At 35.8% G+C, this 72,089-nt stretch overlaps 1 non-coding gene across 1 annotated transcript; it reads left to right on the top strand.

Annotated features, from left to right (window-relative positions):
* Positions 1 to 19,467: 19,467 nt before the first annotated feature.
* On the top strand, positions 19,468 to 19,574 carry LOC121231764 (small nucleolar RNA R71). The gene has a single exon (XR_005929819.1). It is a non-coding gene; the product is annotated as a small nucleolar RNA R71 (small nucleolar RNA).
* Positions 19,575 to 72,089: the final 52,515 nt, after the last annotated feature.

Here is a 72,089-nt window from a genome sequence, read left to right as displayed (position 1 = left end):
TTTATGAGATCTGTAGAATAAGCCCACAAGTGTGAAACCAAAGAGTTCAGCTGTAAAATGATTATAAATATGGTCAAAGTTTGAGAATGATTTGATAAGTAAAGACAGAACTACAAAGGTATCAGATTGATTTAAAGATTATTCGGTTTACGAAATATCACGGTGAGAGAAGAAATTAACTTTGGTAAATTGACTTATTCAAACACAATGTTGAAAGAATGTGGTAATCACAGTGAACAGATTATGACTATCTCTCTTGAGGTACCCTAAGGATTCATTTGTTATCAGAAGTGTTATTGTGACTGTCTATCTTCTGATAAATTGTTATTGTACAAGGATGTTTTCTAATCTTGATGTTAGACGAAAGCATTGATAACCCCACTGGTTTATAATCGGTATTGTTCTATTTCTCTCTGGCATTCTGTTATATTTCGTCTGTTGGGATTTTATGAGAATATGCACATGATGCTATGATTCTATTCCTTCAAATTGATGCTATGGTCGACATATATATATATGGAAAATATATCATCTTTGTTGCATTTTAATCCAGTGGGTCAAATGATGTTTTCTTCTGGACTTCTTTCTCTGAGGAATTATCGAAATCATCCATATTTCTTAAGAGTTTTATTCTCGATCTTTCGGCATGGCATCCTATCTCAGATTTTCTATCTTGGATTTCTTTACTTGCTTTCCCTTGTCATCTATATTCTGTAAATTGTCGATTATGGCTCGCATCTAAATTATGACCTTCAACTTGTGATATTTATATCAAGTATGACAATGCTTCTGATTTGATCATGGTAACGTGATGATCTTAGTATCTGGGTTTCATTAATTCCTGTGTAAAGAATTGATATCGGCAGTGGTATAAGTGGTGAAATTGCTAGTTTCAATTTGTATGGTGGATTTCTTTTCTCAAGTAAATTAATCAAATTTAATTCCTTCGATTGGAAATATTTATACTACCTTGGGCTAATGCAATTGAAATGGTCTTTGATTAGCATGACAAGTGAATTTTAAATGGTTGTATGTTGAATCGTTCTATCGATTGGAAGAGAGGATTTCTTAAAATGTCATTTATTAATGATTAAGACCAACTTGGTTGTTCAATCAGTATGGGTTATTTTTAGGAAGATTTAATGAGACATCTATGTCCAAATCATTTTTCTCAAGTTTGAGAATAAGATTTTATTTCTTTTCAAGTAAAAACAGATAGTTTGAATGAAAAGTGTACATAACTTAGAAGACTTCGATATGATTTAAAGCTACTTTGAATGATAAAATTCTCGTATTGTGAAAATTGAATGGTCTATTACATGTTAGTAAAGCTTTGAATAGACGAGAACATTGTTAACCAAAGCCTTTGAACTGGTTCAATATGCATTAGGCAGAGACTTCTTGATTTTCAACGATATGTTGTTGACTGGTTTATAATGTGTTATAAGACTGAAAGGTAGTGTGATAGCTTAACATATTCGAAGTTATAGATAGATCAGAGTTGGTGGTAGTATAGATGACTAGAGTCGTTAAAAGATGATAAGATAATTATTGTATTATCTCTGAGAACAGCATAATGCAGTTAAAAGTGTTTGGATAGAAAACCAAGAGCTTATACAGAAAAATTTGCAAGAAAATTTATAGGAATAGTGTATTAGTGATCGAGTTTGAAACTCGACATTTCTGATCCTTGTGAGTGAATACTTGACATGTTAACAGAGTTAAAGTTGAATATCAAGTATTATCAGAACTATTTTCGGCAGTGTTGACACTAGAATAGGAATGAGAAAGAATTACTATGGACTTCATATCTGGATTATCTTTGTCTCTAAAAAGGAAAAATATTATGTGGCTTGTATTAAGTATTTGATGAAATTTGCAAATCATGTCAATATGTACTGAATTCTCGCTTATCAGATTACTGGAATTATGTATCTCTGAGATAGTCGAATTTCTTAAACTGCTAGTCTTTGTTAATTGGATTGAGATCCGCGATTTATATCGTGAAATATTGAGAAAGCTAAATGAGGTTCTGAATTTTAATGAAGGCTAGAGGTTGAATTAGCAAATTGTCAGGCTGTATAAAATTGTAGAGAGTATAAGGCCATGATAATTGGGCTAGCTATGCCATTTAAATCTGGAAAGATTCAAGTATGTTATGTATGTATGTGCTATGACAGTATGGATCAGACTTTTGAGTACATTAATTCTCCAATAGAGATCAAGATTCAGTTGATGTGTCGTATAGTGAAGAATTACTTATGACTTTAGTATTAGAAATTAAAGAGCTAAGTATTATGCATAGCCTGAGTAAAAGTTCTTTTGCAATGATTATGAGATAGTGGAGTTTATGTGAAAACCAAACCACTCTTCTGGTAAGATTTTCGAGGACAAAAATTCCTAAATGGAGGAGAGTTGTAACATCCCGAATTATGGCCTAGTCAGAATAGTGGTTTCGGGACCACAAATCTAATACAGTAAAATTTATTTTTATTATATTTTTATGGTCTTCCATTATACGGAATGATTTTGTGAAAATTTCATTCAAAAATTTTAATGTTTGGGCACTCAATTTAGTCAAAAGGACTAAATCATAAATAGTGCAAAACTTGAGCTCTAGAAGCAAGAGGTGTCTAACTGCTATGAAATTTTAAATTGGGAGTCCTTATGTGGTAATTAGACCATTAGTTGAGTTGTGGACAAAAATGAACATGGTTAGGTATTTTTAAATTGTTTTTCACTATGGGTATTTTAGTAATTTGGCAAATAAAGCCAAAATAACATGAAAAAAAGATGTCAACTTCTTCATTTTTCATACCATGGCCAAATTTTTCAAGGGGATACCATAGTTAGGGTTTTCCAAACTTTCCAAGCTCTATAGTAAGTCCGTTCTAGCCCTATTTTTAATGTTTTTTTATGTTTTTGAAGTCGTTATCACTCGATCTATCTATTTCTACCAATATTTTGAGATATGGTTGAAGTCTAGGGTTTTGACCCATGATAAATATGTTTTTATTTTGATGTTTAATGGTAGATTATGCAAGTTTATGGTTAGAGAAACGACTTTTACTAAGTGATTTTCGGTAAAAATGCATAAAAGGACTAAATTGTAAAAGTTATAAAATTTCTCATAAGAGTGTGAATTAGTGGAAATTGAGGGTTGATGTACGTATGAAATTTGTCCAGATAGGCTTAAAGTACAAAGAAATTGAATGAAAATCATTTTACAAGCTTAGGGGCGAAAGCGTAAATATGACAAAGTTTAGGGGAAAAATGTAATTTTTCCATAGTATGATTTTTGGATCACATTGGCTAATGTGGCTAATAAACAGACTGAATGAGATATTATAGATCAAAGAAAATGAGGTTCGGACCTAGGGAAAAATGAGAAATTGATGGTTAGGTCCCTTTTCGCCATTTTTGGTATCGAAGTAAGTTCATGTGATAATAACAATGCAACATTATATTTGATTGTTAATGCTTGATATTACATGAATTGTAAGTACATGTGTAAATAATGTGACAATGTAATATATTTTCATGTGTTGACATTATATGATAAATGTTTTATCATTATTATGTATGTTATGCCTAATGGTAACTTGTAAGTATGAATGATATTAGTCGTTATGCACGACGTTACGAGTAAGCACAATGGAGATGTCATGTACATGTGAGGAAAATCTCGTTTGAACCTTAGGAATAGTTTAGGATACAAGTGACATGTCACTAGGAATTAAGAAATCCAAACTTATTGAGTTGGTATGGGTTCATGATATGTATGTGGCATCCGAGCTCGTTGAGTTGGACGAAGTTCATAATGGATGCGATACATGTAATCAGGTTTTGGGAAATGGTCTTGTGTGTCCTACCGGTGGCTAGGTAATCCTTGAGTGGGTCGGATACCTGAAAGCTTGTGTGAGCAACCCGTGTAGTTACACCTTGACTGATACCTTTTATGAGCAGGCCCGTGAGTAGCTCCATTGCAAGCGTTACATGTTATGAGGTAGCTTTGGCTACGTATGTATATGTGGCATTTGCAAGTTTTCTGTGTATTCAATAGTATTTCGAGTGTTCAATGGGTAATACAATGGATGAGATGATGATAGTCCCAAAAGGGTATGTCAAAGACAAGCATGAATATGTGAAAAATGTTGCAAGGGTACACGTATGTACACTAAGCTTATGCTTATTGAGACTTTGAAATGTAGAGACCTTGGTGAGTTAAGATGTATGAATTGTGATTATGAATTTTGTTGTAATATCAAGCTAACTTACATTGTGTAATTGAATATGCAATCCATGAAATGGTGAGTTCATGATTAGTTGAAAATGAACTTATGATAGTTATCATTATATTGCACTAAAATAGTTTTGGATAATAGCAGTAGTGCGATTTTGAAAATCCACCAAAAATTGTGGATATCGAATTAAAAACTGAATAAGATTTGAAATTAAATTCTATTGAGTCTAGTTTCACATAGAGGAAACGGGGTAAGCAAAATAATTTCATATTATGAGATATTTGAATTTTTGTGAGACAGGGTCAGAGTGATTTCGAGCTCCCTTGGCTTAAATTTGGAAAATCACTAAAAATTTTACAAACGTAATTATGGATTAGAATTCATATCAATAAATATTTAATGAGTCTAATTTCAATAGAAATAGATGGAAGCATTATTCGAATCCTGTACTATGAGATAATTAATTTTTAGTAAAGAAAGGTCGAAGCTTTCAAACAGTAGAACAAGGATAAATTTAAAGAATAAATTGTACTTATTGGCTAGACCAAAATTTCTAAAAATTTTACGGTAAGAATATATATAAGTCTAGTTTTAAGAAAAATTAGTGGATCTTAATTTGGAGTTTCATAGCTCCAGATATAAATAATTTAGTAAATATGACTTGAGAAAAAAGCTTGACCAGAACATAAGTAAATGTGTAATTATGATTGTATTACTTTGAGAAGCATGTTGACATATTGCTTATTATTTTCATATGGACTTACTAAGATATAAATCTTACTCCCTCCTTTCCATTTCTTTAGTGTTGTCAAGTTAGCTTGGGGTTGGAGATCGACAAAGGCAGCATCACACTATCAAATTATCTATTTGTGGTGTTAATAAACATTAAGTGTTTTCAAGTGAGTGGCATGTATAGAGACTTAGCCTTTTAATATATGTGTTTCCTGATTTGACCAAATGTATTGGCTTATAATGATTCAACTATATATAGCCATGAGATGTGGCTTATATTAATTATTGGGTTGTAACCCTATTATATGTGCATGCACAAGTTTAAAAGTTTCATATGATGTGAGTATGTGACTTGATGTGGTGTGCAATGTCTTAGACAAGCATATTATTCTACGCATGTGAAATATGTTGGTATGTTATAAAGTTATGAGTTAGCCTTGAATATGAATGTTTGATGATTAAGTTGAAATATTTTGGTATGATGGTAACCATGATATAAAAGTATAAGTGATATCTTAATGGACAAGGCCAAATGAGTGTGTAAAACACATGAATCATGACATGAAAATGCTATGTTTGTGGCCTAAACGAAGATGTTTAATCGTTAAATGGATGCCATGTTTTATGTTCTTGATGTTGTATAAATGTGTGAGGGTTTATGGCTGACCAAGGCTTGGAAAATAGCCTAAGCGTTGGTCACACGGGTAGAGACACAACCGTGTGTCTCAGCCGTGTGGGGAACACGGCCTTAGCACACGGGCGTGTGACTTGGCCGTGTGACCCCATTTCATTGCTGACGTTATAAACAGAGAGCTACACAAGCTGAAGACACGGGCGTGTCCCAAGCCACATGGTCATGTGTGACCACACAGCCTAATCCATACGGGCGTGTAACTCTCTAAACATGGAAAATTCCTTAAGTGTTGTAAAATTTTTGGAAGCTCTCAGTTTAGTCCCGAACCATCCCCGATGTATGTTTTGGGCCTCATAGGCCTGTATAGGGAAGGATATGCATGTGTTTGAACTTTTTTTGAATTGATTGAAATTTTATGGCTCGATTTTACATGTATGTGTATGTTTAAGTCTGGTAATACCTCGTATCTTGTCTCGGGGTCAGATACGGGTAAGGGGTGTTACACCAACAACTTGACTGCCTTCGGACATACTAACTTTCAGAGTGAGAACATTGTAGCGAAAATATCTAAATAAATAAGGCAATAAACATGAGTATACGAGTCAAGTTGTAATATAATTACAACAGAATAGGTGAGTACTCCAAGGATCGTACCCAAAGGAGGCTAGTACTAGATCAATTTCAACCTAAACACCAAAATATCTATTTACTACTTGAAATTGACTGTATTATGAAAATATAAAAAATAGGGTTTTTTAGGGTTTTTATAATAATAAAAGTAAATCATATTTAGAATTTCAATAGTAAAATTGATAAGATCTGATTATGGGTGATTAGCTCACTTCGGTAATCTTGATCAACTGCCACTTTAGGCTCTTTGCCAATCAACTAGCCAATACCCTATCAAGATTATCAGATACATCCAATGAAATAACAAGTTAGCAAAGACTACTTATCTTCCGACTTCATATTCCAAACTGGTTCAGGGTTAAGGGGTTCACAGATAAGTCATACCAATTTTGGGTTAATTCCCACCTTGATGACTTCTTAGGGTCATTAAGCCTAGGAATTAGGTTCTTCCTTTCTAGAATAATTGATTTGATGATTAACCCTGCAAAACAGTCAATCCATCACACCTCTACTCGTTAATCCCCCATAGAGGGATTAGTTCATCATGGTTTTCGTAAACAATATAAAGTTGATATGAAGCGTAAACATAATAAATGAATAAAAAATATGAAGTTTAAAAAAACACTGGATTTGTATTAAGTGCAAGAGTGAACCAAAAGGTTTGATCATATACACAAAACCAGATTTCCCGAGATAAATAAAGAACAAACTGAAAGAAATCTAAAACCTAAGAAAAGATAAAAACTAAACTAAAATTAAAAAAGAGATTCTAAGCTAAGTATTTAAGGCCAATAACATGTACCAAATGAGCCTATTTATAGATTTGAGGTGGCTGTCACCCTTAACCCTAGGTTAGTTGACGTTCCCAAGCTTAAAGTTGAATTGTGCAGACCAAAACACCCTCGACTCGCATTAATTCTTGTCTAGAGTTGATGTCGGGACACATCAGGACCTGTGTCGTGACATCGAAGGTAGTCTCAAAATTCCTCTATTCTACTCCTTATATTGCGGCATTGAATCCTCTGTGTTACGACATAGCGACAAGTATCAGTTTAGCACGCCTTCAAATGGTCTCTTGCATACTCACAAAGTTCATTAGCTTACCTTTAGGCCTCATTTGGTCCCTAAGGTCAATAAAAGACTCAAATTGCACATTTTATTAAATTTAACTAAACTTACTAACACATAATTAAAACCTAATGATAATGTTTATTTTAAAGCTCCTAAAGTGCGAGAACTAGTTTTATCTGCCACACCAAATTGTAGTAGATCAATAGCAGGTAAGAATTCCAAGACTACCTTTAGTGTTGCGACATAACCAAGGGATGTCATGGCACACACCTGAAGCTACCCTGAGTACGAGCATACTGCCTTCGATGTCATGACACAAGCACTAGAGTGTCGCGACACCAAACTTGTACAGGAATAACTTACGAGATAGGGGTGTTTTTGTCTACACAATAAAATATTAAACACAAGAGTGTCAATTGACCTAACGACAACCCTAACTCTATAAATAGGCTCATTTGACACTTGTTATGGACAACTTTTCATATTGTATAATTTTCTTCATAGTTTCTATTTTTTGTTTTTCAGTTTTCTTAGACTTAAAGTTCTTTTCAATTTTGCATTTGTCGAGGGATTTGATTTGTGGAACTTGATAAACCCTTTGTGGATTTTGTGCTTCAATTAAATACAATTCAGGCTTTTCTTAAACCTTAGTATCTTGATTTACTATTAATGTTCATCTTTTCTATCAAGTTTATTATGTTTTAAGATCTATGAGAAACTAATCCTCTTTGGGGGATTAACGAGTGAAGGTATGATTAATTGATTGATGTGTAGGAATTTCTTAGTGAATCAGTTGTTTAGGAAAGGAAGAAGTTAAACCCTAGGCTAAAAGACCCTAGGATGTCATTTAGGTGGGAATTAACTCAAAATTAGTATGGCCTATCCGTGAAACCTTAATTCTGAACCAGTTTGTACTATAAGGACGAGAGAAAAGTAGTTTTTGTTAACTAGGTATTATAGTAGAAGATCGAGAGATCCTACTGGGATAGCAACTACTTAATTAAATAGTCAACACAAAGAAACAGTTAGTTATGATTACCAAAGTGAGCTAGTCACCCATGCTCAGATTTGATAAAGTTTCCATAGCAAATCTCCCAAAATTTTTCCATTTATATTATTTTATTTCTTTAGTTATTAAAAACTCTTTCTTTATTTTAGTCATAATATAATTTTAAAGTACTAATTAGCTCTATTTGCACTTAGTTTAGAATTAATTTAGTGCTCACCTCCCTAGGGTATGATCCTTGGAGTACTCACCTACTTCTTTGTAACTATATTACAAGTTGACCTATATACTTACAAATACCACCTATTTAACATATTTTGAGCAAGATTTCTATTATGGATGTTGGTACATCTGAAAGCGGTCAACATAATGATTAACGACAATTGGCTAGTAGAGTTTGGGAGACCATGTATAGTAGTTATATAAATAGGAGGAATAGGACGTTTTTGTTGGAAAAAAACTATTTGAAAATGATTTTCTTGCATAGGGAAAAATTAAATTTTTGGAAATTGATATGTGATATTTGCGACAGGTTTTAAAAATTTATAATTAATCGTTCTTTAAACTAACTATTATCACGATGAAGGCAAGTGTACCTATTGAACAGTAGTATAGCTCTAGCAAGACCAGATTGTCGAACCCAAAGAAACCAAGAATACTAGTAATTACTTTCTTTTTATTATCTAGCCTAAAAGTTAAGGGATTTGTTTATGTAAACTAATTAACTAAACTAAGGGTACACTAAGAGAAATTGGGGAAAAGCTTTTGGGAAAACTCGATTGATTAAGACAATACCCAACGAAAAATCCACGTAGACTTCACTTCTTATTTGACTATGAATCAGACAATTTATTCATTTGACTTGATCCGTAAAAATCCCTAAGTTATAATATTATCTCTCTCAAGACTAATAACATCTAACCCTAGGTTGATTGATTGAAATCTCTTTCCAATTAACACCCTAGTGTTGCATTAACTCGATCTACGGACTCCCTTATTAGGTTTCACCCTAATCCGACAAAATCTTGTCACCCTATCTCTAGGCGTGCAATCAACTCTGCTTAATTACGACAAATTTACTCTTAGACAGGGACTTTTGCTCCTCTGAATAAGCGCATTAGCTTGAATCAATATCCTGCAATATTAAAACAAGAATTAAGAACACATAGTTAAGAACAAGTTAAATATTTATCATACAATTCAGATAATAATAACAAGATCCATCTTAGGTTTCATTCCCCTTAGGTATTTAGGGGGTTTAGTTCATAATTATGAAAGAAAACATTCCAAAAGAAGAAATATAACAAAACATAAAGAAAACCTAACACTCTGAAGGAAATTGAAAGGAGATCTTCAGTCTTGACGATGAATCCGATTTTTGAGATGGATCAATCGGCTTTCTTTTAGTAATTCCTTGCCTTCTACTTAGTGTGTCTCTTATAAGTGCCTTATTAGGTGTTTAAATAGGCTTTAGAATGCCTAAAAGCCCTCAAAAGTGGCATTTTTCGAATAGGACTATACTTGGGCCCAACAGGGACACGCCCATGTGACACGACCGTGTGACACGCCCTTGTGCAATTGCTTTAGACCATGGCCAAGGCTGTTAAATAGGCACGGGCGTGTGGTCTACCCGTGTGAAGAAGTCCGGGCCGTGTTGATTTCCCATGTTGGCCCATTTTCTTTGTTTTTGGTCTGTTTCTCGCTCTTTTTACTCTCCTATGGTAGGCTAAGTATAAAACATGAAATTAAAGGATTAGGAGCTTCGAATTCACCAAATCTAAGGAGAAATTACCCATAAATGTGCTAAGCATGGGATAAAAATATGTATAAATTACGGTTTATCAAATACCCGAACACTTAAGCATTTGCTTGTCCTCAAGCAAAATCCTCAACTCACAATCAAAATAAATTCTTCTCAACTTATAATCCCTATCGATAATATCTCAAAATAAACCATAAGTAATCATATATTGAGAATTCAACTAGAAGAACATCAAAGTTTCAAACATTCCAAGTTGAGCATTTTATCACGAAAACATAGGTGTCTCCCCTCATTTAAGTGAATACCTTTGATTCAAAATATCACGAAGTTTCACATCCTCACTAAAGATTCACTCAAATCACTCGAGGTGTTTAAGGATAATAAATGAAGCACTCATTAGTCAATATGAAAAGTTATTACCATAGGCTTGCATGAAAATCAAATCTCCATCACTATATATTAAGATGATACGTCAATCAAAAGGTCTTTAGAGGGTTGTAACATGGCTTTGGTTAGGGGGTGTGGTCACAAGCTGAAAGAAAAGGTTAGAATCGAGATTGAATTGAAAAATTACCTAACTAGAAAAATAGATAATCATTAATTGAATACAAGTGAGCTTCTTCTCAGAATATGGAATTAACACTTAAGCTCAAAAAACAACGAATTACTACTAATATATATGTATGTATTGTATTTTTTTATCATACAATTCAAATAACATAGGCTAACTATCAAAAATAAAACATAGCTAAGCAATTTATTCAAATCAAATCTCAACAAAACTAGGGATTAAATTAATTTATGGGGTTTCAACAATAACGGGTTATGGGTTAAAATTGAAGGTAAATCAATGGATGGATTATTAGGCTCAAGGGGGTTTACTAAGGGTTAATTATGAAGGTAGGCTTTTATGGAGTGAGTGGGTTAAACCTAAGTGCCTTTATCACCTTGACATATCAAATCAAAGGTGTGGTATTGACATGCATAATCAAGCAAGTTCTAGAATAACAGGTCAATATTGGCGTACACAAAGCAATAATAAAAGTGAGCATGAAAGAAATAATAGATGCTCTAAAGGCTAAAGATCTCACAAAAATTATGGCTTTTTGATGTTTAAACCTGTGAACTTCAACTCAAGATAATACCTAAACTTGGGGAAACAACCTAAAAAATTTTAATTCTCAAAAATCAACTTTATCATGCTTGATTCTCTAATTCCTTAAAGTTTAAACAATTAATGCATAAATGCCTATGTTTTAATTCAAGACATATCAACAAAAATCATAAATTAATCAAAGTACAACCTAATGATGATGTGAGAAAATTATTTGAGAACAAGACAAAATTCAGGGATTTTCTGATAATGATATAAATGCCCCCCACACTTAAGATGTACATTGTCCTCAATGTACAATGATAGATATACTGAAAAATATAGATATATAATCATAAGATAGGGAGAGGAGTGAAACTTCCTGAATGTTGAATGGAATCCTTGAATTGGAGGTATGGAGAATAATCAGCCAAGGCAATGATAAGGTTGGAGGAGGATACTCCAGTGGTGGTAGAGGTTGAGTTCCACAACCACTGTGTCCAGCGAAGATGTTATCGTGGTGGTCGGCCAGGACATGGCAGTCGTGGAGAACCTTTTCTAGTGGAGTTTCGAGTTCTTAAGTGATGATGAGCTTTGGAGCTCTTTATAATTGTGATAACATCAAGAACTCTTTAGGAAATATAGAGAAGCATAATTACTCGTAATGAAATAGCCGAAACTATAAATTGTTCAATAAAAATTATAAAACCTAAAAATGAAATAGTATTAAATGAAAATAAAATAAAAAATACTTAAAGAAGATAAATAAAGATAAAAGTGAAAATAAAAATAAGAAGTCTTTAAACATCGTCATCACAGTATGGTTCGCGAGGTGGTGATGGTGATGAGATGTGAAGGTGTTGACAAATCTGATGTAGAGTAGCATCAATGTGATCAAAGCACTGAAAACACTATTGCTCAAATCGAGTAAGGTGCTCAGAGATGTCAGAGTATGAATCCGCCGCATGAACTGGACGATGGATGGGTGGTGGCTAAGACGATGGGTCCTCGTGCTATAAAGGGACATCATCAGTAATGTCCTCTGGGTCCTCCTCCTCGACTGACTGGACGAGGCAGTACTGAGGAGGGTCAGTTCCACATCATTTCTCGATCATCCTCATATGTAGCATGCTTAAGATGCCCTGTGGGGACATCTGGCCGATGAGAGTGGGGGAGGATGATTATGCTGCTGTGTTGAGGAGACCGAAGTACCTCGCCAATCGAGTCACATAGGGGCCAATGGAGATGACTCCCTTCCTATGCCGCTCCGTCTGATAGCGAATGGCGAGGGCAATGAAATAGGCATGGTTGAAGATGTGCCCATTCACCATGCTCCATAAAAAGTAGGCGTCGTGAGTGTTGACGACACCGGTGCTCTCTCGCCTTCCTGTCAATGTGTGGGCTAAGATGGCATGTAAGTATCGCAAGGATGGAGGGAAAGTCGATGTCTTGGAGCGGCTAGGATCATAGGTGGCCGAGGCAGGTACAAGCGCTTGCCAGCATTTCGAAGGAGAGTAGTGGATGTGGCGATGGAGGCTTTCAAAGTCTTCATCATCCATGAACTCCTCCGTATATAGCCCCAGTGCAATTCCAAACTCAGGTACGCTTAACTGGCGAACCAAACTGTGACAGCCCTAATTTGACCCTAGTGGGGAAGTAGTTTCGGGACCACAAAACTGAGTCACAAAAATAATTAAATGTTATTTCTATGCTTATAATATGTGGAAGTGCATGTGTGAAAGTATCGTGTCTTAATTTTGTCATTTGAATGTGGAATTAGCTAAAAAGGACTTGTTTGAGAAACTTTGAATATGTGGTAGGTGAATGTCCAAGTGATTAATTTTGTAAATTACTAAAGTAGAGGATTTGCATGTCTATTTTACCACTTTATTTAAGTGTACGGTAGTGGGGTTGGTTTAATGCATCATGTGCTTAATAATAATAAATTATAAACTTAAATTATGGTATAAAATAATATATGTTATTTTATAACATAAAATAAGGTGATAAAAACAAAGTTAAGTTTTATTTCTTTCATCACTTGGCCGAAACTAAAGAAAACAAAAAGAAGAAGAGAAGCTCTTGAATATTCGATCATTTGGGGGAGATAAATTCAAGGTAAGTTCATGGCAGTTTGGTTGAAATTTCATGTTTTTGAGTAACTCTCTTGGTTCTACTTTAAACCCATGAGTTAATTTGTTAAATGTTGGTCAATTGTGCATTCGGTCATGATAGGAAATTGCAAAAAAATTGTATTTGATGATAGAAATTGATGAATGAAAGTTTGATGGACTATAATGTTAAAATCCATGTGATTATAAGTTTATAAGTTTAAAATTTGAAATTTGAATTATGTGTGGCTCAATTGTTTGGAATGGGCATTTGGCTATAGTATGAAATGCAAAGAAAATTTGGTGTTGGATGTTTTAAATGATTTAGATAGTTATAAATTAAGTTTGAGGCTTGGTACTTATGTATAGATGGTTTATTTAGATAACTTGGTTTGTAAGTTTAATGGTGAAATTTATGCTTTGTGAGGATAAATGGTTTAAAAAGGAGCATTCGGCCATGATGTAAAATTTTGATGAAATGATGTTAAATGCTTTGAATATTGAGTATATATTGTTATAAGTTGAATTTAAGGTTTGTTAAATTGTCTTTGTCATTGTCGAATGTGTGTTTAGTTAAAGAAAATTTGTTAAAGAGCTTAGTTAATTGATATTAGGTTAATGGTGTGTGTATAAATTGTTTAAAATATAAAATTTGTATGAGCATTAAAGGTTATATATGAATTCGGCCTTGGGAGGAATTTTAGTATAAAATGCTTGAATGTTAAATAGGTTATTACTTTAATGACCGAATGTGCCAAAGGCTAATGCATGGTCTAGTTGATCAATATGTGATATGGGAATGAGAATAAATATCTATTTGATGAACTCTATATTCGGCTATATGGTTGAGATATGTATATGAAAATATGATAAGCCATATGAGTTTTGTGTTTGTGTATGTGAACTAGGTATACAATGAATATTCGATTATGAAGGTTAAAGGTAAAGTCATAGAAATTTTGGTGATATACATATTCGGTCATTAGGGTTATATGTACTTTGGCTATGTGGGTTATGTGTTAAGGTAAGTTACTTATTTGATATGTGTATTCGGTCATAAAGGTGTACATGAGGAAATATTAAATTAATTATATTAAATTGCTAAATGTGATTAAAAATGTGTATGACCATTTTGTATTTGAGCTAAAAGTAACTATATTACCTATTAAATTTCTTGTCATATTCAGCCATAAGCTAGCATGATGGGACTTTAATAAGTTAAATTTGTTTGAATTAGCTCAAGAGCATAGAGAACCAAGGTTGGACAGGGGAAAAGAGAAAGTAGTTGAATAACCGATCTGAGACTGTTCGAAAATATTCGAGGTAAGTTTTAAGTAGTTAAACATAAATAATATTCAATAATGACATGACATATTATGAGAATTACGTATTACTTGTAATGTATGTATATGGTCGAATGGCAAATATAATATGGAAGTAAAATGTGATATGCTTTTATGATCAAATGATAAGTGTTAGATGAGTGAGATGTTATGTGTAAGCTATCAAATGATAAGTATGAATGATGAAATGAAATAAAAGTGAATAAAATGTAGGATGATATATTCGAATGATGCTAGTACCTAATTTAGTGTGATTGTGTTATATGAAACTTGTTGATTTGAATATCGTATGGTACTAATCGGGCCTTTGAGCCTAGCAGGCTATAATGCTGGTGAAATGATATCGGGCCTTTGAGCCTAGCAGGCTATAATGCCGGTGAGATACTATTCTGGCCTTCGAACCTAGCAGGCTATAATGCCGGTGAAATGATATTGGGCTTCGAGCCTAGCAGGCGAAATGCCGGTGGATGAATTCGGGTTTAAAACCTAGCAGGCTAAATACCGGTGATTTGATAAAAGTATAAGACTAAGACACCTCGTGTTAGAACGACAAATGAATACATTCAATACGTTAAGTTGGCCAGGTACGTATTATGTATTTATTTCTGAGTTTGATTTGAATTGAATCATAAGTGTATAATGTGATACATATGTGAATAAATGTTACAACTATATCTATGATCATGATACATTCGGTCAAGGTGTGAAAGTATGCGAAAGTATTTGATTTATTTATGTTATATGGATTTAGATTAAGTGAAATAAGAATGCTAAATGTGCATGATGTGCTGTGTATATTCGGCCAAATGGCAATATACCTAGAAAATGGCCTCTTGAGAAATTGAATGATCAAAGTATGATTGAGTTTATTTGTTTGCATTGCTTAAAACTTACTAAGCTTATGAAAGCATACTCCATTTGTTACATTTCTCTGCTTTATAGATTGTTGACTCCAGTCACCTACTCGGGAGGGGATCGTCAGCAACTCGTCACACTATCTATCATTTTGGTACTATTATGTTTGCAGCTAGTATGGCATGTATAGAATAGACTTAAGTGAATGATATTTTGAGATGTTGCTGTATATAAGCCATGTGAATATGGCAACTTTTGAATGTCGGTATAAGTCTAAATTTTGATCTTTGATTGTGTTTGGCTATGAATATAATTGCTAATGGACTTATGTAAATGTGAATGTGCAAATGTAGTGTTTTAAATTGGTAACAATTCATAACCCACTCCGGCGATGGATACGGGTTATAGTGGTGTTACACAAACCACCGAGGCAGAACTGGTTCATTCCTAAATCATCGAACTCTGTCATAACGGTTTGGAGGTGGAATGTTGAATAAGTTCCAGTGTGAGCTCAAGGTACGTCGACTCGATGATTCTAAAGAAAAGCTCCCACAGGTCAGTCGTCAGAAAAGCTCGGACCGCGTGAGCCAGTTGAATTTGTTCAAGTGCAGCCCAATCAATGCAGTAGCCCACACCTAAAGGTTGGGCCAGAAGTATCTGTAAAAGTTCCTCTTAGTTTCCTAGTGGGAATTGGAGGAATGCGTGTCTTATTTCCATAGTAGGAGTCGGTGAAAATGACACTCATTTTCGTTTTTTCGAGGAGGGAACCAAAGCTTTCTTTCCTTTCGGGTTTGTCATAGTGTTTCTGCAAAAGCAATTATAGAGTTCAGTTTGGAAAAATCATAGAATAGGCAAATGAATAAGAAATAATGATTCAAATTCAGTTCTATCAAACAAATGAACAAGTAAAATAGAAATGCCTAATAGAAAACTTAAATAAATGATCACTAGATAAAAATGTATAAAAATGAGGAAGCAAAATATGAAAGATATCAAAAGACTAGGATCTTAAGGAAAAAAAATTGCAAATTAGTGCTAATATCTAAGACTAAATAGAGCATGAAGTTAACAAGGATAACCAAAATAAGGTTCAGTAAAGCACTTAAGACAGAAGAATAAATAGTAATACAATCAATGAATAAGAACAATAATATTAATAATAATGTAATAACTGAGTAAAAATGTGGAAAAAATGGTAACCGACGATGGTGGTCGTTGGAGGAGTGAAGAGATGAGTTGGCCAAGGGCATGGGCAGTGATTTCCTGGCCATGCGTATGCTGTGGTGGAAGGGGAAAAAGAAGGAAAAAGAAAGGAGAGAAGGGAAGGTTGAAAAAGGAAGAAGAAGAGAGTTGAAGGGTGGCCGGTTGGTTGGCACACAAGCGTGGCAAGGGGCGTATGAAGAAGCTGCAGTGGCTAGGGTTAGGGATTTTGGGGAAGGGGATGATGAATAATGGGGGTTTATATAGGTATTTGGGCACACGGCTGTGGGACACGCCCGTGTACCCTTATTTTAGCCTGTGTGTTTCGCAATTTCAAATTTGGGTGTGTCTGAATTTCGTCCCACGCCCGTGTTCTTTGGGTGTGTCAATGCACACAGTCGTGTCGCACGGCTGTGTTCTATTTCGTTTGCTTCTCCCACGCCCGTGTGTATAGGTGTACACCTGTGTTGGTTTATCAGTCTTTAGCACGAGCGGTGGCCATGAGCATGTCGCATGCTTGTGTTAAACTCTCAGTTTCAACAACGGCTTCAAGACACAGGCGTGTCGCACGCCCGTGTTATTTTGACAAGTTCGCCCACAGCTACATCCCACGCCCGTGGCAACTTATCGTATCCCGTGTTTGGGAAAAATTTTACCCTGTTTTCACACAGTTGTATCACATGGCCGTGCCTCCGCTCATGGTGTGAGCACGACATAAGGCACGCCTATGTGCCTAGCCGTGTGGATTAGAAAACCTGTGTTTTAAGGACTCAATTAGTGATTAGATGTTAAAAACTAAAATTTTCAAGAAATCAATACTGTTAGTGCTCAGGTTGCCTCCCGAGAAGCACTTATTTAGAGACTAAGCTCAACTTACCTCCCTTTTGCATGGTCATGGTGGTGCGAGGAGTTTACACTCCTCGTTCCTGCTATCAATTTCATCAAAATAAGGTTTTAGATAGGTACTATTTACCTTAAAAGTGTCAAATTTGGGATGAATTACCTCGACTGTACCGTATGGAAAAATATTGAGTACTGTGAGAGGAATTTCTCCATTAGATTCAGAAGTGGCAATAAGAGGATCTACTGCATCTAGTAGTACTTTGTCTCCAACCTTAAGTTGATTTGGTGAAATATTGAGCTCGTCATGGCGTGGTTTTGGTTTATCGTGTGTCCTTGGTTTATGTATTCGCCATTCACCTAGTTCCTCGATTTGTAGCCTTCGTTCTTCATAGATGGGTTCTTTCTTGTTACTTGAACAATGCTCATGTGTGCTCTTTAAACGTGTTTCCTGTAAAGAAAGTTGCACCACATGATCAATATTAATAGGATTACGAGCTTGAAGAGTAACTGAGTCATCACCCACACAAAGTGTGAGTTCACCGGTACCAACATCAATAACGGTTCTAGCAGTTGCTAACTTCTATGTCTAGAACAACAAAATTGATAGGGAATATAAATTTATCAATTTTTACAAGTACATATTTAATGATACCTCTAGGAAATCTGATAGTTTTATCGGTTAACTAAATACTCATCCTAGTTTGTTTGGGTTTCCCAAGACCTAATTGTTTAAACATTTTGTAGGGCATGACAATAATACTAGCCCCTAAATCTGCCAAAGCATTTTTAACATTTAAGCTACCAATTAAATAGGGAATTGTAAAACTCCCTGGCTCTTTTAATTTTTTGGTTAGCTTGTTCTGTAGAATGGCTGAGAAACCGCATTTAACTGCACATGCGACACTTCATCCAACTTCTGTTTATTTGCTAAAAGCTCCTTTAAGAATTTGACTGCGTTTGGCATCTGCGAAAGAGCTTCAATAAACGGTAAGTTAATGTGTAATTTCTTTAATAGTTTAAGGAATTTACCAAATTGTTCATTTGTCCAGTCTTTCCTTGTCGCATTGGGGATGGCACTCATGGTCTGTACTCTTTACTTACCGGTTTCTGCTCACTGTGGTCGACCTCGCCTTTACCTTTACTTACCACAATTCCTTGCCTCGGTTCTGGTTCAGGTTCAACTAACCCTTCCTTGTCTTGGATAGTAATTGCATTGAATTGTTCTCTTGGGTTAGATTCAGTGTTAGTCGGTGGGCTACCTTGTGGTCGTTTAGAAATCAATTTGGCGAGTTGGCCTATTTGAGTTTCGAGCCCTTGGATCGAGGCCTGTTGATTCCTCAGTGTTGTTTTGTATTTTGAAAATGAGTTTCCGACACCAAGATAAACTTTGTTAGCATCTCCTCAAGGTTCGGCTTCTTTTCCTGTTGGTAAGGTGGTTGTTGGAAGCCTGGAGGTGGTGGTGGTCTCTGATTCCCTTGGCCTCCCCATGAGAAATTTGGGTGGTTCCTCCATCCTGAATTGTAAGTGTTACTATAAGGATTATTTTGAGGTCGAGGATTATTACCCATATAATTTAATTGCTCGTTTTCCATGATGTTGTCATAAGATGGGTATTCTGAATTGCTCGTCCCTCCTCCACTTGCATTGCATTGCATTACTAGGCGAACCTGTGAAGAACCAAGAAAACTGTCAATTTTTCTATTCAAAAGTTCTACCTGATTAGAGAGCATGGTGACCGAATTGATGTTAAAAATACCAGCCACTTTCGTTGGCTTTGTCCTCATGACTTGCCACTGATAATTATTCAGTGACATCTCTTCTATAAATTCATAAGCATCCTCAGGTGTCTTATTATTGTAGTCCCACCAGCTGCTGCGTCAACCATCTGTCTAGTTAAACGATTCAGGCCATTGTGAAAAGTTTGAACCTGTAGCCAGAGTGGTAGCCCATGGCGAGGCCACCTTCTCAACAGATCCTTGTATCTCTCCCATGCATCGTAGAGTGTTTCTAGATCCATCTGCACAAAAGAAGAGATATCATTCCTTAATTTAACCGTTTTAGCCTACAGAAAATATTTTAGTAAAAAATTTTCGGTCATTTGTTCCCAAGTAGTGATTGACCCTCATGGTAACGAGTTCAACCACTGTTTAGCCTTATTTCTTAATGAAAAATGAAATAACCGAAGACAAATGGCATCATTAGAAACGCCATTGATGTTAAATGTGTCACAAAACTCTAGAAAATTCGCCAAGTGATTGTTTGGATCCTCATCCTGCAAACCATCAAACTGAACAATTTCCTGTATTATTTGAATCTTGTTAGGTTTCAGTTCAAAATTGTTTGCAGTAATAGTAGGCTTAACTATACTTGACTCAGTTCCTATTAAATTCAGTTTAGCATAATCATACATAGTGTGCGGGCAAGATTCTGATTTACTGGATCAGCAACAATTGCAGGAAGTAGCGGATTTTCCTGATTTTTAGCCATCTCATCGGTTGTGGTTTGAATACCGTCCTCTTGCTCTTCCTCTATGTATCTTAAGCTTCGCCTTATTTCTCTTCGATTTCTGCGAGCTGTGCGATCGATCTCACTGTCAAAAAGTAATGGTCCTGACGGGTATCTTCTGGTCATAAACTAGAAAAACCTATCAGAAGCGAATAAAAGAGAAAATTAGAAAAGAAAATAAAAATTTAAATTGCAAATAAAGTAAAATGACTAAAGTAATAAAAATCGAGTGTTCCTAATACCTTAGTTCCCCGGCAACGGTGCCAAAAACTTGATACGTGATATTCACGACAAGTTTTAAAAATTTATAATTAATCGTTCTTGAAACTAACTATTACATGATGAAGGCAAGTGTACCTATCGAACAGTAGTATAGCTTTAGCAAGACCGGATTGTCGAACCCAAAGGAACCAAGAGTACTAGTAATTACTTTCTTTTTATTATCTAGCCTAAAAATTAAGGGATTTGTTTATCTAACCTAATTACCTAAACTAAGGGTGCACTAAGAGAAAATTGGGGAAAAGCTTTCGGGAAAACTTGATTGATTAAGACAATACCCAAGGAAAAATCCACCTAGACTTCACTTGTTATTTGATTCTGAATCAGACGATTTATTCATTTGACTTGATCCGTAGAAATTCCTAAGTTATATTATTATCTCTCTCAAGACTAATAACGTCTAACCCTAGGTTGATTAATTGAAATCTCTTTCTAATTAACACCCTAGTGTTGCATTAACTCGATCTATGGACCTTATTAGGTTTCACTCTAATCTTGCAAAATCTTGTCACCCTATCTCTAGGCGTGCAATCAACTCTGCTTAATTATGACAAATTTACTCTTAGACAGGGACTTTTGCTCCTCTAAATAAGCGCATTAACTTGAATCAATATCTTGGAATATTAAAACAAGAATTAAGAACACATAATTAAGAACAAGTCAAATATTTATCATACAATTCAGATAATAATAACAAGATCCATCTTAGGTTTCATTCCCCTTAGGTATTTAGGGGGTTTAGTTCATAATTATGAAAGAAAACATCTCAAAAGAACAAAGATAACAAAACATAAAGAAAACCCAAAACTTCTGAAGGAAATTGAATGGATATCTTTAGTCTTGACGATGAATCCAGCTTTTGAGATGGATTAATCGGCTTTCCTTGAGTAATTCCTTGCCTCCTACTCTATGTGTCTCTTCTAAATGCCTCCTCAGGTGTTTAAATGCACTTTAGAATGCCTAAAAAAGCCCTCAAAAGTGGCCTTTTCCGAATAGGACTATATTTGGGCCCGACAGGGACACGCCCGTGTGCGATTGCTTCAGACTATGGTCAAGGCTGTTAAATAGGCACGAGCGTGTGGACTACCCGTATGAGGAAGTCCAGGCTGTGTTGATTTCCCATGTTGGCCCATTTTCTTCGTTTTTGGCCCGTTTCTCGCTCTTTTTACTCTCCTACGCTCACCTAAGTATAAAACATGAAATTAAAGGATTAGGAGCATCGAATTCACCAAATATAAGGAGAAATCATCCATAAATGTACTAAGCATAGGATAAAAATATGTATAAATTACGGTTTATCAAAAATCGATCCGATTTGTGATATTTATAGCAAGAAACTTTAACCAAATATGCACCTGTGTTTTTTGATATGTGAATCCTTAATGTTTTCTAAATTTCAATCAATCGATCTTCTCCGCTATTCTCATACCACTAACTACTTCGAGTTTGGGGTCGAACCAATTGAACCAAAACACAAAACTAGAAAAACTTTTCTTTTAGAGGTGAAAATAAAAATTCTCTTTTCTTTAATAAAAACTGATAAAATTATTATTTTAAAAATAATGTTTATAAGTTGAGAATAAATTCTCTCTATTTTTCGGTAGAATAACAATCTCTCAAAAGTTCTATCAATAGAAAAATAGCATCCTACTTAAAGTAGGAGAGGGGTGAATGACTCACCTTTGTATTTCTACTAGGGTTGTTGCCCCTTTCATGTTATATGAGGGGTTTTCAGTCTCTCTCATATCGGGTCCAATTACGAGTACTTAATCGGATTTTTTAACCTAGTACTCTCTAATATGATTCAACCCGATTCAATTTTTTCCCAAAATAAATTTTAATATTTACATATTAAATACCTTTGAGCTTAGTAAAAATTTTAATATTTTTTTCCCAATTTTACCTTAGTAAAACTTTGACAATTTTACCCTAGTAAAATATTGGCGATTTTACCCTGGTAATATTTTGAGAAAATTCATTCAATATGTTACAACTCAACATGATCACTATGATTGAAAGATTTATTTTCATTTTTGAGCTTCAAAAATAGTCCAAAAACATAAACTCATTCTATCATTTTTAAAGTAATCCTTTATAGGATTGCAAGTTTCCATTTTCATTTTCATTTCTATTTCCATTTTTGGGAACCTATAGTCATTTCCAAATGATTTCATTTCCAAATGATTTCATTTCGGTGAAAACCATAATCATTCCTGAATTTTTCTCATTTCTCATTTTCTATTCATTCCGTTCATTTCTATTCAAACACGCAATTCATTTATGGTTTCAACAAATTAGCGGAGGACCAACCAAACATACGTAGTTGAGGCTGAAATTATTTATAATTATGTTCTGGCTTATCATAAAGTCATTCAACTATAGTATTGTGTTTGAGCTCTCCCCAATGACATACCATTACGAAAGCAACTACTTAATGCTCATCCAATGACCTTGTGATAAGTGTGTTACCCTCATAGGATACCTTTGATCTTTTTGGGATAATATTTGTTCTCCCAATTTGACCCTATTTTCTCTCATCGTAACCATCACATATTTCTTTATGAAAAGCCAATCACTATCAAACAGTGATCATGTTATCCACCACAAATATGGATGGCTCGTGGCCACGTTTTACTTTCACCAACGATGTAATTCCAATGAGAGAATATCATTTACCCATGTCTCAAGCTATGAATTCTATTGTTGTGAATAATGCTACAAACTGCGAAAGTCGTACCCCTAATGCACTAGCTTTCGGTTCCTTATCTATTTGAGCTCAGGCTTTTACTTACATTAAAGTGTACGAGTCATGCATACATAGTTTGCCATCCACTCAGGATTTAGGTATGCCACGTTATGGACATCACAAGTGAATAAATCCATAAAGGGTTTTAGGATTTATTTTGCTAAGGTCCTGCTCGATGTACTCTCAGCCCAATTAGTCACATCTATGTCTCTTTCTTTTGGGAGTCATCCACTCCTATGCCTAAGACAAGGCATCTCCCCAATTGGACTTGATAGATGACATATTAGTCTTTTAATCAGTTTGTTCATTTCTAATTAGACTAAGGACATATCTAGGTTCATCTACTAATACAAGTTGTTTTTCTATACTACGATCTGACCATGTAATATAGCTTAGTATTAGTTAAACATTTAGACAACCAATGAGCAACATTTAATTCTATTTTTCTTTGCATGCAAGAACAATGTGAGGACAATAATAAAAATAATTAATGTAATTAATGAATAATTCTAGTAACCAATCTATTTGAAAAAATTGCAAGTGTACTTAGACGAAAATACTACACTTAGGGCATCGGTTCCAACAGTTTTGGCAAAGCAGAAAAATCCTTTTTAATTCAGTCTGTAAAATTTCTTTCTTTTACTTGCTTTGTGTTCTTCTATTTCTTCGGAGAAGAAGAGAACTTAGGAGGGCTTTGTATGGAGCCGTAGTCATGAGAATATGACTTTGGAAGTAGAAAAAGACCAAGCAACTGGTAAGCTTTCTTATATTTCTGTACTCGAGGATTCGAAGAAGGAGAAAGTAAGGGCTTCTAATAAGTTTCTATAAATTGGGTTCTAGGTTTTAAGGTTGAATAACTTCAATTTAATCAATAATCGGTTGTCATGCTTAACTACCAGGACAAAGGAGGCTCTAGCGTAGGAAAAAGCTAAGCTGGCAAGGGAGAAAGAATTTAAGGTGAGTTTTTGTACTCTACTTTAGGTGATCAATAATGTTGTGATTTTGGTTTAATTACCTTCGTGTTTTTCCTAAGTTTTTTTGGACCACGATTGCGTATAAAAGTGATGAATGAGTATGCTATGGATGCATATCCTCATAAAAATATATGAATGCTTGTAAGAATGATTGTTGATTGTTTGGTGGTTACAACATGGTTTTTAAATTTTTAGCGTACTGTGTGTTTGCAAATAGCACTTTGCTTTTGTATGAAATGCATGTTTATTATATTTGTGAAGAACAAAGGAAACTTTACTTTGACGGGGTAGATAGAGATAGGAAGATTTGGTGCATTGGAGGAATGGACGGATTGAAATAGGAAATTCAATAAGTAAGTCAACAGTGCGGAAATGCTTAGATAATGGCAGGCTAGGATGAAACCGTGGCGACAATTATTGACTTGTCCTTCAGGGTGAGATCTTGACGAAGGTTTATAGGTTCCATAGAGCAACACCATAACGTCGGTCTAAAGGCTCTATAGGGCGACACTATGACAATGAAATTCAGTCCCACAGGGTGACTGTAACACCCCTTACCCGTGTCTGACGCCGGAATAGGATACGAGGCGTTACCAAACTTAAATGTAAACATACACACAAAACCACGCTATAAAATTTCTTTGAATACAAGAATGCACATACTCATGCAAATCGTCCCTATTACAGGTCTACAAAGCCCAAAACATACATCGGGGTTCTTTAGGGACAAAAACGAGAACTTTATAAAAACTTAGAAAACTTTTCATAAAACAGGGTCGCACGCCCATGTGGACATAGGGACACACCCATGTAACTCTCTATTCATGATGTCAGAATCAATTAAAGATCACAAGGCCAAGTCACACACTCGGGTGATAGACCATGTGGCGAATTTTATAACACCCCTAACCCGTATCCTTTGCTGAACTAGGGTTAAGAGGTATTATTGGACATTTCAGAACATTTATCAATCATTCCACAACTTTAATTATACATCATCATATCATACTAATTTATACACATATAGTCCCTTTAGAAGGTTTACGAAACCTTAAACATGCTTTAGAGGGGGTTCGGGACTAAACCAAAATCATAAAAAGTTTTTCGAAACTTAACAAATTTTCTAAGTTACAGAGGTCACATACCCGTGTGAATAGGCCGTGTGCTTAACACGGCATTAGACACACCCGCGTGTCTAGGTCGTAGCAAAATAGAGCATACATACTAACTTGTCCACAAGGACACAAGACACACCCGTGTGCCAGGCCATGTGAAAATTAGGGAGGTTACTGACTTGGGTCAAAAAGCCGACTACACGCCCATGTGCCAGCCTTTTTGCCACACATGACCGATAGACACGCCCGTGTGTCTAGGCCGTGTCAAAACTGTAGAGTATACTGACTTTAAATTGTAGGACTACCCCAGGGGACGCATGGCCGTGTAACATGACCGTATGTCGCACACGGCTGAGACGCACGCCCTTTTCTCTGTGTGGACAAAAATAGGCTATTTACAAATCCAATTTGCCACCCATTTTGGGTCATCCCTACAAGCATAAAACCAAGCACATTTCATGTTCCAAAGGCAGCCAAAAACATACTAAATCATGCACAAATTGACTAATGATATCTTCATTTATTCCCATATAAAAGTCAACTCAAACATACGAATTCAAAGTACAAATTTTATATCAAAAGCATATGATTCATACATCACATTAATCCATTTTAATTTATAGCATTTCACATCATATTAACTTCTCAAATTAACCATGAGACTTACCAAAATTGACCATTTCATTTGATTATTCAAGAGCGCATCAAAACATACCATTTTTTAGCACAAAACATATACCAAAACTCATTCAAAATCTCATCCATAACCAAGCCATATCACATAGCTAGATATACACATCTCAAAACACTTTCAAAGTTCTCTAGCCTATACATGCCATTCTTTTATATATATACATTTTCAAAAGGTACCAAAATCAAGTTCGATAATGTGGTGATGATCCTCGACAATCCCCGAGCCTCTAGCAACTTTGATATCTATAAAACAATGCAAACACATGTAAAGTAATCTTTAAAAAGCTTAGTAAGTCATATACAAATTAATCTATCACATGACACATTTCTAAACCATTTCATTCATGTAGTTCATGGAAAAATATAACCACATATCTATAATTCTTATATAGCTCAATTGTTCATAATTCAACTACATATGCACTTCTCATTCTCAAATAACTCATACATATTTTATATGTCCACATATATACATATGCTTACCTTTCAATCTCAATCTTAATATACATTTCAAATATACCTGAATCGGATACAAGTTCTCATAGTCATTCATTTTCTCAAAATGCCCGTTGAACCATTCGGAATCAAATAGGATACTCGGATAGCTCAGAAAGCTCGTACAATGCCAACATCCCAGACGTGGTCTTACATGTAATCAAATATCGATTGCACTGTCCCAAACAGGGTCTTACACGAAATCAAATACAATGTCGATGTCCCAAACACAGTCTTACAAGTAAATCTCAAATCGATGCCAACGTCTCAGACGTGGTCTTACACGAAATCACATATCGAAAATCCTATGTCATGACATATGTATCCTAACTATTCTTACAGTTCGCACAGGGCTTTTCGGACGTCGTCATATTATCAGAACTTTCTCAGATTTCTCATATTCAACTCAAATAGTCATTCATCACAATTCATTAACACATAAGCAATAATAATTCAATTCAAACACATTTATTTGTATATCGACTTACCTCGTACGGAAATGAACGAATTTAATCAACGACTCGACCACTTTCTACTTTCCCCGATCTAATTCCGTTTTCTTTGATTCTTGATCTATAGACATTCAAATTTAACTCCTTTATTCACTGAATCATTCAATTCAATCCAAAAACACATATTTAGGGCATTTTACAAATTAGCCCTCACATTTTCACATTTTAACACTTTAGTCCCTAATTCTCAAAATCACAAAATACACACAATTTCTTATACACATACTTGGCTGAATATTAACTTAGCTCATATAAGCCCATATATTTCATTTAATTTACAATTTAGTCCCTCAAGTTCACATTTTCACAAATTAGTCCAAAATACTCAAATTCATCAAAAATTCAAAGACAAAACATATTAACGCAACACATATATTTCATTTTCCATCAACTAACATCACAAAGCTCATGAATTCATCAATGGCATATCCCAAAATCATCATCAAATTCTAAAATTTAAACATGGCTTAATAGAACACAAAGCAACGATCACAAAAACGTAAAAATCATCAAAAATGGATCAAAAACACATACCTAATTAGACAAAACAGGTGTCGAATGTTTGAAGGCTTAGAACCCTATTTTTCTTTCTTCAATTTCGGCTAAAAGATGAACACATTGGCTAATTTAATGTTTTGTTTTAATTATTCTAACATTAATAATCTATTTATCAATATAATCTTTGTTAAACCATTATAAAATCACTTAATGGATGGTTATTAATGTCCATTAACATTATAAATGGGTTAATAACAACATAAGGACCTCTGCTTTAGAAAGCCATGGCAAATAGATACCTTTACAATATAGAAAGTCACTTTTACACTTTACGCTATTAGGTCCTTTTATCAAATTAAGCACACAAACGATCAAATTTTCATACAGAATTTTCACTGATATCAATTCACATATAATAAGCACGAAAAATAATATTAAAATATTTTTTGACTCGAATTTATGGTCTCAAAACCACTATTTCGACTAGGGTCTAAATCGAACTGTTACAACTCTCCCACTTAAGGATTTTCATCCCCAAAAATCTTACCATTGAACAGATTCGGATATTGTTGTCTCATAGCATCTTTCGGCTCCCATGTAGCCTCTTCAACGCCATGTCGATGCCACATTACATTTCCTATTGAAGTTTTCTTATTTCGCAGTTCTTTAACCTAGCGAGCCAAGATACGGATCGGTTCTTCTTCATAGGTTATGTCAGACTAAATTTCTATCTTGGATGGGGAAATCACATACGACGGATCAGATCTGTATCATCGAAGTATCGATACATGAAACATATTATGAATATTTTCTAACTCAGGTGGCAATGAAAATCTGTATGCAACCGATCCAATATGCTCTATGATCTCATATGGCTCGAGGAACCTCGGACTCAATTTGCCTTTTCTGCCGAATCGGAGTACTTTCTTCCACAGAGATACTTTTCAAAATACTTTATCGCCGATCTCAAATTCAATAACTTTTCGTTTCAAATCTGCATATGATTTCTGACGATCGGAAGCTTCTTTCAGACTTTTTCGAATCACTTTCACTTTTTGTTTAGTCTCTTTAATCAAATCAACCTCGTGAATCTTATTGTCACTTAGCTCATTCCAATACAAAGTCTGCATTTTCTACCATATAAGGCTTCATACGGTGCCATTTTAATGCTAGATTGAAAACTATTGTTATAAGTAAATTCAATCAATGGAAAATATTGTTCCCAAGTACCTTCAAACTCAAGAATGCAATATCTCAACATATCCTCGAGAATCTGAATAATCCGTTTAGATTGACCATCCTCCAGTGGGTGAAAAGCAGTACTGAAATGCAATTTCGTACCTAAAGCCTCTTGCAGTTTCTTCTAGAATCGAAAAGTGACTCTCGGATCTCTATCTGACATAATAGACAAAGGCATCCCGTGCAATCTCACAATATCAGAAATGTATAACTCGGCTAATCTATCAAGCGAGTAATCAGATTGTACCAGAATAAAGTGAGCTAATTTTGTCAATCGGTCAACCACAACCCAGATTGCATCTTTCTTTCTCGGAGATAGGGGCAAACCCGAAACAAAATCCATTGATGAGTATGCACTGGAGTTATGTTACGAGTTGTGCAAGTATGTATACTAAGCCTATGAGAATGCCTTGATATGTGATGATCATGATGCATAATATGTGTTCTTACCATGATGGATAAAATGGTGTCGTATTAATATTATGAACAATGACCATGAATGAGTAACTTAGCCTTGACAGATTTGAGTTACTGCAGTAGTGTAACTTTGAAAATACACTAAAAATAATGGAAAATGAGTTAGAGGTAGAATAAAATATGGGATTAAATCTTAATGAGTCTATTTTCACATGAAAGAAATATAGGAAGAAAAGGAATTCTATATTGTGTGATATTTAAATTCTAGTGAAACAGAGTCTGAATGAATTCGAGATCCCCTATTCTGATTTTATAAATTCACCGTAAATTGTACAAAACTTATTAAGAGTCATACCTTACATTCATGGATTCCTTATTGAGTCTATCTTTATGGGAAAAAAACGACATGATCATTGGAATTATGTACAGAAATAAATTCGGTTCGTAGTGCATAGGGGTCAGAGTAGTCATACCCTGAAACAGAGGAAAGTTTAACTAATAAACTATACTAAATGGTTTGACCAAAAATTCTAGAAAATAATTAGTAAGTATAAATATGAGTCTAGTTTCAACAGAAATAGACGAGAACATTATTCGAGTATTGTACAATGAGATAATTGAACTTTAGTACAAAAGGGTCAGAACTGTCAGACAGTGAATCAGGGGTAACTTTGAGGAATAAAGTGTACTATTTGGCCTAACTAAAAATTCTGGACATTTTATGGAAGAAATGAAAATAAGTCTAGTTTCAGGGAAAATTAACAAAACTTAATTTGGAGTTTTGTAGCTCCAGATATAAATACTTTAGTGACTACTGCTCAGGAAGACAGCTTGTAGTGAACTTGAGAATATGTTGTAAACATTGATAAAACAAGTTAATGAGTTGCTTATTGTTTTCATATGAACTTACTAAGAGAAAGCTTACCCCCCTTCTTTCCCATGTTTTCTAGAGTTGCCAGGTTAGCTTGGGTTGGAGTTCGTCGGAGATATTATCACACTGTCAAGCTAACGTTATTGGTGTAGTGATTTCAAGTACTTTGAGCCTATGACATGTATAGGAGTTTAAATATTAGAGTATATGATATGGCTTTAGCCATATGTGTTGCCCTATTTTGATTATGGGGTTGTCAATCCATTTTAATTATGCATGCATGTGCTATGGTATTATGTGATGAGTTTATAATGATTATAGCATGAATGTGGTAAAGATGTGAGTAAAATCTATGATATCTATTGCATGTGAAATTGCCATAATCATGACATGTTAGGAATGTTTAAGTACCTAATTTTGCCATGTTGTATGTTATTGTATAAGTATGCATGGATCTGTTGTGAATGTGACAAAATGGCTTGGAAAATAGCCTTGTATTTGTCTAGGTTTTTGGACACGGGTTTGAGACACGGGCGTGTCCCTAGCACACGGGCATGTGCTCTATACCCACACGGGCGTATGAAGCCTTGATGCAAGAGATTTTCTAAGTTTTTCATGAGTTCTCGGTTGGGTCTCGAACCACTCCAGATGTATGTTTTGGGCCTCGTAAGCCCGTATATGGGACAAATTGTATGTGAAAAGAAAAGTTTTTAATTATTTGAGATTTCATGGCCCTGTTTAGTGTAGAAGTGTTAGTAAAAGTCAAGTAGCACCTCGAACCCCGTCCAGGCGTCAGATGCGGGAGAGGGGTGTTACATACGGTGTTGAATTAATCAAAGAAACAGAAGAGAAACTGAAAACAATTCGTGATAGTCTAAAAGCAGCTTCAGATCGGCAGAAATCTTATGCAGATTTGAAACATAGAGAGATTGAATTTCAAGTGAAGACAAAGTATTTCTATAAGTGTCACCGTGGAAAAAGGTTTTTCAATTCGGTCGTAAAGGAAAGTTAAGTCCACGATTTATTGTGCCATACGAAATTGTTGAAAGAATAGAACTTATAGCCTATTAACTTGCTTTACCATCAGAACTAGAAAAGATACATAATGTTTTTCATGTTTCAATGTTACACCGGTATAGATCGGCTCATCACATGTGATTTCTCCCGTTGAAGTTGAGTTACATTCTGATTTATTGTATAAAGAAGAACCGATCAGAATTCTGGCCCGAGAAATCAAAGAATTGAGAAATAAATGTATAGCACTTGTGAAGGTTCTTTGGCATAAACACGGGATTGAGGAAGATACGTGGGAACCTGAGGAATCTATGCAAAAATAGTACCATCACCTTTTTATCGGTGTGATTTTCGGGGACGAATATCCCTATTGAGGGAAAGTTGTAATAGCCCGTTTTTAGGTCAAATTGGAATAGTCATTTTGGGACCACAAATCCAAAGTAAAAATATTTATTTTATTATTTTAATAAGGTTTATAGTATGTTAGATAAATTATGTGGAAGTTTCATCAAGAAATTTTACTGTTTAAATGCTTAATTCGGTAAAAAGGATTAAATCACGTAAAGCGTAAAATATGAGTTCTATTGTTTAAAGGTATTAAACAGCTATGGTTTATTAATGTGGATGTTCTTATAATGTTATTTGAACTTAGTTTAAGTTAATGGACATTCATGTCCATGAATTTCATGTTATTATAAGTTTATTTATAAGGTTATATTAGTAATTTAGTTATTAAAGTATTAATAATAAAACAAAATGCCAAAATTTCCTAATTGTTCATCCTTTCTTCACCGAAAATAAAGAGAAGAGAAGCCATTTTATGCTTTTAGGTTTCGGCAACTTCAATTCTTAATTAAGGTATGGTTTTGACTCGGTTTTTAATGATTTCTATGTTTTTGAACTCATAGCAGCTTAATCTAGCTAGCCCGTACTTTCGTTTTTGAAACTGTTATAGATTTTGAAAAGTTCCATTTTTGAATACTTGAGTTTTTTGTTATTAAATGATGGATTTTGGAGGTTTGATGATAGTTTTACTAGTTTTGTAAAGCAATTTTTGACAAAAAATGTAAAATAGGGACTAAATTGTGAATTATAAAAAGTAGTAGTTAAAAATGTGAAATAATGAAATTTTTGGGCTGCTAGTAGAATATAGGAAATTTGGCTATCTTGGGTTATAGCCTAATTGTGTAAAATTGCCATTTTGTGTATTAAGGACTAAATTGCAAAGTAGTCCAAAGTGTAGGGTAAATTTGTAATTTGGCCAAAAATGAATGTTTTAGGGTAAATTGAATTGAATGAAAGTTTGAATGAGTTTATTTGATATCATATAGATCAAGATAAGCAAATACCGAAATTAGATCGGGGGAAACGAAAGGTAGATGAATAGTCAACGGTTATCCGAACATCTCGAGGTAAGTTCGTATAATTAGAATTGAACTATACTATAATTGCAATGGTTGAATTAAATGTTTATAATTGAATTACTTGATTATATATCGAATGTGTTACAAGCTTTATTTGAACTATAAGAATTCATTGGATACGAGTGACATGTTACTGTACCTACCGAAATGGTCGAGCTCCTACATTTGTTGCGGACTCACCATAGCTTGTAAGAGCTTCCTGTTCAACTTAATAGAACTTCCTGTTTCTAGCTTAATTGAGATTACAGTTATTAACTCATTATGAACTTACTGGCCGTGTCTCGAAAGAGCATGTATGATGATGAATTGATGGATTATTAACATTGTTCAATCGATTATCCCTTGAAGTTCCAATAGATTCAACAAGCCTAAATAATATTATATGAATAAGATATGGATTATGTATTAGTTGAATGACTAACATGTGATGATTATGTGTAATTAGGTGATGGATTTTTATTGAATTGTTGGCTTGTTATTATTGCATTTGATTTCTTTAAATGGTAAGTTAAATTCTAAATTGTACAAGCTTACTAAGTTTAAAAGCTTACTCAGTTTTTGTTTCTAGGTCTTATAGAGGTTCGTTAGCTCACTCATTCCAGACAAGTCGAAGTTGTGCGTCACACTATCCAAATTTTCGTTTGGTATTTTAAACTTTCAAACCTATGTAAATATGTCATGTATAGGCTAGTTTAATAGTATAGGTTATGTTTTGGAACCATGTTTTGAAAGAATTGTATATAAGTTAAGCCATGTGATTTGGCTTATTTAGTACTATGTTTTGGTTGTATATATATATGTGTTTAATCATGGTATATTTTTAGGATGATAATGTATGTACGATATTATGCAAAGGTAGTCTTGATTTAGGAGGTTAAATGGATGAATTGTTTATGATGGTATATAGGTTCATGAACATGTGAATGGTAAGTTTGGATATAGCTTTATTTGTGTATTGAATTGGTTCATTTGGATCCAAATTGAATTGTTCATATGAGGTCAAATTTCAATGTATTTTTTTGTGTTTTAGAGTGGCAATTTTGGCTAATCAAATGGCCAATTTTTGTCCAAACGGGCATAGACACGGGCGTGTGTCTTAGCCATGTGCGACACATGGTCATGCTACACAGCCGTGCGTCCCCTGGGGTACCCTACGAATTAAAGTCGGTATACCTTCCAGTTTTGACACGGCCTAAACACATGGGCGTGTCTAATGGTCGTGTGTGGCACATGGGTTGGCACACACGGGTGTTTGGTCGGCTGTGTGGCCAAGTCAGTAGCCTCCTTAATTTTCACACGGCCTGGTACACGGGCGTGACATGTAGTCGTGTGGATAAGTCAGTATGTATGCCCTGTTTTGCCACGGCTTAGACACACGAACGTGTCTAAGGCTGTGTGAGGCACACAGTCTGTTCACATGGGCGTGTGACATTTTAAAAGTTCAAAATTTTTCTAAGTTTCTGAAACTTTTATATGTTACCAACTTGTCCCTAATGTATGTTTTAAGTATAGTATGTTTGATTTTAAGTTCATACTAAATGTGAATGAATGACATTTATTATAATGAGCTGATATTTGATATGAAATTGTTCTGAACTAAATGATAAGTCCAGTAATGCCTCTTAACCTATTTCAGTCACGGTTACGGTTTAGGAGTGTTACATTAGAGGTCTAAGTAACCCAACCATTTCCAAATTTATCACCATTGGCATGTAAGTGTGTTTGTGTTGTTGTAGGTGACAAGAGGGCTTTGAGATTAGCCTCAAAATTTTCTATATGGGTAGACACCCAGGCATATTTCTCGAACGTGTATGAGACACGGTCATCCCCAAGGCTGTGTAGTCTGGCCATGTGTCCCCTGCACCCTAATTTCACAAGTCAGTATGCATGGTAGTAAACACACGTACAAGGACATGGCCATGTGTCTCAGCCGTATGGAGGACACGGCCTTAGGACATGGGCGTGTGCCCAGGCAGTGTGAAGTCTGCACTTTAAATGCGAAAATGAAATTCGCCACACGGCCTAGCACACGGGTGTGTGACTTGGCCGTGTGATCCTTAATTGAAACTGATGTCATAAATAGAGAGTTATACGGCCTGGGGACTCATGCGTGTCAAGGGCACATGGGCGTGTCCTTGTGTCCATAAGGGCGTGTGACCCTGTTTTATGAAATTTTTTCTGAAGTTCACGATTTAGTCTCGAACCGCCCCTGATGTATGTTTTAGGCCTTGTTAGCCCATATAAGGAATGACATGCATGTTCTTGAATAAATTTTAAATTTGAACGAAATTTTATGGCCCAGTTTACATAGTAGTGTATGTTCAAGTTTGGTAATGCCTCGTATCCTGTCCCCGCGATAGACACCGGTAAGGGGTGTTACATGTTTCATACTACTACACTAAACCTAAAACAATACTAATTTAAGAACTAAAAAAATTAACAAACTATGTTTAGTCAAGAAGAACATATGTTATAAAGTTGGAGTCTATATTAAATAAAATAACTAGTGCAGAAGAAGTACCATTCCTCTATCACTTTGAAGAACTTTCAACTTCCATTGCAAAAGAAAAAAAACGTGAAATTTTAACACGTCAATTAGAGAAAATATAAAAAAGGCGTAAATATTATATTCAAAGATGATAAATTAATTTGAAAAAAAAACAATAATATTCAGACATACTTTACAATTCTTTATTAATCTAACTGAAATGATTTGTTCATGTTTTGCTGGATGGTATTTATAGATTCTACAATTTAATTACCTTAAATTATGGTTTTAATGAAGGATTTTATGTAATTTCATATGGAAACTTATGATTTACAAAAAATATCTGGTATTACAATTATGGTTCTTTTTATAAAAATAGTAAAAAATAATTAATTACAAAAATGGTATGGCAAACAAATTAATTACGAAACTAGGTATAGTACATATTGGTGCTGTCTAACTAGTTGATAGTACCATCCTCACTTTTTGGAAATCATCAACCAAACATGAGTTTTAAAAAATAATTTTTAGGGGTGTCACTTGACACATTGGTTGCACTGGTATAAATTCCCCAAAAAATACTCGTATTTTCTGCTATACACAAGAAAAAAAATGAGAAAAAATTAAATCAGGATTCGATTCCACCACTAGCTTCCAAATTCTCTTCTTCTTTTTCTTAACGTGATCGACTTTATTGTTTTTGTTCGTTGTCGATGTATGATTGTTTTGCTTCCTTGTTGTCGCTTCCAATAATTGTAGGGTTTGTGTAAGTGTACATAGTCGTTAGCAAGTAATACGTAAGTAAAAGAGTTATCGTCTCCACAAAGACAGTATATATTAATCAATATTTTGCAAAATTAATATTAACAAATTAGTAAGAAAAACAAAATAATTTTTATTGTTGGATGTAAAAATAATAACTAGATGCAAAATGTTCCCTAATGCAAATTAACCTAAGTGTGCTGAATAAATATGGATGAGATGCATTTAGTAGCAGAATTCACAAGATTTCAACAACGATAACATAAATAGGCTTCACATCATTTGACTTGGTTCATTTTCAATATATTTACAATGTTCCAAAAAATATTCCATGGCAACTCAATCTTTCATAAACTTTCTGAAACCAATATTAAGTCCTTTCAGAATTTGTTACTTAGAAAAATATGTATACTACCATGATCATATTTAACTAAAGAATTCTTAGAGTTTATGTGAAGTAGCAGGGACAGATTGGGTTTGAAACAATTTAATCACACAAATCTAGAAGTTATGTAAGGTAATAGAGCTTTCTCGAGCCAATACGAACCTTTAATTTAATCAGGCTAGGATCCAAATTAAGCATGAACCTTTCAATTATTGCGTCCATTCAAGCTAAGATTGATCAACTATGTAACACCCCCTAACCCTTATTCGTCGCCAAAATAGGGTTATGGAACATTACCGAACATTTCAGATCAAATACAAACAAGGCATAAATTATTCATACATAAACATCATAATTCAATCTTATAGTCCCTTTATGAACCTTCGAGGCCCAAAACACATTCAAATACATTTAAAACATGTCAAAATAATTAATCTAATGATCTAACCAACATACCAACATAGGTACTTATTTTTATCAAAATTTAAACAATATTACTTCATTCAAACCATATATAAATTCATGCCAATTTAACTTAAGTTTTAGCCTATTTCATACTCATTTTTGTACCAACACAAACAAAACACATTAAATCTCAACATAACTCTTTAATATATATAACCTATATCCTTTTATAACATTACTACATACACTTTCCAAAACAACATACATAACATCCTAGGTACATGTCATTCCCAAAAAGAAATATACTTCACCGTTTTGAGTTCGGGATCGGCTTCACATGCTGATTCAACGGTCTGACTTTAACCTAACCTACGCACGGAAACAAACCGTATGCTGAGTATAAACTCAGTGGAATTTCTATAATCTGAATACTTATTAAATAAAAATTTACAATATTTATATATATATATCTAAACACACGTAACAAATATCATTTAAACAAATAATCAATTTCATAACACATCATTCATAACATTTTCAATTCTCTTCTCTACTATTTCAATCTCATAATTGATATTAAAATAACTTTTATCAATAGGATACACATATCATTTCACTATATCAATATCTATTTCATGAACCTATTGGTTCATACATTTCAATTTCATAATTCAATTCAATATCCCAATCCAATTCATGTTCAAAATCATCAAATATCATTCATATTGCCAATTCATTTATTTACCCCTATTAACAGGACTCAGACTTTGGCGGATACACGGATCTAACCAAAACACACCAGTATGGCACCCAGTGTCTTATCGGATAATTCGAAGTAATAGATTGACACCCAGTGTCTCATCGGCCTTGGCAAAGTAAGTTGGTACCTAGTACCTCATCGAATTTATCTGAAGTAATAATATAACACACAGTGTCTCATCGACTCTTGGTCGAATTATCCCTGAACTCTTCCAATCCTATGGCATGCCAACTATATCCGACTCAACCTGATATAGTTAATAGGGTTTCCAAATCACTTTTCAGTTTCCAATCAATACACATTTCAATTCAAATAATCACATATACTCATAATTCAACTCAATTCATTTTTTCATGTTTCAATACAATCATTATCCAATATTCACATTCATATTAATCACATATTCACTTACATTCAATTCAATATCAACAATACCAATACTCACTGTAACACCCCAAAAATTTCGAAACCCAAAAATCTCAGAATCTCAAAATTTTTTCTTTTTTTTATGCTTAGAATTTCCGGTTAAGTGCTAATTATGTGATGGTAGGTCTTAGTCAAGGTTTGAGTTCGAACCTAGGGGTAAAAGAAATTATAGTTTAATTATTAAAATTATTAAAAGAACCCTGATGGCAAGTAGGTGGGCTTTTGAATAAATGAAGGGAAAATTGGACAGAAAAGAGCCTGCTGGCCTAGGGGATAAGTGGCGTGTGGCTAGTGTTAGAGGTCTGGGGTTCGAAACCTACTTTGCTCAAATAACGGATTTAGTTTTTCTTAAAGGGTGGACAGAGGTGGCGTTGGATTGAACTCTGTAGGGAGTGATAAGAGGAGAAATTTAAGGAAAGGATCTGGGGGTTATCAGGGAGAAAAACGAAGAGATGAGGAGTAAGGATGAGGTAGAGCTGAATTGGGAACTTGGGCTTGAAAAATTCGACTATAGGGGCTATAAATAGGTGCCAAATGGGAGGTAGCCAGGCTAATGCCGAATTCCTTTCACCTTGTTGCCAGAAACCCTTTTCCTTGAAAGCCGAAAACCTTTTGCTTTACTTTTTTTTCTTTGTGCCGATTTCTATCCTTCCTCTACACAATTTTCTTTCTTTCACTTATGGTTTAGTTGAATTCTTCTCTCTTCTTACCTTAGTACTGAATAGTCTTTTGTTTCCATAAAAATCTCAAATGGCCGAATACCCTTGGTGCCGCCACTACCCTTTCCACTCAGTCGATTCTAGTGTAAGTGGTTGTAGGCCTAGTATATGATGATTGCATAAAACTTAATTAATTTATTAAGGACTATGGACAAGTCATAGGGTTAAGGTGTGGCAACGGGTATGTGCATGTCTAGGATTGGATTTAGGTAGAGCTTGGTATTTAAGCGGTCTTAATGGCCCAACTCCTCTTCTCTGGAATCTTACCTAGTGCATAGTATTCGTTCATCTTAGCTCACGAGATTTGTTAACAGGCCAAGGTAAGTAAGACCCGTAATAAAGTAAAATTACTGAAATGCCCTTAAGGGCGAAAATAACCAAAATACCCTTGGGTGTTGAATGTAAGATTTAGGATGTTACATGTATAACTGCTGTATACATACGATATTCTGTTTAGGTTGCATATGGGTTGGGAATTATGGAATGGAGGAAGTATATGAGGGTCTCATGGTTGCTTGACAACCGTGGATCCACCGACGGCTTTTTAAGCCCATTATGTGATTGGCAGCTTGCTGCAATGAAGGTAGTTTTGCAACTGGGCTACCATTGGAGTGTATCGGATGGGTCGATCGATATTTATATCCCCACATGGTGTGTAACGGGGGACAGAGTTAGTGTGTAATGGATGGATTATTGTGGTGGGTTGCACTACATTGCATGTATGATTTTATGATGAATGACGAATGCTTATTACTTGTCGAGGGTTGTACACACTGAGTTTGCGAAAACTCACCCCCTCTTTTATTTTTCTCAAGTGTTGCTCAGTAGGAGGTTCGATGTCTAGAGGGACTTTGGGTGGCCAACTAGCAAGACAATTTGGATTATTAAATTCGTGCGTTGTAATTGTAAGAATTGGACATGGATTTTCTAAGCTATAGTTTTCTTTTAATACTACGTTTCCACAACTAAAGTTTTAAAGGATAAGCTTTCTTAACTCAAATGTTTTAAGCAAAGCTTCGCAACAGAAAAGGGATTTTTACCAAGTATTTAAGATGTAACTTTTTAAGGAAGGGTTTTTAATGAAAACAAGGTTTTTGCTAAAACACTTCAATGTGGCACGCCAAATTCAGCCATAACGTCTGGGTTGGGTTTGGAGTGTTACATTTAGTAGTATCAGAGCCTAGGTTGCAAAATGCGGGCTGTGAAGTGGGCCTTCTTACTTGATTTCTTTTTGTGTTTTAAAAAAAATATAAATATATATATTTGTTTGAATTACAATGTTTTAAAAGGGAAGCCTTGCTGAGTGGCACAATGAGTCTCCGACGTCGAACCAAGTAAGTTCTTTTATTCTTAAACTTGTTATACAGTAGATAATTAGAGGGATACTTTATAGATTATGTTAGAATGGAACTAAAGCCTGTAGGATCTTGAAACTGTAGAGGATTTTCGAAAATAATATTCTCTTTAAATACTTTCATAAAACATCAGGTTAAATATTGAAACTAACTAAAACTTCATAAAATTTTTAATCCAGAAAATATGTGAACCGACGATGAGTGTTAGAAGAGGTGCGAGAGGCCGTGGCAGAGGTCACAGAAGTGTTAGGGCTGAATCGTCAGTGTCAGGCCATATACCTGATGTTGGAGTAGAAGAGGCTCTGGCTTCACCCGTAGCTGGGACTGGGCCATATGATCGGGCCGCGAGAGAAGATGCATTATCGTAAGCAATGTTAAGGATTTTGTAGAAGGTCACTGGGCCCAATAATGGCATTGGAAATCGGGGTCCATTCTGGAGCAACTTCGATCAAATGGGGCTGAGATTTTTAACGGCGTGGCTGGTGTGCCTCCTAACGTTGCTGAATACTGGTTGGAGGCCACGGAAAGGATAATAGACGACTTGGACTCTTCACCGAAACAAAAGCTGAAAAGGGCAGTCTCAATGATTAGGGAAGAAGCTTATCAGTGGTAGCTGACGGTGAAACAGGGCACTCAACCCGAGCAGGTCACTTGGGGGTTTTTCAAAGCTACGTTCCAAGGAAAGTATATAGGTGCAAGCTATGTGGATGCTAGAAAAAAGGAGTTATTGAACTTGACCCAGGAAAACAAATCGGTGGCGCAGTATGAAGCGAAATTTCTATGCCTTAGTAGGTACACAAGAGTTATGGTGGCAACGGACTACGAGCGTTGTGTTAGGTTTGAGGATGGACCAATAGATAGCCTCAGGGTATTGATAGCTCCACAAAGGGAGCAAGTTTTCTCAGAACTGATGGACAAAGCAAAGATAGCGGAGGAAGTGAAGCGCACTGAGTGCCTTAATCGAGAAAAGGAGAGGTGCTGGTCATGCTGAGGCGAGGCAGCCAGCTTTGGTCTATGCAACCTGTCGTCAAGAGGATGGAGACGCTCCAAAGGTGAATAATGGTACGTACTTACCAATAGTGTGCTATTTACCTAAGTTGGAATTAGAGTGCACAGCGAAAGTGTGGTGTGGTAGTCAGTGTTAGCAGTTGGAAATTTCGAGGACAAAATTTCTTTTAGAGGGGTAGAGTTGTAACGCCGCAAAAATCTTGAAACCCAAAAATCTCGAAATCTCGAATTTTTTATTTTTTTTATGCTTAGCATTTTCGGTTAAGTGCAAATTATGTGATGGTAGGTCATGGTCAAGGTTCGAGTTTGAACATAGGGGTAAAAGAAATTATAATTTAATTATTAAAAGAACCCTGATGGCAAGTAGGTGGGCTTTTGAATAAATGAAGGGAAAATTGGACAGAAAAGCCAGCAGGCCCAGGGGATAAGTAGCGTGTGGCTAGTGTCAGAGGTTTGGGGTTTGAAACCCACTTTGCTCAAATAAGGGATTTATTTTTGCTTAAAGGGTGGACAGAGGTGGCGTTGGATTGAACTCTGTAAGGAGTGATAAGAGGAGAAATTTGAGGAAAGGATCAAGGGGTTATCAAGGAGAAAACCGAGGAGATGAGGAGTAAGGATGAGGTGGAGCCGAATTGCGAACTTGGGCTTGTGAAATTCAGTTATAGGGTCTATAAATAGGTGCTGAATGGGAGGTGACCAGGCTAATGCATAATTCCCTTCACCTTGTTGCCAGAAACCCTTTTCCCTAAAAGCCGAAAACCCTTTGCTTTACTTTCATTTCTTTGTGCCGATTTCTATCCTTCCTCTACACAATTTTCTCTATTTCACTTGTGGTTTAGCCAATTATTCTCTCTTCTTTCCTTAGTACTGAATAGTCTTTTGTTTCCATACAAATCTCAAGGGGCCGAACACCTTTTTGGCCGAATACCCTTGGTGCCGCCACTACCCTTTCCATTCAGTCGATTCTAGTGTAAGTGTTCGCTCTTCCAATCAGGTTGTTTTGCTAAGTATCAATTATTGCCCCTCACTTCTTCTAATCAGTTTTGGGTAGGATTAGGTATCAAATCTCAGTATTTGGATCTGCCGATTTGCTTCTCAAAAGAGAGACCTTGGTAAGTGTTCTTGATCTTAGTTGGCCAAATGGCCATAGTTAAGGTAAAGGGGACTTGTGTTGGATACAATTCACCTGTTATTTTGATGTTAATAGTTAAGATTGGTGTATATCTAGGAGTTGATCGTGGTTAGTGCTTAAAGAAGAGGCTGTTATAGCTTGTCGCGCAACGTAAGATGGAAGGTGAGGTTTCGGTTTTGGTAAAGATATGTATTAAGTATGCGATTCATTGAAGGGTGATATCGATTGCAGGTTTGGGGCTAAGGAAATTGTAGCAGGTTCTATTACCAGGTGTTTACATACACTGCACACACAAGTAGATCGGCAAATCCTGAAAATCCAAAAAGTCGAAAAGCTGAAATGCTGAAAAGCCAAAAGTTTGGCTACTATAGTCTTGCGAGTGCACGAACACTCACAAGGGGAAAACCGATAAGTTGCCTGAGGCGCATGGGCAATTCCATGGACTTGGGTTGTGAGGAATGGGCTAAATGGGCCTAATGGGCTGTTGGGCCTATAATAGGAAAAAATTGATGATTGATGCTATGTGATGGAAAATTGTCTGTAAGCATGACTATAAATGTGATTTTGGCCTAGTGGCCATATGAATGTGATTTGGGCCTAATGGGCCACATAAATGTGAATGGGCTTAATGGGCCATATGGAAGAGATTGGGCCTAGTGGGCCATATATATATATAGGTATGTGGATTTTTCTGGGCTTTGTAAGAGGTTGTAGGCCTAGTATATAATGACTGCATAAAACTTAATTAATTTATTAAGGACTGTGGACAAGTCATAGGGTTAAGGTGTGGCAACGGGTATGTGCATGTCTAGGATTGGATCTAGGAAGAGCTTAGTACTTAAGCGGTCTTAAGGACCCACCTCCTCTTCTCTGGAATCCTACCTGGTGTATAGTATTCGTTCATCTTATCTCACAGGATTTGTTAACGGGCCAAGGTAAGTAAGAAACGTAATAAAAGAAAATTACCGGGATGCCTAAGGGAAAAAATGACCAAAATACCCCTGGGTGTTGAATGTAAGATTTAGAGATGTTACATGTATAACTGCTGCATACATACGATATTCTGTTTAGGTTACATAGGGGTTAGGAATTATGGAACGGAGGAAGTATATGAGGGTCTCATGGTTGCTTGAAAAATCCCATTATGTGATTGGTAGCTTACTGCAATGAAGGTAGTTTTGCAATCGGGCTACCATTGGAGTGTATCGGATGGGTCGGTCGATATTTATATCCCCACATGGTGTGTACCGGGGGATGGAGTTGGTGTGTAGTGGATGGATTATTGGGGTGGGTTGCACTGCATTGCATGTATGATTTTATGATGAATGACGAATGCTTATTACTTGTCGAGGGTTGTACACATTGAGTTTGCGAAAACTTTCCCCCTCTTTTATTTTTCTCAGGTGATGCTCAGTAGGAGGTTCGATATCTGGAGGGACTTTGGGTGGCCGGCTAGCAAGACAATTTGGATTATTAAATTCGTGCGTTGTAATTATAAGAATTAGAGCATGGATTTTCTAAGCTATAGTTTTCTTTTAATACTACGTTTCCACAAAAGGATAAGTTTTCTTAACTCAAATGTTTTAAGCAAAGCTTCGCAACAGAAAAGGGATTTTTACCAAGTATTTAAGATGTAAATTTTTAAGGAAGGGTTTTCAATGAAAACAAGGTTTTCGATAAAACACTTCCATGTGGCATGCCAGATTTAGCCATAACGTCTGGGCTGGGTTTGGGGTGTTACACTCACCTTAGTTTCACTTACCATGTATATTAAATAATAAATACAACAAATAATTATTAGATTTGGATTATAGAAATACAAACCATAATTTCCAAGCTAATCTTTGTTGACTTTGTCTATTCCTTTCCTAGCCAAGGTCTTCGGTTCAACGTTTGCTACACAATTAAAATAATTGAAAATCATCAATTCAACACAATTTATCATTGAATATTTCAATTTATACACAACTTTTGTTTAAATTCCAATTTAATCCTTAAATTAAACTAACCATTTTTCTTACAAAACTAATTCCATATCTCAATCCAGTTTCCACTTTAAATTAATTTCAACTCTCTAATTTCACCATAAAACCTTAATTTCAAAATTTCTTTCAATTTAGTCCCTATTGCTTAAAACTTATCATTTATTTTACAATTCAATCCTTTATTCAATTCTAACTTGAAATTCTATCAACTTAACCCCTAATTCTTCAATTAATTCAACATAAACTACATCTAAAAATTCACTAACTTTTAAAATTCTAACATAAATCAAGTAGTATTTTGTTTTAGGATCCTAAAAACTAAAAAATTACAAGAAAAGGGATTAAATTGATTTACCACTTGAACTTTAAACCTTTAAAACCCTAATTTTCCTTTCTTTTTCTTTATCCATTTTCTCCCCTGTTTCGTTTGCCTTCTGTTCTTTCTTTTATTATTTTGTATATTTTATTTATTTATTTTACTTTATGTTTATTATATTAATATTATATTATATTAACATAATAAATATTATTTCTTAAATAATAAGTAAATACATATATATTACAAATGTATAAACGTATTTATTACACATGTACATTATTTTTACCATACAATTGTCTGAATTTGATTTATTTATTTAGTTATTATTATATTATATACTTAAATATTAAGTATTTGATTCTTATGTACATTATTTGTACAAATGTATTTCATTGTTACCATACATTTGTATTTACTTTTTACTATACAAGTGTTACTTATGGTTTATTTTATCATTTAATCCATCAACTTTTCTTTAATCTACAATTAAACTTTCACACTTTGTTCAATTTTAATCCTTACACCTAATAAACCTTAATTCAAGCTAATTCTCCTAACTAAAACCTAATTAACCATACAACTAACTTCATAAATTTTTTTAATAAATATTTACGAATATATTTCATGAAAACGATGATCCGAAAATACACTTTCCGATTACCTGACTATCGGGTCATTACAAACTAATTCTAATGCATTCAATCACATTTTAATGAATGAAATACATGCATGTTTTTAATTGAAAGCACGAACGATTGAGGAATAGAACATCATGAACATAAATCAAATGAAATTTATCAAATCGACTTAATCATTCTAGCTAAACAAAATTAAGCTATCATCGTTAATGAAAGAACAACAAAGCAAATTGCAAACATATTGAACAACAATAAAGATTAGGGAAGAAGAAACTTATAAGTAATTTTGACAGTCCTTCGGAAATTGATTCCAGTGGCCCTGTATAGAACTCGTCATTTTCTTTTGTTAATTCCAAAATCGTGCGTCCTTAATTTTCAAACATTATACGTTGCAGAAGCTTTTAAAAATAGTTTGCGTATTTGAGTTTTTTTTTGTTAAAACACATGCGTTTCTTTTAAAAGCGTGTTTTACCTACCTCAAGTAGATTTTAAACATAAAGCAGTATAAACTCAATTTAAAGCAAAAATCCAAAAGAGGCCATTATTACAGTAAAATACCCCAAGTAAAACTTTAAAAAATTCTAATTAATTACGAACAATAAAAAGGGTCGTGTGGCTACCGCTGAGTCCTCTGCCGTTCCGATCCACCTAAGTTTGGGATTACCTGTACAGATAAAACAGAAGGGGTGAGTTTACATAAACTCAGTGTGTAATCCCTATGCAAACATGTAAAACCCCTTACTTGTATCCGAAGCTGGGACAGGGTTCTAGGCGTTACTGGACTTAAACATTCACAAACATGCGAAACCGGCCCATAAAATTTTTTTCCAAATTAAGACATTTCAAACACATGTATATCGTCCCTTATACGGGCCTTCGAGGCCTAAAACATACATCGAGGTGGTTCGGGACTAAACCGAGAACTTTTGATAAACTTTGGACAACTTAGCAAATTTATTGCTTTGGAGAGTCACATGCCCGTCTGTGTTGAACCGTGTGGACACACACGCCCATGTCCTCAGCCTGTATAACTCTCTGTTTGTGACATTAGCAAAACAATTGGAACCACACGGCCAAGCCACATGCCCATGTGCTAAGCCGTGTCTTCCACACACCTGAGATGCATGGCCATGTCTCTGCCCGTGTGGCTGACACTTAGGCTATTTTCCAAGCCTTCATCTTTCCCATAAACCCTTACAACCTTATACACATCAAAATCACAACTCATGGCATCATTTTATTGATTAAACGCCCTATATGAGACACATTCAACATTAGCTCGTCATTATACATTTGTTCCACCTACTCATGATAAACTAGTCTAGCCACATTATTACACATTCATTTAACCTTGTCATCTCATTAATCACTTATACCATTAAACTATAGTTACTAACTTATACATCAGACATCCATGTTCAAGGCACTATCATCTTATTACCATATTACACATTTAATTCATAGTCATGATCATCTCGATTGTTCATAAAACATTCATTCAACACTCATGACATATTACCAACCATGCATGACAAACAAACATATTCATATCATCACATCATATACATTAAAACGTAACATGATTAGCTAGACTTACAAACCATAATCAATATGAGCCACCTCTCATGGCCATATACAATAGCTCGATATAGCCTAATACATTTAGCCAAATCATAATAACACATGTCATAGAACTAGGTTCATATACATGCCACTCACTTGATATTTCTAACATATGTATCAATACTCCAAAGGTATTGGCTTGATAGTGTGATGCTGCCTCCGATGATCTCTAACACCGAGCTGACCTGACAACACTAAAAGAAATGGAAAGGAGGGAGTAAGCTTTATGCTTATTAAGCTCGCATGAAAAATAATAAGCAATGTATTAACATGCTATTTTTCAATTCTTCTGTATTTATTCAAAGTTTAGTTAAGTTGTTTTCTCGCGTCACAGTCACTAAATTATTTATATCTAAGCTACAGGACTCTAAATTAAGAACCACTAATTTTCCCAGAAGCTAGACTCACATATCTTCTTACCATAAAATTTTCAAAATTTTTGGCCTAGCCAATAAGTACAGTTTATTCGTTAAAGTTACCCCTATTTTGCTATCTGATAGTTTCGACCTCTCTTTACTACAAATTAATTATATCATAGTACGAGATTAGGATGATGCTATCATCTATTTCCCTTGAAAATAATCTCATTAAGGATTTTAAGCATATAATTTATAACCTATTATTATTTTTTTACAATTCCTAGTGATTTTTCCAATTCGGAATAGGGGATTCCGAACTCATTCTGACCCTGTCTCACAAGAATTCAAATATCTCATAATATGAAATTCTTTTGCTTACACCATTTCCTTTATATGAAAATAGACTCAATAAGACTTTATTTCATATCTTATTCAACTTCTAATTATATTTCCACAATTTTTGGTGTTTTTTCAAAATCACACAACTGCTACTGTCCAAAACTGTTTTATTACTAAATTTCACTCTTTCATGTTTTCTTTGTAGTAACTTTCATTGTAACACTTACTCCATATCAATCTTACAAAAGTTTGATCACGTATCGAGCATATTGCTCATAAGCTTACACACATGAACCTTTACTTATTCATCATATAGTCATGTTCATATGTATTTTCACTTAGTAAATTTCCCGTTGAACTCATCGGAATAATAACAGATACCCGGTGGCCTATATATATTACCACCCTTGTAACTAAAGCACTCTGGTATGCATAGTAGCCTGCACTTAGTACTACACATGCGACCTAACAATCTGGAACTCGTAGTAGCCTGCACTTAGTACTAAACATGTGACCTAACCATCAGATACACGTAGTAGCCTGCACTTAGTACTACACACGTGATTGAAGCTATCAGGTACTCATAGTAGCCTACACTTAGTACTACACATGCAACCTAACAATCCGGTACATGTAGTAGCTTGCACTTGTACTACACACGTGACCTAAAACCATTTTAAACACATAGTAGCCTGCATATACTACACACATGTGTTCTCACAACGGATTATTCGTATCTTTTCTACTTCGAAGGTCCAACTGAGAAATTCCTCACTTTTCAACCTTTTTCCAATTCATCCATAATCAATTTCAATTCATAATTTACATCAAGTGATCACTCAATATGCCACCACATCTCATATAATAACAAAATATTATAACATAAATAAAAACAATATATTATTTACATACAAACTTACCTTCCTTTTCTCTCTTTTACAAGTTATCCTACTTAATAAAACATCATGTTATATCAAATTCTCAATATATTCAGCTATCATATAGCAAGCTATCAATAATTGAACCATCCAACATTTTATGTGCTACTAGTCATATATCATTGTTCTTACAATTTTTATATACCATTCTTTCATCAGTTTTCAATATATTAAATCATACCATTCGTGCAATAATAATATGGAATTTTCAATTCAAACATAGAATTGTAATATTATTGACACACGAACTTACCTCGAATGTGAGCACAGTTATATATTCTGATTTAGTCCATGATCTCATTCATTTCCAATCTATGCCCGAATCTCATTTTCTTTGATCTATAATATCACATTTAGCTTACTAATTAGTCACATTATTCATATGGGTCCAAAAATCATATTTTTACAAATTTTCATTTTGACCCCTAAACTTTCACATATTTACACTTTTTTCCTAAGGCTCGTAAGATGACTTTTATTCATTTTCCATGCATTTTAAGCCTAGCCGAATCATTTTTGTAACTATAGCATCCCCTAATTTCCACTAAATCACACTTTTATGACAAATTTTGTAACTTTTGCAAAACGGTCCTTTTTGACAATTTCCCCGAAAATCACTTAGTAAAAGTCGTTTAGTACACACCGAGCATTCATTTTCTACCATTAGACATCAAAACACATGCATGTCATCCATGGGTAAATTTTTAAACACAAACCCTAGCTCAAAATATAGGTAGAAATGAGTAGATCTTGTTACGAGGATTTTAAAAACGTAAAAATCATTAAAAACGGGGCTATAAAAGACATACAATCGAGCTTGGAAGCTTGAAAATCTAGCTGTCTTCTCCATGCAAGTTTCAACCATGGGGTAGAAGACGGACAAAAATTGGCTTTTAATTTTTTTAATTCATTTTAATTACTAGATTACCAAAATGACCATAACTTAAAAATATTCTATTTCACCCATTTCATGTCCATTTTTGTCCAAAAAATTTTCCAATGGTCTAATTACCATTTAAGTTCCTCCAATTTCAAATTTCATAACAATTAGACACCTCTAACATGTAGAACTCAACTTTTGCACTTTTTACAATTTAGTCCTTTTAACGAAATTGAGTGCCTAAACGTCAAAATTTTTAAACGAAATTTTCACGAAATCATCTCGTGAAATTGTAGACCATAAAAATATAATAAAAATATTTTATTGTGTCGGATTTGTGGTCCCAAAACCATTGTTCCGACTAGGCCCTAATTCGAGATATTACAACTCTCCCCCTGTAGGGATTTTCATCCCCGAAAATCTTACAGAAGAGTGGTTTGATTTTCACATAAACTCCACTATCTCATAATCATTTCTGAAGAACTTTTAGTCAAGCTAAGTATAATACTAAAGTCATGAACAATTATGTGTTATACGACGCATCAATCGAATCTTGACTTCTATCAGAGAACTCATGTATACAACGGTCGAACCCATACCGTCATAGAATATGTATATACACATCATACTTGAATCCTCTTGGATTCAAATGCGTAGCTAGCCCAATCATCATTGCCTTAAGTTTGCTATCATTTTATACAGCTCGACAGTTTACTAGTTCGGCCTCTGGTCATCATTAAAATTTAGAGCCTCAATTAGCTTTTTCATTAATTCACGATATAAATCCCGAATTTTAGTCCGATTAACAAGAAATAACATTTTAAGAAATTCAAAAATCTCAAAGATACTTAATCCCATAAGTCTGATGAGCGGAAATTTAGTACTTACTGACATGATTTGTAGATTCATCAATTACTTAACAACATGTCATATAACATCTTTCTCTTTCAAAGATAGGAATAATTCTGATATGAAATCTATAGTAATCTCATTTTCAGATATCATACGATAACTATCCTATCATCCTTTAACAATTCAAGTCAGCTACAGTATCTCAACTTAAGTCTTTCTATGACACTAGATACTTTAAGCTATCACACTGCCCTTCTTGTCTTAAAACACATCACCGAAAATCGAGAAGTCTTTGCTCAATGCAGACTAAACCAGTTTCAAAGCTTCGGTTAATAATATTCTCGTATATTCAAATTGTCGAACTATTTGTTCGAGTAATATAATCATGTACAAAAGTACCCATTAGGGTACAAAATAAAAAGGCACACTCTTGAACCACACATTTTACAGCAGGACTTCCAGTCCAGGCTAAATCCTATCCGTAGCATATGCTCTAGAGAGCTTAATTTGGATTACCCGTTCAGGCTAAATTCAATCTATGACAAAAGCTAAAGAGGGCTTACATTAGAATTACCCATCCGGGCTAAATTCTATCTAAAACATGTGCAATATTATTCTTAATCCATCGAAATTCAACATTCAACCGGAACATGATAATTTGTCCATATTTCACAACTTAGGACTTTTTCATTATGTATATATCATCTCACACATCTCAACACAATCATACAATTCAATTCAAGCATATTAAGATATATATTTAAGTTACACGAACTTACCTTCAAAATGGTTCGTATTTGAATTTCAACTAATCCGAAACCTTTTACTTTCCTCGATCTAGTTTCGTGGTTGGTCTTTCCAGATTTTTATGGGTAAATTTAACTATTAATCTATCACATTTCATATACATCTGCATCCTATTACATTCTAGGAAAAATTATCATTTTGCCCTTATCTTTTTCAAAAATTTTGATTTTGCCCCTAGGCTCGAAAAATGAAATTCATGGAATTTAACCTTCTTTCGAAGCCTAGCAGAACTTTACATACTACATTTACAGCACATACATTTCATAAATTTTAGAATTTTCCATAGGTTTTACCACTTTTTCATTTTAGTCCCTAAATCAAGTTTTTATCAAAAATTACTTTGTAAAAGTTGTTTATCTATGAATACCTTTTCATTTTCTACCATAAATTTCTAATTTCCATCATATTCATCCATGACCAAATTTCATACCTTGATAACTTTTCAAATAAATCCCCTAAATAGAAAGATTAGACTATCCTAATTCTAAAAATATAGAAATTACTAAAAATGAGACTTTATTTAATACCACTGTTCTGATCTCACCGAAAATAGGCTGTTACATGGTGTTTACCTAAGTATTTTCCATAATTGTAGGTCCTTACCAAAACAATATCTCTTCTTAATATCTTTTTTTCTTGGTGAACTAGTGCCCCCAATGTAACCCCATAGTACCCGAGTATTATCTCTTTTTCAGGTCTTCTGTGAAGGTTTCCACCCTTAGTAGTTGAAAAGATCTTTAACGTGTTTCATGGTCCTAACTGACTTCCACTTTTCGCTAATATTTGGTGGACTTCATTGATCATTCAATCTTAAGCTGGCATTTCCTCCCATGCACACTCTTGTCTCTCTACCAAATATTTCAGCTACCTATTTGTTTAATTACAAATTAAGGCTATATCTACTTAAATAATGTGGGATTCATGGCTTCTCTAGCAGACTCTTATTAATGTAAATTACGCTTACCTCCTTATATAATGAGTCTCTCCCTCATTTCCTACAATACTAGGTTGAGATGCTACCTTTGCTCCACTCATCATCACCTTTGGTGAATTCTCTTATTATCTCATTAATTTTTGTTCCAAGATGCACTGAATTCATTTTGTCTTGTGACTTGTCAAACATGTCAGACAACAACTTCTGCTTTACACCTTAGTAAATCTTTTAGTATACGGATCTACAGACTTCAAATGTGTAATTGCATATTTTACGTCCTGGTGGACTACCCCACATTTACTGCCCAAATAGCCTACTCATGTGGTCATAGTCGAGCTATGTTATTGCACATGCAACCCCGTGTTCAATGTCCTAGCAGACTCCATTAGTTGTCATACTAAGCTATGGTCATAGACCTTAATCCCTATGTTTAATGTCCTAGTGGACTCCACTAGTTAGTTGAGCTATGGTCTTACACCTTAATCCCCATGTTTAACGTCTTGGCGAACTCCACTGGTTACCATAATCAAGCCATTGTCTTACACCTTATTTCCTCTTTTGAGGTGTCACTGTAACATCCCAAATTAAGGCCTAGCTGAAATAGTGATTTTGAGACCACAAATCCAAGATAGAAACAATTTTTTTATGATTATTATGAGGTCCATGATATATGCATGCTTTTGTGAAAAATTCATGAAGAAATTTTATGCATAAAATGGTCAATTGAATTTTAAGGACCAAAATGAAAAAAGATGCAAAACTTAGGTTCTAGAATCTTTTAGCATGAAATTTGCTATGGATTATAAATTAGGAGGTCTGAAATAGCAATTTGCCCAATTTCTATAATTTTGGACAAAAATTAAAAGTTAGTAAGGAGAGGCATTTTGGTTATTTGGTTAATTAAAGAATTAAAAGGGCAAAATAAGCCAAAAAACATGGTCATCTTCTTCCTTGGCTGCCGAAATTTGTGGAGAACCATAGCTAGGGTTTTCAAACTTTTCAACCTTAGAAGTAAGTGTTCCCTAGCCCCATTTTTATTGTTCATTGAATTTTTGAAATCCATGAAGCTTAATCTATCTATTTCTACCCATATTTTTAGTTAGGGTTTATGTTCAAAACTTTACCCATGTGTGACATGCATGTTCTTTGATGTTTAATGAATAAATTTGTGAGTTTGATGTATGATGAACATCTTTTGTCAAGTGATTTTGCATGAAAACACCTAAAAATGACTAAATTGAAAAAAGGTGTAAACTAAGTGATAAAAATCTATTTTTGATGAATAATGTAGGCTGCTATGAGTACAAGAAACATTTGGCTGGGCTTAAGTAGTAAAGAAAATGAGTACATTTCAATATATAAGCCTAGGGACTAAATTGTAATTTTGTGAAAGTATAAGGAAAAACTATAATTTTAGCTAAATTATGATTTATGGACTGATTTGGGCAATGTGATAATTAAATAAGTGAAATTTGCTATTATAGATCAAGAAAAACAGAGTCCGGACCTAAATCGAGGGAAAAGCAAGTTTTGGACTAAAACATAAAGTTAGCAATATTTTGGGACCGATAAGTTTGTGTGTAAGTAATTCAACAATTTCATTATTATGTTTTTATTACCTGATATTATGTGAAATGTGTATATATATGCCTTGATGGAATTGACTTGTGATGATTCAATGAAAATGTGATGATAGCTTTGTATCTCAGAAGTCCCGAATGACCCTGAGGAATGCTTAGGATGCAGATATCATGACACCATGGTTAATGAGATCCTGTGTAAGACCATATCTGGGACATGGCATTGGCACCAAAATGTGATCCTATATAAGACCATATCAGGGATATGGCTTCGGCGTCATTAAGTGATTTCGTGTAAGACCATGTCTGGGATATGGCATTGATAAGAGATTCTGTATAAGACCATGTCTAGGACATGGCATCGGCAATAGTATGAGATCCCATGTAAGACCATATCTAGGATATGGCATTGGCATTGATGTGAGGTCCCATATAAGACCATGTTAGGGACATGGCATCGGTACCAATATGAGACTTCGTATAAGACCATACCTGGGATATGGCATCGATATGTGGTCCTATGTAAGACCATATTTGGGACATGGCTTTGGCACTTTATTTGGTGTATGATGATCTCGAGCGTCCATCAGTATTCCGGGTGGTTCAACGGGCCATTCAAGATCATGGTTAAGAAGTGGAGTAATATGAGTAAGATATGTGTGGTACATGTATGTACATAAACCTCATGAGTATTGAACTCGATTCATGATGGGAAATTTAACATGAGTAGGAAAGAGTAAGATAAGTATGATGTTCAAAGGCATTTATTGTCAATCCTCACAATATTCATTATGTGTAAAATGAAAAGGTGGTGGTAATTGATAGTATGTTTAATCCATAAATTTCATGATCTATGTTGTTTACTATTTACATACAACTTACTAAGCTTTATGCTTACCCCCTTTTCTCTTTTCCTTTTTCCTTTTAGCATCGCCAGGCTAGCTCAGGGATCATGGACGTCGGAGCTCAAGTCACACTATCAACAAATCTTTTAGGGTATACTCGGTTTAATACATTTAAGTATGCCATGTATAAGGGACTTAGTATTTTGTTATATGTGCCATATTGTTTAGCCAAAAATGATGGCTCACATTAGTATATTAATTCATTTTGTATATGGGCATGAAATGTGACTCATGATGATTATTGGGTTGTAACCCTAAGTATTGATGCATGTATGAGATGTGTTATTACACTTGTGGTGTGTGCTAAATTGGTTGTTAACAATGGATGAAAAACATGAAATCTATGCTTGATGGATGATCGATGTCACTTGGTAAAGTTATAGCATGGTTTAAAATGTAAAGAAATGGTGGAAATGAACTTAACAACTTGTAGAGTCCTAAATATGTGTACTTTAACATGAATTTACCATGCATGAGCCACAGCTATGGATGTCTAATGTGACAGCCCTAAATTGACCCTAGTCGGAAAGCGGTTTCGAGACCGCTAAACCGAATCACCGAAGTATTCGAATATAATATTTATTGTCTAAAATATGTGGATATGAATGTGTGAAAGTTTTAAGCTTCGATTTAGTCGATTGCATGTGAATTTAGTTAATAGGACTTAGGTGTGACACTTTTGAAATGTGATAGGTTAATCTATAAGGATCTAATAGTGCATGATGTCAAAAAAGAGGGTACTTGCATGTCAAATTAGCCAAATCTTGGATAGTGGCCGTCCATGGTATGGGCTATTAATGGTAATATGTATTTTTCTATTAACATTTTTTTAGTTACAAAATAAAATAATGAATTAAGAATAATAAAACATGAGGTGAGTGGGAGGAGAAACCAAAGTTGTTTCATCCTTGCTCCTCCATTGCCGTGACTTGAGGGAGGAAGAAGAAAAGAATTCTCTTACTTCATGTTCGGTTGGTTGATGATTAGGAAGAGGTATGTTTGATGTTATTCCATGAAATTCATGCATATTTTTAAATCTACCTAGCCCATGGTTTAAATCTTTGCTATTTGATGGAGATGATACTCGACCATGGATGTTGTCTTTCTTGGTTGGTGTTTGATGTTGTGTTGATGAGGTATGAAGATGATAGAGTTTGAGTGCTTAATAAAAAGGATTGGATGTGAGTGTGTGTGAGAATTTGAAAAGGATGGGTCTTAGCAACTTCATGAAGTGTTCGACCATGGTGCTAAAATGTTGTATTGTGTTTAAACTTAGAATTTTTAGTTATATGGTTAGTATAGGTATGGATAACCGAATATGAGAGCATGAATAGATGAAGAGTTTTGTAATTATAAAAAAAAAGGGTTAATTGATATGTGGTAAATGTTAAGTGTTAAATGAAATGGAAATGATATCATATTGGAATATGTATACTCGACCACATGAATGAATACATAGATTGGTGTTGCATATATTCGGCTATAGGTAAGCATATTGATGATTCTATCTTGACTTTGATAATCGGCTAAAGGAGAATATTAGCTAATATGTTGAATTTGATTCATGATTTCATATATATGACTCTAATGTCTAATATATATATGGGCTAAGTACCTTGAATTTCTCTTGATGTTCAAGATGATTAAATCAATTTATTTGTTAAATTAAGCTCAAGAGCAAAGGGGAACTAAATTCGATAAAGGAAAGGAAAAAGTAATTGAATAGCCGTTGAAGTCGTTCGACAACATCCGAGGTAAGTTTTCGAGTAATGGAACTTAGTTTATGATTTGATTAAGTCATGACATATAGCATAACAAATAAATGGAGATATAATGATTCTACTTGAATTATATATTGAGGTGCTTAGTTTATACTTATGACGGGCAGCCGAATACGTATAGAGATAATGTTAATAAGCAAATCAAAATCATGCTCTTTGTATGTGGCTATTGAGCCGAAAATGGTAATGGTTGATAAGTGTCTTGTGTTTGAATTCTAGTTATGAAAATGAAATATAGATGTGTCATGATTTATTGATATATGTGCATGATTATTCGGATGATATCCGGGCTAAGTCCCGAAGGCATTTGTGCTAGTGACCATATCCGGGCTAAGTCCCGAAGGCATTTGTGCTAGTGACTATATCCGGGCGAAGTCCCGAAGGCATTTGTGCGAGTAGTTGCTATACCCGGGCTAAGTCCCGAAGGCATTTGTGCTAGTGACTATATCCAGGCTAAGACCCGAAGGCATGTGTGCGAGTTGCTATATCCGGCTAAATCCCGAAGGTACTTGGGTTTGGAAGTGAGCGATCTTGCTGTAATAATTTCAAATAATACGCTCATAAAATCCAAACGATAAGGTATGTTTCGTATATGCATCGGAAAGGTTGATTCCTTTTAAATAGTATTCGCTCAATTGATTAACGAACTTCTGGCCTCTAGTTAGGTTTGATTCCCTGTGTATGAATATAATGGTTGAAGCGTGAAGTAAGTATGATTTTGAGAACATGCATATATGCAATTATTCATTTAGTCATATGAATGCTATACTTTGGTCGTAAATAATTTCATTACTCAAACTTACTAAGCATGAAATGCTTATTCTGTTTCTTTAATTCTCTGATTTATAGATTTTGCTCGTCAGCTATCGGACTCGGGATTGTCAAAGTCGAAGTCGTCCACACTATCTAAGCCCTTTTGGTACCTTTTTTAGTTGAACTTCGATAGTGGCATGTATGGGACTGACCTTTGTTGTTAATTAAGTACCTTTTGGTAATGTATATATATTCGGATGGCCATGCGAAAATGGCTTATATATTTTGAGCGTAGCGTTATAATCATTTTGTGTATATATATATGGTTATTGAGAGGTGTGGAAATGCTTGGCAATGATTAGCCATTGGAATGGTTAATCACGATCATATTTGGTGCTATGTATGTCAAATGGCTAGTTGAATCATGGAAACTATGAAATAGGTGAGATTTACCTTAAAGTAGATGCTGACAGCAGCAGTGGTGTGAGTTTGAAAAATCACTATAAATAGTAGAAATGTAATTAAATAATGAATAAATTATTTAATCGAATCTTGATGAGTCTAGTTTCACATGGAAGAAACGAAACTACCATATGAGCCGTATTTTATGAGATGTTTAAGTTTTGTGAAATAGGGCCAGAGCGATTTCTGGATCCCCTGTTCTGACTTTAGAAATTCAACATAAATTAACCAGAGATAATTAGAAGTCACGATTTATATGTACAGATTCCTTTCTGAGTCTAGTTTCATTAGAAATAAACAGCATAAGTATTGAAGCCCTGTACAGGGAGATATCTAAGTCGTAATGCATGAAGGTCAGAGTAGTCAAACCATGAATCAGGGGAGATTTTAACTAATAAACTGTACTAATTTGCCCGACCAAAAATTCTAGAAAAAATTTTATAGATGGATATATGAGTGTAGTTTCAGGAAAAATTTACAGAATTGGTTTTCAAGTTTTGGAACTCGAGATATGATTTTTAAAGTGACTGTGATGCAGTTAGCTAGCTTGTCTGGAAATTTTAAAATGAACTGTGTAAGTAAATGAATTAAGTCCGTTAACACCTCGTGTTCGACTCCGGCAACGGTCTCGGGCTCGGGGTGTTACATCTAAGTAGCCATTTATGCCATGATGATCTTCATTGACATATGTGAGTGTGTATGTGTTATTGTGGGTGACAAAAGGGCTTGGAAAATGGCCTCAAAGTTGTTCACACGGTGGACACAAGGGCGTGTGTCTAGGCCGTGTATGACACACAGTCAGCCCCATAGGCGTGTTGTTCAGCTGTGTTGTAACGCCCCGAGCCCAAGACCGTCGCCAGAGTCGAGCACGATGTGTTAACAGACTTAATTCATTAATTAAACAGCTCAAACAATTTATTTTAGAACTTCTAGACAAGCTGGCTAACTACGTCACAGTCGTTTAAAAAAATATATCTCGAGTTACGAAACTCGAAATCCAATTCCGTAAATTTTCCCTAAAAATGGACTCATATATCTATCACATAATATTTTTCTAGAATTTTTGGTTGGGCAATCTAGTACAGTTTATTAGTTAAAATCTCCCCTGTTTCAGGGTTTGACTACTCTGACCCCTGTGTATTACGAATTAAATATCTCCCTGTACAGAGTTTAAATTATTATTCTGTTTATTTCTCATAAAAATAGACTCAATAAGGAATCTTTACATATAAAGTATGACTTCTAATTATCTTTGTACAATTTTTGGTGAATTTCCAAATTCAAAACAGGGGATCCAAAAATCGCTCTGGCCCTGTTTCACAAAAATTAAAATATCTCATAAAATATAATCATATACCCGTTTTGATCCATCCATATGAAAGTAGACTCATCAAGCTTTAATTCTATATCTCATTCACTATCTAAATCCATTTCTACTATTTTTAGTGATTTTCCAAATTCACGTCATTATTGCTGTCCGATACTGTTTTAAAGCTAATTTCACCTTTTTCATGATTTCCATAGAATAGCTAGCATTTAGGCATACATAACACCAAACATGTCCTTGATTAGCCATTCCAACAGCTAATCATTATCAATCATTTACATACCATTCATCAGCCATATCATAAGACCATACACACAAAATGGTTACGATGCTATACATGCCATACTCAAAATGAAGCGTCTAGCTATACCAAAATAATCCTCGTGATAGTGTGCCCAGACCTCCGACGTACTTTACGATCCCCGAGTTAGCTTGAAAAAACTATGAAAAGAAGGAAACTAAAGGGGGTAAGCATTAAGCTTAGTAAGTTTGCATGCAAATAAATAACAACATTCATAAGAATTATCTTACTACTTGGCATGATACTACTTAATGCAACTTCATTAATTGTCATAGACATATTTTAAACTTCTTCGCTTACTCACTTACTTAAATACTTACTTAATCAAATTTATTAATACATTTTACTTACCTTTTTCCTTATCAAGCATACATGAACATTATGTACTTACCTTTGCTCTTCTAGCCTGAACTTGTCTTACCTTTTTAGTATAACTCGTCTTACCTTACCTTACCTTGATATTCTCTTTAAATTTTCCCGTTGAACCACTTGGAATACTAAGGATACACGGGTACCTTAACATTTCCATGACTTGTCATGGTCTTACATGGTATCCTTTTGAAACTTACCATTGCCATGTCTTGACATGGTCTTACATGCCTTGCCTTATGAACTCACCAATGCCATGTCTTGACATGGTCTTACATGATTTCCTTGCCTTAGAAACCTTACCAATTGTCATGCCTTGGCATGGTCTTACATGGTATCCTTGAACCCTAATGTCATGACATTTGTATCCCACACATTCCTAAGGTTCAACCAGGACATTCTGAAATTACTTCTCCGTCAATTCATGCTTGAGACTTCTTTGAATAATTTCATAAAATAAATATACACATGCTGGAAATTAACAAGATTAATATAAAATAATAGAATATTGCATTTATTTACCGCAAACTTACCTCGAAACAAAATACGATCAACTATATCGATTTAGTCCATTATCTTTTTCTTTCCCCGTTCTAACTCCGGATTTTGTTCTTCTTGATTATGGCGCTTGGAAGCTTGGAACAAACCCTAGCTATGGAGAAACCTTGAAATTTCGGCCTGAAGAAGATGGACAAAAATTGGCTTTTAATTTTGTTTTTAATTCATTTTAATAACTAAATGACCAAAATGCCCTTAATTAAAAACTATGGTGTTTTATTTTCCTTTAGGTATTTTTGTCCAAACTAATATAATGGTCTAATTACTATCCAAGGACCTCCACTTTAAAAACCCATTACCCACAAGTGCTTAATACATTTGTGAACTAGAACACACATTTTACAACTTTTGCAATTTAGTCCCAAATATCAAATTGGACCCTCTATCGATAAAATTTCTAAACGAAATTTTCACATAATCATGCAATCATGCCATAGACCTTAAAATGATAATAAAATAAATTTTTCTACCTCAAATTTGTGGTTTCGCAACCACTGTTCCGTTTAGGCCCTATTTCGGGATGTTACATTTCTCCCCCCTTTAGGGATTTTCGTCCCCGAAAATCTTACCTGTGAAGAGATTTGGGTACTACTTTCGCATAGCCTCTTCAGGCTCCCATGTAGCCTCGTATACCCCATGTCTATTCCATAGTACTTTCACAAGGGCAATACTTTTGTTCTTTAATTACTTTACCTCTCCAGCTAGGATCTTTACCGGTTCTTCACCGTAAGTCATGTCTGGCTGAATCTCAACCTCTGTCTGAGAAATCACATGTGAAGGATCTAAACGATAACGACGTAGCATAGACACATGAAATACATTGTGAATCTTCTCTAACTCAATCGTCAAAGCTAACCGATATGCTAATGGTCCGACTCTCTCAATCACTTCAAACGGTCCAATAAAACGTGGACTTAGTTTGCCTTTCTTGCCAAATCTGAGAACTTTCTTCCACGGGGATTCTTTCAAAAACACTTTGTCACCAACTTGATACTCAATCTCTTTTCTTTTCAAATCTGCATACGACTTTTGTCTATCTGAAACTGCTTTCAAGCAATCTCTGATGACTTTTACTTTCTTTTTTGTTTCCTTAACTAGATCAACCCCGTAAATCTAATTTTCCTTAAGCTCTGTCCAATACAAAGGTGTGCGACATTTACGTCCATACAAAGCTTCATAAGGTGCCATCTTCAAACTCGACTGATAACTATTATTGTAGGCAAACTCTACTAATGGTAAATATTTTTCCCAACTGCCTTGAAATTCTAGTACACAGCATCTAAGCATATCTTCAAGTACCTGAATAACTCTCTCTGATAGACCGTCGGTTTGAGGATGGAAAGCTGTACTAAAACTCAGCTTTGTGCCCAAAGCCTCCTGTAATTTCTTCCAAAATCGTGAAGTAAATCTTGGATCTCTGTCTGGAATGATCGATAACGGTACCCCGTGTAGTCTGACTATCTCTGAAATATACAACTCGGCAACCTTGTCAAGTGAATAATCCATACAAACTGGGATAAAATGAGCCGACTTCGTTAACTTATCAATCACAACCCATACTGCATCTTTCTTTCTCGGTGTCAACGGCAATCCTGTCACAAAATCCATAGTAGCTCGATCTCATTTCCACTCAGGGACTAGCACAGTCTGCAATAAACCTAAAGGTACCTGATGTTCGGCCTTTACCTGCTGACAGATCAAGCATCTAGAAATAAACTCTGAAATGTCCCTTTTCATTCCTACCCACTAGTACATTTTCTTCAAATCATTATACATCTTTGTACTACTTGGATGAATAGACAAATAACTACTATGTGCTTCCTGTAAGAGCTTTCGAATAAGCTCATCATTCTTTGGTACGCATACCCTATCTCTGAACATCAAACAACCATCAGAATCGATCTAAAAATCTGACTTTATATCTGACTCACACTAATCTCTTTTTGCTAACAACTCACTGTCATTTTTCTGAGCTTTACAAATTTCTTCAAGAAACATCGGTTTAGCTCTCAACTCAGCTAAGATAAAACCATCATCTGATAAGGCTAGATTAGTGTTCAAAGCTCTTAATGCAAACAAAGATTTCATACTCAAAGCATCAGCAACAACGTTTGCCTTACCTGGGTGATAATCGATCACTATCTCATAATCTTTAATTAACTCTAACCATCTTCTTTGCCTCAAATTCAAATCTTTTGAGTCGTCAAATATTTCAAACTTTTGTGATCAGTGAATATGTGGCACTTCTCACCGTACAAATGATGTCTCCAAATCTTAAGCACAAAAACAATGGCAGCTAGCTCTAAATCATGTGTCAGATAGTTCTTCTCATGTGGCTTTAGCTATCTAGAGGCATAAGCAATTACCTTCCCTTCTTGCATAAGTACACAACCAAGTCCATTCATGGACGCATCACTGTAAATCACAAACTCCTTACCTAGTTCTGGTTGTACTAAAACAGGAGCTTTAGTCAACAATGCTTTTAACTTGTCAAAACTCTGTTGACACTTCTCAATCAATTCAAACTTGACATCCTTTCGCAGCAATCTTGTCAGTGGGGTAGCTATCATGGAAAATCCCTCTACAAATCGTCTATAATATCAGGCGAGACCAAGAAAACTTCTAACTTCTGATACATTTCTAGGAGGCTTCCAATCAACAATGGCTGAAATCTTGCTCGGATTAACCTTGATACCTTCACTTGAGACAATATGTCCACGAAAACCAACTTCTCATAACCAGAACTCACTTTTGCTAAACTTGGCATACAACTGATTATCTCTCAGAATCTATAAAACTGTTCTCAAATGCTCTGCATGTTCAGTCTCATCATGAGAATAAATCAAGTTATCATCAATGAACATAACTACAAACTTATCTAGGTACGGTCTGAAAATTCGGTTCATTAAGTCCATGAAAATGGCAGGAGCATTAGTTAACCCAAATGGCATCACAAGGAACTCATAATGACCATACCTAGTCCGGAAAGCAGTCTTCAGGACATCTGACTCTTTAACTCACAACTGATAGTATCCGGATCTCAAATCTATCTTGGAGAACACAGTGGCTCCCTTCAATTGATCAAATAGATCATCAATTCTAGGCAATGGATACTTGTTCTTTTCTGTTACCTTGTTAAGTTGCCGATAATCTATGCACAATCTCATCGATTCGTCTTTCTTTTTCACAAACAGCACTGGTGCACCCCATGGTGAACTACTGGGTCTTACAAAGCCTTTATCTGTTAATTCCTACAACCGAGCTTTCAATTCTTTCAATTCCAATGGGGCCATTCTATAAGGAGCAATAAAAATGGGCATAGTACCTGGAATCAACTCAATACCAAACTCAATTTCTAAGAGGAGGCAAAACTGGTAGTTCTTCCAAAAACACATCGGGAAACTCACATACCACAGGCATTGATTCAATTTTCAATTCTGGATCTTTAGTTTTCAACAAAAAAGCAAGATAAGCTTCATACCCTTTTCTCAAACATTTCTGAGCAGACATAACAGAAATTATGGCAAATGAACTATTTGACTCTTTTGAATTAACCCGAAGAATTTCACCATTTTCACATTTCAACTCAATGAATTTCTTTCCATAATTCACTATCACATCATGTGTAGTCAACCAATCCATACCAAGAATCACATCAAACTCATCAAATGGCAATAGCATGAGATCGGCCAGAAAACAGTAGCCTCTAATCATTAAAGGGCAATTTCTAGATACTTTATCTACTAATACATGCTTGCCTAATGGATTCGATACTTTAATCACAAATTCTGTAGATTCTATAGGCATACTCCTACTAAACATCAATTTCATGCAAACATATGAATGGGTTGAACCCGGATCAATCAAACCAACAACTCTAGTACCATGGAGAGAAAATGTACCCGTAATCACATTGGGAGAGGATGCCTCTTCGCGAGCACGGATAGCATAAGTCCTCACAGGTGCTCTAACATCTGGCCTCACTGCTAAATCTCTAGATGCACCTCTATTATTTTCCCCAGCTCCCAGATTTCTCAATGGTCTGCCTCTGACAGGAGCTTTTCCTAATCTTACACTCGGTATTGCTTCCCTTTTAATCATCTCAGGACACTCCCGAATAAAATGGTCTGGTGCACCACATCAGAAACAACCTGTCGCAGTTGCTCGACACTGACCTTGGTGACATCGACCACATCGGAAACACTCTGGTCTATCAGGCTGAACACTGCCAACACTTGCAATCAAAGTGGTCTGAGCTTTCGGACTCATAAATCTTCTGCCTCTATTTCGGCTAGAATATCTAGCTGAAAAATTAGATCTAGTGGAGAACTCTCTAGGCCTCTTGGATGTAGACTGAAATGACTTGCTCATTAGTCTTTTCTTCATGTATTGCATCTCAATTTCAACTTTGCTCTTTCTTTTTAACAGCTCCTCTGCCTTACAGGCTCTCTCAACTAGGATAACAAACTCTTTTATTTCTAGGACACCAACAGACAACTGGATATCATCATTAAGCCCATGTAACACCCCAAACCCGGCCCAGACGTTATGGCCGAATCTGACGTGCCACATTGGAGTTGAAAACCCACGTTCCGTTTTAGTGTTTTAAAAACCATATATTTTGTTGAGTTAACAACATGTATGGAAGCTGGGCACCATGTAGGTATCCGAGACAGAGGAGGTGAGCCATGAAGGCTGCTTAAGTACCAAGCTCTTTGATTGGATCCAACCCTAGACATGCCCACAACCATAGCCACACTTTGTTATATCGTGTTTAAATTTGTTTAAGTGGACGTCTTTGATAAATCGATTAATCGTGGCGTTGAGATATTTTGAAATCAAGTATCATTTTGAAAACACGTCCTAAGTCTAGCCCATTTGAATAATTATCAACCAGGTTTAAAGTTATTAAAAATAAAATAATCCCGTAAAGAAATAAAAGGAAGGTTAAAATGACCTTATTACAACCCAAAAATAAATAATAATTAAAGGAAATTTAATGAAAACCAATGCTTATTTAAAAGCCCAAAGACGATCACCGTGGCTACTCTGAATCCCCTCTAGCCCAAGTCCCCACATCAAGGCTCACCTGCAAGGTTAAGGAAAGGGGGTGAGTTTGGAAACTCAGTGTGCAACAAGCCCCTTTTAGAGCCCAAAACAATAACAGCCTGTTGGGCCTAAGCCCAAATCCAATCTCAACATTTACTGGGCCATAGCCCTTTTTACACTTCATATTTCATAACACTGGGCCGAAGTCTTTTCATATTTCATATTATTGGGCCGAAGCCTTTACTGTAAATGGTATGGCCTATAGGCCCATTTCAATATCACGTATAATGTCAATGAAAGAATGCAAACCTATTTGGGGAGACTACTCGACCCACCATCCACTACCCTCCACCCGTACCAAGCAACACACCATGTGGGGAATAACTCAACCCACCCAACCAACACACCACTGGCAGCATTGCTGCTTTCATATAACTGGAGGCCTAGCCTCTTTTAATAACTGGGGGAAAAAGCCCTTTTAATAACTGGGGCATAAGCCCTTTAATAACTGGGGCATAAGCCCTTTAATAACTGGGGCATAAGCCCTTTTGCACTTCTTCCATCCATATAAAAGCCCAACCCAATGCATTTATGAATACATCATGTGCATATCATACATATCATGTGCATACTATACATGTCATGTGCATATCATATATACCATGTTTATCAAAATCCCATGTGTTAAAATTTACGTTTAAACCCTAGGGGTATAATGGCCTTTTTTACTTAGGGGAAAAACGGTCATTTTCATATTCTAAGGGTAATATTGTAATTTTACCAAAAATTAGGGATTTTTACATGTTCATCATCAGTTACTAACTATTCATTTGTTTAAACAGCGCTTCTGGCCCACTTTTAGCGAAACTGAGTTATTGGGCCTAAAACCCCTAATGGGCCCTACTTAGCCGATTTTGTCATCTAGGCCCATTTAGCCTATATCCATAACAGTATTAACAGTCTTAACATGCAATTTAACAGATTTCCATTTTCTACCAATTTTACCCAAATGGGCCCGAAAGCCTATTGGGCCCTATTACAGCCCCTCGAGGCCCAACTTACCGTGAATGCCAAAAATCACGTTCTTACCGTTTCCAATGTTTCTAATCATCATCTCAACGAATCTAACTAACTAATGAGCGTTCTCTTGCTCACGAGTCCTCGAAATGCCAGAATTTCAGCATTTCGGCTTTTCGGCATTTATCGTTTTAAGCTCGTGAAAGAGGGTTCGTTACACACCTGTTTGGCCATATTCCTCGACGAGATCTCCTACACAATTTCTCCTATAATCCATCGTTAATAATCAGCTTCCCATAATTGAACCAAACCAAAAATCGTCTAATATTAATACTTACACATTCGGCCACCATCTATAGTGGCCCTAGGAATCTTACCTTGCCGCAATTGATGACTAGGTCTAACCACTCCGATGATCCAAGCTACTCCAAGTCAACACTACACCTTGCTGGCCCTCTACTAAATAAACCACAAAAATATTAAAAGAAGACCCCATAAGGCCTATACCCACATTCGGCCACCTCCCTAAACTAGAGGGGTTTCGGCTTTTGGCCAAAAGTTACTCTAGGAATCGTTTAGAGTTCGAGCACTGACCACAGTCTTTCTTCTCTTGAATCCGTACGCCTAAAAGGTAAAGGAATTGAACGCAACAATTGAAAAGGAAAGAAAAGGTTGTTGGTCACAAAGAATCGGCACCCTCCTATCTTCACTAATTTCGGCTTTTGCGGTATTTCGGCACAAGTAGAGATTGAGGAAAGAAACAATGGGTGAATGGAGGGAAATAGTGGGCTGGTTTGAAAGGAGGAGAAGGACGAAAAGATGGAAGAAGAGATGGTAGATTCGGCTACAAAAGAAAAAGAGAGAAAAAGACTAATCCTCCAGGGAGAAAATGGCACACCAATACCTAAGTGCCGAAAATCCCTAACTAAACCCCTCTGCCGAAAATCCCCCCTCCAATCTCCCTTATTTGGCCAACTCTATCTTCATATCAAATCCCTAAAATCTCTCCCCTTATCCCTCCTTAATCCATGCATTTGACTTGATCCAAACTCTCCTCTTAGACATGCAGATTGAAAGTCTTGATCTAAACAGACATAAAATGAATAGCTCTATGAGGCCAAATTCCGAGTAAAAAGTTTTTTATATGTAACGAGAAGCTCTCACCCTTCCTGCACATAAAAATAAATACCCCTATTTGCCGACATAGGGAATCGATCCCAGGTCTTCCTCTATGCTCCACACGCCACCTTTTTAGGAGCTTAGTGGCGTCACCCTTGCCACTTTACCAGAGCTCTTTTTGTGTTACATTTCTCCGACAACTTTACATAAGGTCACCTAGCAAGGACCCCTAACTCCTAAGTCCAAAATTTAAAAATTCTACCGGGTTTTGGCCAACTCATGGGCCTTCCATAAGCCCATTTACATACCCAAATTATGAATTCCATAATCACATACCAAATTTTAAAAACTTACTTAAAATATCAAGAATCACAAAAAACCCGAAAATCAGGATGTTACAACTCTACCCTCCTTAAAGAAATTTTGGCCTCGAAATTTACCTGATCCAAACAGTTGAGGGTATTGTTGACACATTGCCTCTTCGGTCTCCCAAGTAGCTTCTTCCTTGCCATGGTTCCTCCAAAGTACCTTCACTAATGGGACTGACCTCCTTCTCAACACCTTGACATCGCGATCAAGTATTTGCACAGATTCCTCTTCAAAGGTCAAATCCAACCGTACTTCGATTTCTGCAACTAGCACGATATGAGTTGGGTCAGAACGATATCGCCTTAGCATGGACACATGGAAAACGTCGTGAATACGATCCAGCTCTAGAGGTAACTCTTGCTGATATGCCACCGGCCCTATCCGCTTAATGATTCAATAAGGCCCAATAAACCGTGGGCTCAACTTACCCTTCTTACTAAATCTCAATATCTTCTTCCAAGGTGAAACTTTCAAAAAGACCATGTCCCCTACAGCATATTCAATATCCTTACATTTCAGATCGGCATAAGACTTTTGTCAATCTGCTACCTCCTTTAACCGATTCCTGATCACCTTAATCTTGTCTTCAGTATCTGCTACCAACTCTAGCCCAAGTATTTGCCTTTCCCCCTATTCTGCCCAACAAGTAGGCGAATGACACCTTCGCCCATATAGTGCCTCATATGGAGCCATCTAAATACTTGCTTGGTAACTGTTGTTATATGCGAACTCTGCCAATGGCAAATGGTCCTCCCAGCTGCCTCTAAACTCAATAGCACAACCCCTCAACATATCCTCTAAAATCTGAATAACCCTCTCTGACTGCCCATCCAACTGAGGGTGAAAAGCCGTACTGAAATCCAATCGCGTTCCCAATGCCTCATGCAACTTCTGCCAAAACCGAGATGTAAACCTTGGGTCTCGGTCCAAAATTATCGATGCTGGCACACCATGCAACCGTACTATCTCCACCACATACAATTTGGCCAACTTTTGAAGTGAGTAATCGGTTCGGACAGGTATGAAATGAGTAGATTTCGTGAGTCTATCCACAATCACCCAAACCGAATCCTTCTTAGAAGGTGTCAACGGTAACCCACTTACAAAGTCCATAGTTACCCTTTCCCACTTCCAAAATGGTATCTTTACCGGCTGTAACAATCCCGAAGGTAGTTGATGCTCGGCCTTCACTTGTTGACATGTCAAACATCTCCCTACAAATCTGGTCACTTCTCGCTTAAGCCCAGGCCACCAATATAGCTCTCGTAAGTCTCGATACAACTTACTCCCTCCTGGATGCATAGCACAAGGTCCATTATGTGCCTCTTTCAAAATCATCAATCTCAAATCGGAGTTCTTCGACATACAAATTCTCCCTCGAAAACAAAGAACTCCCTCAATTTAACCCAAAGTCTAGATTCTCCCCCTTCTCAACTTGCTGAAACCGAGAAACCAATGACTCATCTTCCAACTGTTGCTTCTTAATCTATTCTACCCAAGTCGGTCTTAATTGCAACTCCGCCAATAAACTTCCATCGTTTTACAAACTTAGACAAGCAAACATCGCCTTTAATTCCGTCACAACCCTTCGACTTAGCGCATCAGCCACGACATTCGCCTTAGCTGGATGGTACTCAATCGAACAGTCATAGTCTTTTAACAACTCTATCCACCTTCGCTGCCTCAGATTTAACTCCTTTTGAGTCAATAAGTACTTAAGACTCTTGTGCTTCGTATAGATGATGCATTTCTCCCCATACAAGTAATGCCTCCATATCTTAAGTGCAAAGATTACCGCTGCCAACTCCAAGTCATGCGTAGGGTAGTTCATCTCGTGTGGCTTAAGCTGTCGTGAAGCAAAACCGACCACTTTACCCTCCTTCATCAACATGCAACCCAAACCTACATGTGACGCATCGCTATACACCGTGAAATCCTTACCAGACTCTGGCTGAATCAACACTGGCGCTTCCGTCAAAACCTTCTTTAACTTCTCAAAAGCCTATTGCTGCTTATTTGTCCAAACAAAAGGTGCTCCCTTCCTTATAAGTTTCGTTAACGGTGCTGCCAACACAGAAAATCCTTCCACGAATCTCCGATAATAACCTGCCAACCCCAGAAAACTTCAGATCTCTGTTACTGGCTTCGGTGGCTTCCATTCCAAAATTGCCTCAATCTTTCGAGGGTCCACCTTGATCCCCTCAGCAGACACAACATGTCCCAAGAAGGTAACTTCTTTCAGCCAAAACTCGCACTTACTAAACTTTGCATAAAGTTGCCTTTCTCTTAACACTTGCAGCACTACACGAAGATGCTCATCATGCTTCTCTTCCGTTTCTGAATACACCAAGATATCGTCAATAAAAACGACTACGAACCGATCCAAGTATGGCTGGAATACCCGATTCATCAAATCCATGAATGCTGCCGGTGCATTAGTCAGCCCAAAAGGCATTACCAGAAACTCGTAATGACCGTATCAAGTCCTGAACGCCGTCTTATAAATATCCCCCTCTTTAACTCTTAATTGATGATACCCTGACCGAAGGTCGATCTTAGAAAATACCGAGGCTCCTTTTAATTGGTCGAACAGATCGTCGATTCTTGGTAACGGGTACTTGTTTTTGATAGTCAGTTTATTCAACTGCCGATAGTCAATACACATACGCATAGTCCCATCTTTCTTCTTTAAAAATAGTACCAGTGTGCCCCACGAGGAAACACTTGGTCTTATAAATCCTTTATCCAACAACTCCTGTATCTGAGCTTTCAGTTCTACCAACTCCTTTGGTGCCATCCGATAAGGCGCAATGGACACAGGAGCTGTTCCAGGTAATAATTCGATTCCAAACTCGACTTCCCTGTTCGGGGGTAATCTAGAAAGTTCATCTGGGAATACATCCTGAAATTCCTTAATGGTCCTAACCGACTCTACCGTTATCTCCAAAAGTTCAGTTTGACTTACAAGGGCCAAGTACGCCTCACAACCTTTTCGAATCAACTTCTCGGCTCTTAAAGCCGAAACAACATTGGACAAATAATCCATTCGTTCCCCTATGACCATTATCTCCTCATCTTCAGCAGTTCGTAGTACCATCCTCTTTGCAGCACAATCCAACGTCGCCGTGCTTAGCTAACCAGTCCATTCCCAAGATAAGATCAAAATCCCCAAATGGCAGCTCCATCAAGTCTCCTTCAAAATTTTTATCTTGTGTCACTAACGGTACTGCCCTAAAAAGTTTATCTACCTTAACCGAATGTCCCAATGGGCTTATCACCGATACCCCACCACAGTCTCCTCAAGAAGCATATCCAAAGGCCCAGATACATCACAAGCAACATATGAGTGAGTGGAACCCACATCAATCAAAGTAGTGTAAGGGATGCTATGAATGAGGAACGTACCAGTTATAACATCAGGAGCGTCACCCTCCTCACGACATCATACAGCATAAACCAACGCCGGCTGTCGGGCTTCAGCATGTCCAGCACCTCTGCCAGGTGCCTCACATCCTCGTCTATTACCATTGCCATCTCTACCTTGCCCATGACCCCTCTGTGGTGGTGGTCCTCCTAGCCGTGGTTGGACATCCCTTTGTTCTGTAGCTAGCTCTTGAGCTATCCTCCGAGGACACTCTCTGAACTTATGCTCCTTAGACCCACATCAAAAACATGCTCCAGTTCGTTTCCAGCACTCCCCCATATACACCTTACCACAGTCCCTGCAAGCCTGCGGTCTATAAGTATTTACTGGAACTGCTCGAACCGGTTCCTCTACCCTTGTTCTTTTAACATTTCAATTCGTGGCACTTGAGGGTCTAAAATCCCTCTTGAATCTGGGTCGATCCTTCTCACGATTCTATCACTCAGTTAGCTTCACCTCCTCGGCTATCTTAGCCTTCTCTACCAATGCAGCAAAACCACGCTCCCTCTGTGGAGCTATCAATATCCTAAGCTCATTGAGGAGACCATCCTCAAATCAGATACTGCGCTCATATTCAGTTGCCACTATCCCACTAGCATATCGACTCAACCTCAAAAATTTTGCCTCATACTCTGCTACAGTCTTATCACCCTGAGTCAGATTCAAGAATTCCTTCCAACGAGCATCCACATAACTAGCTCCAACATACTTCCCCTTGAAAGCAGTTTCGAACAATTCCCAAGTTACCTGCTCAATTGGGGTACTCTCCCTTACGGTGATCCACCATCGGTATGCCTCGTCACGTAGCAGCGACGCAGCTCCTTTCAGTTTTTGCTCCACTGAACAGTCTAGATCGTCCATGATCCATTCTGTTGCCTCTAGCCAATATTCTGCCACATTTGGGGCTACTCCAGATACACCCTTAAATACTTCTGCTCCGTTGGCCCGAAGTCGCTCCGATATAGACCCCCTATTCACTGTCCCAGTACTAGCTCCAGCAACTGTTTCTAAAACCCTTAACATGGCTTGGGACAAAACATCATCCCCCGCAGCCCGATAATAAGACCCAATCTCCGTTGCTTGTGGCACAGATGGCTCCCCAGCTGGCCTATGCCCTAAGGATGAAGATTCAGCTTGCACCCTTCCGCGACCACGTCCGCGGCCTCGTCCACGAACTCCTCTTGTACTCATATCGACTTATCTGATTTACGAATTTTTTGAAATTAGTATAATGTTCCACTGTTTATTAAGAAAATGTCTTATGGAAATATAGCAGTTCAAGAATTGTTTTCGTATCGTCGTAGTCCAGCTACAGTCTCATTTCTATCGTTTCACAGTTTTACCCTATCTACAGCATCATAGTAGAGTCTCAGCACTATTCATAATATCATATCATTATCATATATCGTAAAGAAAATATACTTACAGACTTCGTGCCGAGGATTCAGTGCGCCACTTCTTTCTCCAATCCAAAACTTGAAACCATGTTTTTGATCACCGAAAATAGAAATTTGAAAACTTTGATTTGAAAACACCATTTATTTTGAACTCCTGATTTAAAACAGAAAAACTCGGACCATTTTAACATGTATACTCTGTAAAACATCTTTGAAAAGAATTTTCAAAAATCATTTCCAAAAATACCCTTCTTAAGC

The sequence above is a fragment of the Gossypium hirsutum genome, chromosome A06, assembly GCF_007990345.1.
Source record: "Gossypium hirsutum isolate 1008001.06 chromosome A06, Gossypium_hirsutum_v2.1, whole genome shotgun sequence".
Taxonomy (NCBI): domain Eukaryota; kingdom Viridiplantae; phylum Streptophyta; class Magnoliopsida; order Malvales; family Malvaceae; genus Gossypium; species Gossypium hirsutum.
This window is presented reverse-complemented; position numbering and strand designations above follow the sequence as displayed.